This window comes from Coffea arabica, chromosome 2e (genome assembly GCF_036785885.1).
Source record: "Coffea arabica cultivar ET-39 chromosome 2e, Coffea Arabica ET-39 HiFi, whole genome shotgun sequence".
Lineage (NCBI taxonomy): Eukaryota > Viridiplantae > Streptophyta > Magnoliopsida > Gentianales > Rubiaceae > Coffea > Coffea arabica.
In genome coordinates, this window is record NC_092313.1 from 22368128 (window position 1) to 22439995 (window position 71868).

Genomic DNA, 71868 nt, shown 5'->3' on the forward strand with positions numbered 1-71868 from the left:
AAGAGGGCAATCCGTACAGAACTGAGCTTTCTGGGAACGATCTTCCTTTTCCCACTTGCTTCTTGTAGATTCTTTTCTTGATCACTAAGTGAGATGAAGCAGGCAGCTCAGCAGTGCAGTCTGTATCAACTTTTGGCATCATGAAATGTTGGAAAAGCTCAGAAAGTGTAAGCCTTGTTTGGGTTGTGATTTTCTGCCGAAAAATTTTTACATTTTTCGTGAACACATTTCTCGATCACTTTTTTTTATCTTTACATATATCAAGTCACTACAGTATATTTTATTACAAAATCTCTTAAAAATAGCAATCCAAACTTAACAATCCCTTCTCAATTCATTAATCGGTTTTCGAAGCTGCCATTGACATTGAAAATGTAATTAAAAAACCTAGTTACTAGCTCACAATTTGATTAGGTACAAAATTTATTAGACTTGAAAAAACCAATTTTGATTAGATTGGGCGTAACGAAATTTGACTTGTCCAAGCAGACACAGCAAAATTGAGCCTTTATCAGATCATGTTTAAGCATCACGAGATATTGAGATAGAGCACATCCAATCTTATATTGGTTAACGCTAGGCTTCGATTGTTTAAAATTGACCATGTGATTCCCAAGGTTATTATGTACTTTAATTTCTAAATTGTTCCCTTTTTTTTTTTTCTTTGGTAATTCAACAAAAAAATTTTTAGGAATCAAATAAAACACGTACCCCAACTCAACCCTTGTACTGAAACTCAAAGTAGTATTATGTTTTCTCTCAATTGGACCATTTACCTTTTTTTTTTTTTGGGGGGCTGGAGCTAAAATATCTTATTCTGGTTTTTCTTTGGCAGCATTTCATGATTGTGCTCAGAGTATTTCATTTTTTTTTTCCCCTTCTGCTTGTATTTAATTAAATATGATTGTGTCCCTTGCATGAGAAGTTGTACATTTTCCTGGAACTCTCATTTCTTGTCCGATTGGACGCATCGTTTTAATAGGTAATCAAACAAAAGAAAAATAACAAAGAGGATTGTTACAAAGGAAAAGAGGCAGCACGAAAAGCAAGCTTGCTTCATTGGATGAGAGCAACATCTCCCTGGGTTCCCCCCATAACACAATAATCTGTGGGATCTACACCCTTTTTATTGTCTAAACAAAAATAGAAGTACTCTGCCTTTTGGTACCGAATTGCAGTTCCATGCAATAATGACGCTAGCATGTCAGAGTCCAACAGCCAAATTTCAATTATATAAACAAATAATAGAGTGTTAAGAAGTCCGAGCTTGGCAATTAAATGCCAAATTTTATATGTGATTATTTGGATACATATATATATATATATATATATATATATATATATATATATATATATATATATGAATATACACACATAGACGCATATTCACATCCCTCTCCACATCCTTACTTATCTTAATTGTTAGGGATAAAATTTGAATCCTGAGAAAAAGACTTAAATATGAAAAATATTTGTGATTGTATCATAAACACGTTATTCAGTCAATTTTTTAATTTTTCCGACTATCTTTTTATTTCATATATATTATATTAAAAAATATTATAATAATTATTCCAAAAAGTACTTTATCAAAACACATACAAACAAAATTGGCAGAAAATGCTATATTCATTATAAGAATCACAACATTTAAACAAAATTGAAAGAGAATGATATATTCAAATTCCTGCATCTTAAATAAGAGGCAAGGCAAAGTTGAATTGATCTCTTCCTATTTTTGTTCGAATTACGCCAATTTGACAGAACCAGACGAAATTCATCGGGGCCTATCCTATTACCCTAAATAATTAACTTGTAACGTCATAAATGTAGCTAGTGCATTCCATTTCAAAATAAGGATAGCAATTTTTATTTAAAAAAATTTTACAATTTTTATGAATATATTTTTTGATTTTTTTAAATTTTATATATATCAAATTGCTATCAAACAAGTTTTAAAGGTTGAAATTTTTCCAAAAAGAGAGAGAGAGAGAGATAGAGAGAGAAAGGAGGAAAGAAAAAGACAATCAAGATCGAGGGAGGTAACACCTCAAAAGCAATCCTCAACCGTGGATGGGGTCCGCGGCTTTGATGTTGGATGCAACCACTCAACTCACTGCAAAAACTCTTGGGTGAATGATTCATTTCGAAGGTATGCACGTGGAGATCATTGCGTTAATCAAACCAATTCTTCTAATGGGGTTGAGTTTGTGCCTTTCATCTGGGCCCATCCATGGACGTGAGGAGGGCGGTGTCCCAAGCCCTAGGTCCGTCGTGACGACAAATGATAAGATTAATGAGAGGGAACCTAAAAGACCCTAGACTATGCATACAGATACTACTGTGGCTCATCATTGTTCCAAATTAAACACCCCTGCCAATGCAAGTTGGCTCCCTATTTGATAATTTCATTAAATATTTAAATTTAATAGATGTTCGAATGCGTTTGATAACTAAAAATTAAATATCTGAATTAATTAAATGATATTAAATTTTTAGATAAAATTTATTTTCAAAAATAAGTAGTAAACTATTCATTTATCACTTAATGTATCAAATTTAGTATTTAATAATTCAATAATTTAATGATTCAGATTTTAAATTTTAAATTTCAGTTTTATCAAATACACTCAGTTCGTGAGGACGGGCTGTTTCCTCACAAAAGGTCGTGTGTTCGAATCCTGCTACAGTGCTACCGATGTGAGGGTTGTGTTGATAACCAATCTGTAAGAATTTCTGTAATTAACCTATGGTCTCAAAGACATATCTTGATAATTAAAGCCGAACCCACCCAAACTTTTATATATTAGAAAAAAAAAAAAAAGCATCCCCCAAATTTAATATTGGTCTATTTGTCCAAATTTTAACCGATGAATGTATCTTATTCTCAGTTAGAAGCATATCGAATCTTCAAAAATCCAAAGTGACGCCATAGCTAGATCTCCATCCTCTCTCACCAGGCCTCTGGCACTTTTCTTTGGACCTAATCTGACAATGAGTAATAATACTAGAAACAATCAACAAAGACTCGATGGCAACACCAGACCAAACCCTAATGGCTTCGTTTTCAACTTTCAGCTAGAAATATCAGACTGACAAAAGAACCAATGCCTCAATTATATAGACTAGATTGCTCGAAAAAAAATCCATAATTTACTTAATAATATCATTTACAAGAGACTCTGGCCAATTCTTTTTTTTTTTTGGGTAAAAGAAAAAAGGGAACCATTAGTTGAAGGCAAATGAAAGCCAGATGTTTTGTCAATATCTTGATCACAGCTCAATAATCTCGGGAGTAAGTTTCCAAAGCCTACCATGGATAAAATTACAAATGATAGTTTCATTCAACCTTCCTTCCTTCAGCTCATGTAATTGACTACTACTAAGAGTTATGCATTGTTCTTCTTTGTAGCAGCAGCGAAAGTTCATACATGAATAATAATAATAATAAACAGGAAAAGAAAATGAATTACAGACTAATCACAAAATCCAATCTCTGCTACCAAAAAAGTGTTCACAAATTTCTAGCTCTAACAGCCATAGACTACACAAGAAATGCAACAGCTGACCCCTGATCTACCTATCGATTACAAATTACACAAAAGTTTACATGTATGTTACGGAGTAAAAAACAAATTAAGCATGGTTAACCCTCTTACAAATGGTGTACGAGTTTATGGATATACATATATAATGCTAAGTTATAATCTGAGCAGAATTTTCCAGCAAAGAATTATGAATTGTTCAAACAACATGGGCTCCCCCAAAAGAGCCCCACAGTCCAGGGCATTCTTCATCTTCCTTTGATTTCCCCCGCATGGACAAGAAACTAAACGCAGAATCTGGAGCCTGCATCAGGTCCAGTGTCACGTGCTCCCCGGCTTCGTTGATGCGATCCCAACTATGCGAGCCAGTGGCCATAAGCTGCTGATAATTAGCGAAAGCATTTGATCCATTCTGACGTGCACTATTCAAGTCTTCAGTCGGATGATTATGCCAATGCCATTCCTTATCAACAATGAGCTGCCGAGCCAAAATAGCCGCTCGATTTTCAGCAATTAACTCGTGAAGTGCAGCGCTGCACCTTGCAGGGAGATCAGCCGATGAAATCCAGGAATCGTTCTTTGATGACAGAAGAGAGAGAGCACATCCACTACTTATTGGATAATACGGATATCTTCCACTACAAGTCATCAATTTACCATTCACTGAGAAAGAGATCAGATTGTTAATCCTGCTAAACATGCTGCAACTTTAGATAGGATTTGCACACTAAGATCAGGTTGCAATTGCTGAACTATTAATGACTTTTAAGATGAAGCAGACTAAATCATAATAGGGAGCATGCAGCCATCAGCATATGACGATGACATCCAGGGACGGACCATGGTTTTAGCTCGGAGGTCCAAAACGTCGGGTATAATGGAGTTGGAGAAAACTCCGTGCTTGAAGTAGATTTAACGAAACTAGTGGACATCAGTACTTGATCAAATAAACAAAAGTCATTTGTTGTGGGATTCATTTTTAATTAACAGTTTGGCTAGCAAAATGTCCGATAGGCACTCGTTACCAAGATTCTCAGATATTAGTTTTTTTTTTGAAAAAAATAATTAATTGAAGAGGTTGTTTAAATGCAGGAGTACAATAATTATGATTATGTATATCCACGTGATAAGTAAATCAAGAGTAATTTAAGTGCGTTAACAAGTGTTCACTAAAAAAAAAAGTCCACTAGGTACCTAATAAAAAACATCCTTTACTAAATAGAGTTTTCTTAGTTGATAATATTTTAGAATTAAACTAAAACCTAATTATAATTAATAAAGGAAAATAAAGTTGGTTTGCAAGTGAAATTGATACTTCTTTATTGCTATCTAAAAGTTATACAAATTGTATAAGACACAAGGAAGCATATCATTTATTGTAGGATGCTTTAATGAAGAGAAATTAAAGGATACTACCATAACTAATAACGGTACATTTTGAAAAAAAAAAAAAAGGTGATATATTTTTGGGGAGGGCAAAGTTATAAACTATTTGGAAGGTGGGGGGTAAAGTGATTAGTTTCACTTAAAAATACTACCCTAAGTGGTTCCTGGTGTCCGCAATTGATCATACCAAAGTTTCATATCTAATACATGCATCTGTTGCTGAAAGTCATGCCACAGGTAAAATTTCTAAATCAACTCTTGAGCTGACCTTGTGATTTTGCATCATAATTGAAAGTTCCTCGTGAATTTTTTTTTGGGTGCTTGTGGTTTTTGACAATTTTCAGAATTTGTTGGTTCTGCAGATGATTTATAATTTCTTTCAGACTTATAATAAAATCTAAGGCATTACTAGAGGTTTTGAAGCTATTTTCTTATCAAGTAAGGGTTCTTGAGACTTGCAGCCCCTCTAGATTTTTGTTGATTACTAGACTTGCAGCCCCTCTAGACTTGCAGCCCCTCTAGATTTTTGTAGATTTTCAAGACGAATGATTTCTTCATCCCCGTCTCTAGTTTTCAAGACAAATGATTTCTTCACAAATTTCAATCATCTAATATCCATGCAAGGCACCTTGGACGTGTCTTTCCACATATTTTCCAGGCCTCCCAAAATAGAGGATCATAGTAAACAAATTCCTATCAATATCAACCAAAAGAAAATGGGTGATTTTCCGCTGTCTATGTTTTTGTGGTTGTCTAACATTTCAAGCTTACACAATTTTACTCTGGTCAAAGGATTTACCTTGCCAGTTATCACGTCAATAAAGAAACGAGTAGTCATACTTTGAGGATCTTGTCTTTTGGGATGGTTGGTTTGAGTATTATGGAGAATGAAATTCATATGCTTGTTTAATTTATGGTTTCCATCGCATAGCCCCAACATATATTCGTTCCTCTCAGCCTGATGATAATCACCTCTTTTACTGGTGAAATCTGTCATCAATCGTCTCTAAGTTCCCCATGGAGGACGTCGGTGTAGCTCAAGATATCCCCAACTCAAGTTTCCAGTGGAACCCATCCATTTCCTAGTTGTTAACTACCCATTACCTAGCTCGACCTATTAATGAATACTGTCCCTTGTGTTTCCACGTAGTTTTAGTTTGGACACCTTACAACTCAATCAAGAAAGCACAATTAAACCCGTCTCAAGAGCAAAATGGAAGTCAAAAACATGATGCACTTCCAGTTGATTGGAGGGCCTCCCTATATTTGATAAAAGAGTGAACTTTCATCCTTCTCATAATCTTCATGCAACCAAGGCCAAAAACACCTAGCACTAAAGCTGCAATTAGATTCCAAATTAACTCCTCGCGAATAACCTCAATTTTAAATAGTTCTGGCTCGAAAGGAAGTTTGCTATGAGCTTGTGTTTTCCCTCTCCCCTTAGTTTGGTTTCGTGTCCTATTAACCTACCTATATTGAGCTCGAGTTCAAAGGGAACTTTTTTGAGTTTCAGAATTTGTGTCTTGCTACTTGTAAATTCCATTCAAATATTTCGTTCACCTAACTTAAGATCGACAAATTTGTGAACTTGAACTTAAGACTCAAATTGAAGCTTACCTGTTTTCATTACAAAAGGGCTCAAATCATATTCAACCCCGCCCCACTTACCTACTAATCTGTTTCTTAATACACAGACTAAACAAAAACTCAGTGACCACTAGGGAGGGACTAGGCTGTAGCTGTAGGTGGGGGTTCAAATCCCACCTGCAGCAAAAAAAAAATCCAATTATGGCCCCCTTTTGCTCTAGTCAGGTTTGTATACTTACTAGTCCCCACACACAACCCTCCTTAGGCTCCCCCTCCCGTACTATCCTTTATATACATAAGTATACCAGAATAAGCAAATGTGTATAATTTTATTTACATACAATTCTATAATAGAAAGCCATTGCTAAGAGGTTCAAGATTCACCAGAGTTGTAAATGCTTTGCTTCGCTCTCGTGCCAACAAGAAGCACTAACAATTGAATCCAAGGAAAAAGCAACATGACTTTGTACGTGCAGACTAAGTTGGAGGTCTTATATCAATAGAAATAAATTAAAAAACAAAAGACAAGCACTTTTCATCCTTAGATGAATGCATGATCAATTCTATTGTTAGACACAAATAATCTAGTATGTCGCTAGAGGTATTACATAAAAATTTTTTAATCTTTTCAATTTACTAATTCACATAATTCCATCTTTACGTGATCAAGCTAGTCTTGTCCAAGGCATCGTCGGGTAATCAAGCTCACTTATCATAGATTAAAACAAAACTACTACGTAAAAGTAAATTTTCAGCAAAAACCAAGCCTACCAGGAAAAGAAAAGAAAGACAATAAGCACTAATCAAGAATGAATACTTGCATTTGTATAGAAAAATCTACATCTACAGCCACGAAGATATTTCTATGCAGTTTAGAATATGGTCCAAGTACCATAATTGTTTAATGGTCCAAGTAATAGCATGTTTTGATGTGCGAAAAATCTTCATATTTCGAAACAGATAAAAAAAGGGGAAGAGAGGAGGGAAGAGGGGGGGGGGGGTTTGCGTGCTTAGTGAAGCTCAACGAAACATTTTCGTATCTTTTAATTTGTGGACTATAGAGATTGAATCTGGTTCTTACCAAAAAAAGAAAGAAATACATTTAAAAAAATACTATAGTACTTTTTCTTGATATGATGAATGTGTAATAAAAAGGCGATTGAAAAAATAAAAATACTGTTAAAAAATGTGTTTGTGATATAATTACAAATTTTTTACAAACAATACACTATTCAAACACACCGGTTTGGGGAGAGGGTTGGGTTGATGATAATATGAAAGAGATTATAAGTAACAAATCTTGAATTTAAAATCTCTCATTTATCAAAAAAAAGAAGAAAAACACATCCATCTAGGTAAATTTCCAAAATTGGCATTACCTTTACTGCAAGACCAAAAAGGCAAGGAAATTGGTTACTCAGAAAAGAAGTGCTAACCCGAAAGTACAACCAAAGTCCTTGCAAAATCAGACCCTAAATAGTATGCACACATCCTAATATTCTCAACACAGTGAAATGAAGCAAGAGCACTAGGAAGGAACTAGCTACCAAAATTGGCTGTAGACTTCAGACCATTTTGTCACCCAAGAAGATGATTATCCTAATTATCTTTCCCTAAAGTTAATTGAGCAATACCAGTGAAGAGACCCTTCACTTGGCAGTAGTAATTTCCTTTGTCTGTACAAGCCGGCGGGCAAGGTTGAAGACATCACAACACACGAATAACATTTGCCTCAACACTTGTTAATGCTAATAAAATGGAAGATGGATAGGTGAGTATTATGAGTACCTTGAGTCTGGTTTCGAGGTGCAGATTGATCTTGAGAGCTCTTTCTTCTCCTCTCATTATGCCCGGCCAATCTCCTCCTGCAACTTCTCTTGGACTCGTCAAACTCTTCCACAGCATGAAACCTACACAAACCAATCACCCCCCATCAAATTGCTAGCTAGCAACCCACAAATTTACCAGATTCTAAGATATCGCACTTTCCCATGCATATGCATATGCAAATATGACCCGGCCCCATGTTCTACGAAACAGCTGAATAAATGAGACAATAACAATATATTTCAGAGACCCGTTCACCATCAAATACTGCAAGATCGGGTGCAACCCAAGAAAAAAACAAACCCCGACTCGGAAAGAGACAGTAGCTGAATAGAACCTGCTACATTGTTGACAAAACCGCTGTTCAAGCCCTAGGACCACAACTTTCGGAGCCTTGGAGTGCTGCTCGCAAACCTTATGCCTCCTATGGTAGTCCTTCGCATTCAGCAGCGCCACGTGGCACCCATCAACTTGACACCTCGGCACCACAGCCGGTGTCACAGCCACCGTCACCCCAGCCGCAGCCGCAGCCGCCGTCATAGTCGACGGCCCAACAAGCAATCCAGCCGCAGCGTCATAGTAGGGTTTGCCTCTCTTTGTTGTCATCGAAAAGCCACCAGCTGCTGCCCCCTGACGGTCACCAAGCGGCGCTGCAGCATCCCCGAAATAATGCCTCTTCCCCAACTTCAGGCACATTAGGTGTGGGTCCGGATAGCAGCACTGGGGGTGGGACCCTCCTCCTCCGCCTCCCCTACCGTATAGACATGAAGGAAATGGAGACGAAGACACATTATCGAACATTAGCGCGTGAACCGCACCCTTTTCTTCTTGTTGGGATGCAATGACGGTGGCCGCGGTGGGGGCAGGGGTGTTGTCTAGGTTGAAGAAGGAGGAGGATTTGTCAAGATTATTAGTATTCCAATCAATTTTCGGAGTGGCAATAGTTCCAGAATCCCACATCGCACGTGCATTATTTCTATCACTGGTACAATTGGTGTTATTATTGTTGTTACTACTATTACTGCTATTATTATGATGGTGTGTTTTTCCAATAAGGTTGTTGTTGGTAGTGATGTTGAATAAGTCCCAACCGTTTTCCATAACGAGTGGGCTGGTCAGAAACTCAGCAGAAAGAGAGAGAGAAAGAGAGACAGAGGAGGAAGGAAGGGTTGTTCTGATGGACCAGAAGTAAGAGTACGTTGTTGTGGCTGGATGGGTTAGATAGGTATAGAAGTACTAGCTAAAAGAAAGAAAGAAAGAAAGAAGCGGTTTTGCAACCCAAAGGGATAACAGTGCTGCAAATGGGTAAAGATCTGAACGTTGTCTTTTATAAAAGAAGAAAAAAAAGATATGGAAAAAGGAGGTGGAGAGGGGGAGAGAGAAAGTGGGGTTTCAGAAAAGAAGAAGAAGAGATAGAGAGAGAGAGAGACTTGGCAGGAATTTATTGGATGGGTTGGACTGGATTAAAGGGAACTGTTGAGTTCGATTGCGGTGGGTGCTCGCTGCTGCTCAAAGAGAAAAGCTGCCAGCAGCAGAGTGGTAGGGAGAAGCGTCTCTTAATGTGGTGCGATCAGCGATGGGGATGGCTGCATTTGGCGAGTGAGTTGAGGAGGGAATTGGAACTGAGAGTCGGGACGGGAGAGCTCATATCATATGCACGTGACTTGCCGAGGAAAGCACGTGACGTGGAGGTTGGTGGGGCCCGGCTGCGGCACTTATGGATTTTGAGTTTTGACATTTCAGCTTTGGTTTTGAACAAATGCAAATAAGTCGATTTTAATACTACTATAGTACTAACTAATAAGTAATGGAGGATAGGGGTCCTAAAATTTGGATATTTCACGCATTATAGCTTCTTATCTTTTTATAAAACTTGCGATGGAGCGTGCTTAGTTGGATGGATGATAGATGATTACTAAGTAAAATATTTATGATGATGTAAACAAAAAATAAAAAACATAAAAAAAATGAGTTATCTCGACCCGGATTTCATCAAAATGATGAACTAATGCATTTAAGACCATACAATTAACTCTCTACAAAGTTCTAAAAGCACTTTAATTTCTTTCAAATAAAAAGAAAAAGAAGCCACCCCTCCATTGGAATATCATCATTTTTCTCCTCTCTCTTTGTCATTGCTGCTGGTCTTTGCATAAAGTTGATACATAATGGTACAGATACTCAGCCTTTCAGTTCAGCGAATTGGAATTATAATAATTAAATAAAATGAGGAGGGAACTTGTTGTTGGTCAAAAAGGTTGAGATGATAACGACGCAAGAACGAAGGAGAATTGGAATAGTACTTGCACAACTCTCCTAACTAGTTAGCCTGAAATCAAGATGGAAGCCAATAATTCTGACTACTTTTCTGCCAACTATAATAAATTTATCGATAATATCTATTGGGGTTACTAGTAGGAAATGGGTTCCTGAAGGTTCACGCCCCCACGTGGTCTCAGAAATTTGTGCGGTTCAGATTATAGCATGTAACTTGATTTTCACGTCATGTGTGGGACCCACAAAAATTTGTTCTAAAGTTATTCCGTGTGTAAAAAAAGTTACGCGACGTGCAAAAAATATTACGCGCTGTTAAAAAATGCACAATCCGCCACAACCGTTTGTGCCCCTTGTCCGTAACTAGTAGCATTTGGTTGGAAACTTGGGATTGTCTGTTCTTCGTGGCTTCATGGACCTTCCTTGCATTTATGTTCAAGCTTGCAAGTTTCCCTCCCTCTGGAGTCTGGTCTTGTAGGGTCATCACACGGTAGCGCTTCTACCAATAGGTTATATTCTCGTCTGTCTACAGGAGTTGGAGCCATTTAGGCTTTATTTGGATTGTAATTTTTTTTTAATAAAAACTTTTTATGTTTTCTGTAAAAATATTTTTCAATCATTTTTTTATTTTACATATATCAAATCGATACAGTACATCTTTTTTTTCCACAAAAACTCTAAAAAATAGGAATTCGAACAGCCTGGTAACTTGTCTTTCCAATAATGATAGCGCGGGTTTATTGGATAATGGCATTTGTCTCTAGTAAATACGCATCTACTATTTGTTAGTTAGTTCTTCCTTCTTGATTTCCATCTATTTGCTAATACGTGCATTAATTAAGCATAGATTTACTCTAAGGGCCTAGATATTTAGCAGACCATAACTCTAAATATGTGCACAATTGGCAGACTTGTACCAGTCGTCTCTCTCAAACGTACGTGTTTAGCAAAGTGTGAGCGCTCACAACTTTGCTTTTCCACGTTGTGCTGCAAATTGAATCGCTCGACATGCAATTTCTTCGTCAAGAAGTTTATTGTCTTGACGAAAACATTTGGTTTACTTTCCTGATTCACAAACAAAGTCCCTGTGGCCCAATTGATTGATTTTGTTCTTTCGTTATTACCCAAGAAAAAAAAAAAACAACTGCCTAAGTCGATAAATCTTCTTTCGCAATTTCTAAAAATCCACGGATGCATATATGATGGTTTAAATTTCCAAAAAAGGAAAGGAAAACCAATGAAAGAATAAACCTTGACCTAGGCAGCTTCACTAATATGACCTTAATTGCACGACAAGCTTAGAAGAAAAAAAAATGATGCAACGTCCGCAGGAAAAATGAAATTGACACTAAAACCGGAAGAAGGAAAGCGTACTTCTTCCTTTTTTTAAAAAAATGTACTATTATTTAAAAACCGTATCTATATATTTCACTTCATTCATTGGTTGGATTTCCAATCCGAATCATTTAACACATCAACTCGAACTTGAAAATTTGATAGGATCATTTTTGAGCCACTACGGAAAACAGGGAGAGGAACATGTGATCTCCAGTAGAAAGCAGAAGTAATCTACGATAATAATGATCATTTGACACATTGTAGATCCTAATTAGTTTAGCTATGCCTTTGAACCCTCTTAACAGATAGAACTCTACTGTGCATGTCTGTTTCATCCGATGATGCTACACTCAAATAATTGACAACAAAACAAAGAAGAGATTATGGTATACATAATTGCCCATTTGCCTGCGGGGTTTCATTTCGTATATATATATATATATATATATATATATATATGTATGTGTGTACGTGTACGTGCACGCACGTTTATTTTATTTATTTTTGCATGAATCCGTCGTGTCTCAACGGTCAAGGCAAGGCTTCAATGGCACATATGTAGCAGAAGAGAAGAGAAGAGAAGAAGAGAGATGATTGACAAAAAAAAAAAAGAAAACTAGAGCGCAAAAAAAGTAAAGAGAAAAATTAGAGGAAGAAAATACGTACTTTGACACACAACAGAATGGGGTATGCTACAAAAGAAGCACTGAAACAAAAATGTGCAGTCACATTAACATGTACAGGCAGTACATAATTTACCATTCATGGTATATTGATATTAATGGAAGCCTCCAATTTTGGTAGCAGAAGACCACCAGAAGACTTGAATGCGTAGTTCAATGTTATGTATACCATTTATCATTCTAGTAATTTGTTCAAACGTTTGACCCTTTACCATTCTTACCTTTGGATTGTTGTTGTTTAAAGATAAACTTTTTCTTTTCCTTTGAACAAATTTTTAATTAATTATTTTATTTTATATATATCGAATCGTTATGATATTTTTTTTTTTAGCATTAACGCGTATGCTGATTTTTCTTATATCGGAGGAAAAAGATAGAAACAAAAATTACCTAGGAGATGGAGTTCAAGTTATAACGAAGAGTATAGCGCTCTTGTCATATTCTCTTCTCATCTTGAACTCGGGGCTAATATATATGTAAGTGGCGGAACAGCAGAAAAGTAGTTTTCACCAGGCACATTTACACGGACACTAAATTTAGTAGTTTGTACATGGAAATTTGTAAAGACAGGGTGGGTCGGAAGTAGATAGCGTGCAGTTATTGGGTCTTAGCCATACGCTTCAATAATGAGTGTATGTATAGTTACTACTATATAGTATAGGCATAGAGTTGTAAGTTTTGCAAGGGAGGGAGAGGTTTTTCTGGGGAGAAACATCTATATCATCAACCCCACTGCAGCGAAAGATGATGAAGAAGAAGAAGAAGAAATAAAGAAGAAGTACTCGAAATTAAAATTGATTTATGCTTCAATCTTCAATAAATGCAACACAGACTGTAAAGTATAAACAGTGCAAATGCAAAGGGTTAGCCATACACTTGTCTGCTGTCAGAAAAACCCAGGCCCTACGCCAAGATCTTTTCCCACTACAGCCAAGATTGGCCGGATTGCCTGATCGTGACTACTCTTTCCCCACTCTTTTTCCAATTACATTACTATTTTCCCTTTCACCGCCCAACCAAGAAGTCCAACTACATAGCCAAAGTCACAAAATCAAACGCTAACTATGAAGAAAAGCCTGCAAAGTTCTTGTTTATGCTAATCGCATTTGGCACGGATATTATAATTTCATGACAACTGATTTTAGTTTAGAAGTATGAACAAATTAAAAGATGCATGATTCATAATTAATTCGTTGGAGTATATAAAGCTATTCTTTGAAGTTTTTGTATAAAAAAGATTTGAGTATATAAAATAAAAAAAAATAATTAAAAAAGGACGTAAAAACTCTTCTTTAGATAACTACACGATTCAAACAAGTCTCTGTTATTACCAACACAAAGATAAAAAGGAAAAAGAAATTAGAGAAAGTTTTACACAGCTAGGTAAAGCCTAGATGGTTTCAGCTAGCTTGGTGAGCAACGGAGCATTGTAAGGGTGCAAGGGAGACAGCAGGGTAAACAGGGACTGCAATGGCATGGGGGGTTGCGCAGAAAAAGGGGAAAGAAGCGGATCTGCTGCAATTTTATCCTGAACTGTTACATCGTCGGGCTTGCACAAACTTTCTTCTAGATGGGGAAAGGGGAGACAGTTAATAATACATCCCCCAACGGAATTCGACAAGCGGTAATTAGTAGTAAAAAGAAGACTTGTCCAGATCGATCAACCGCAGCTAGGTTAGGATATAAAATAATGTCTGCATCATCGCAGTGACGGTAAAGGAGATGAGAACCAACCGGAAAAAAAAAAAAAGAGTCACAACTAAAGTTTAATTTGGCAGTGCACAATAGTTGTATAATGAGAACTTGTGTATAAAATCTAGGATTCATATTGTCCTTTCTTTTTCTTTTTTTTTTTGAAGTGGGACTGGAGCCTTTTAATGAAGAGGGAGGTCCACCTTGTTTTCAAACAAAAATCAGCAAAAGATCAGGTTTCTTTTTATGCGTAAAGGTTGAGTTGATAATACTAATAGGGGATGTGCAGATGCTTGATTTAGAACGAAAGCCGCATGACCCCAGTAAAATTCCATTACCAGCTGCTAAATTGTACTTTCTTCCCTGCCCAACCCTATCTCCTTCCTCCTTGAGTACTTCCTGATCACTGCTCTCTCATCTAAAAGGGTAACACCATGCACGTACGGATGCCCTCTGCTTACCTTGTAGTTGTCCCAACATCTGTTTCAATTAATTTATCGCCCCGCTTCTTCTTCAGCTCAAATACATGTTAAATCATGCACCTCTTTTAGGTTAACGTCATTAAATTTTGTACTCGGCCTAGAAATGACTAAATGGAGCTTACCAGAAAAAAAATACTGTAACTAAAAAAAAATGTGCCCAGAAGTTATAAATTGAAAGAAACTAACCATGATACTAGTAACACAATAATATCTATATATGTGATGCTGGTGTAACCAGTTTTTAAGTAGTAGTTACTTATTACTACACGAGCATGATTGACTCTCTCATGCAAAAAGGAAGGAAGGAGCCACAAATCCTAGAGAGTAAACCCTAAACGAAATTAATGTATAGCTTATTTATAATCCTTTCCATTTCTGGTAACAAATCTAAAAACGTACGTACACAATTACCAGCGGCTTCAACAATTTAGCACAGGACATAAAACTGGGCTGTACAAGCAAAAGTGTAAAAAAGATAGGCAAAAGAAGTACTCTGTAAAAGTCGACAAACCAGAGTGGCCGAGCCATTGCTTCCCACTTCCCAGTATACGGTACATGTTGATGGCAAATGTGAAGTACGTTGCAGACACCTTTTTCCTCAATTAGTAGTCTGTGTGGAATAGGGTTACCGCATCCTAGGGTACAGGAAACAAAATAAATACTCCACGAGAGATGCTTTATTGCTTGGTGAAATGGGTCGTTGACAGGTGGACTTCATCAAACTCCATCCAACAAATTCTCCCGTACTGTAGTTGGCTAACTGAGTGACATAAGGTCACTACTGCTGCTACTGATTCCTTCATTCTTGCTTGCTTCACGTACCCCTTACTAGTATTATTGTTTCTTTTAATGAAACACCCAAAAGAATACAAAGAAAAGAGATAATATTTGAAGCATGGGAGTAGGGGACCAATTTTTACATTAAATTCTTTTCATCTTCCCCCACTTTCCTCCCTTCCTGGGATTTAGGAGGGGACCAATCATAACCCTTTTTTTTTTTTTTTTCTCTTCCCCATAATTACTTAGTACTCAATTAACTTCTCCCATCGTGGGACTTTTGACCTTGCCAAATGATTGCAAACCTGCTCTGTGTCATATGAACCTTTCAAATTCATGCCTCATTTATTTTCGACATGCATGGTTTCAATTGTTAAACAAGTGAATTTTATGAAATAATAACTTTTGACCTTGAATTTTCACATAATGGACAGTTTCTCCGCAACAAATATGAAGAGATGATGAGAAAACGAGGAAAGGAGAAGGTTGTTTAATATTTTTGGACTTATTTTGGTAAGTGGGGAAAGGTAAAAAACCTGAAAGTTTGGCAGTTTAATCGAGTAAAGTTTCACTCGGGCCCATGTCTCTGCGGGCCTCAGACGTCTTTAAGAAATCTGCAAGTTTCGTAGTCTGCACATAGGAGCCTGATTAATGAATGGGCCCATCCAAACTCTTTTTTAGCTGTCCGCCCCTGACCGCCCAACCTTGAGAAAAGCGCTGACGTGTTCTCCCTGCAAGTTGTTTGAACTTTAGGCTTGAAACCGTAAGGACAATTTCCAAGTCTCCACGCTATTGATTCATTTTGGATTCAACGTTTTCTGCAGTAACAATTATTTAAACCTTTTATGTAAAATTTGCTGTTAATAGTACATTATATTATCATACTAGGTCTATTGAAAACAAAAAGAACTATGTCAATTGAATTTCAGATGAATCAGAGAGGAAGAATGCACATAAATAAATTCTAATTTCTACTATGAATTAAAAAAAAACTGATTAGCATGAAAATTGTATATAAAGATAATTCAAAACTGACTAATAAAAGTCTTGGCAAGAATTTTAGAAAAATTGTACTTCAAATTTACATAAGTCCATTTTGTGACTCATTCTATTTAATAGTTTTTCAAAAATAAATGCATATGAAGTCTTTTACGTTGCAACCGACTTTTTTTTTTTTTTTTTCATTTTCCAAGGGGCTAATAAGGCCTTTTCCAACATGGATTGTGTAAATCCTTATTTAGATTAAAAAATCATAAGAAATAATAGTTCCAAAACCCAACTTAGTTGATGGTGTCATTAGTCAATTGACCGCAAAATCATTGATTTGACTTTCAAATCCTTTCCTTTCCCCTTCCCTCGTGTAAAATTTAGAATTCCCTAAAAAACCTAGGATTCACTAGTTTTTCAAAAACTAGTTTTTTAAATATTATTAAAATTTTTAAAAAGTAGTCTAAATTTTTTTTAATATTTAAAAAATATCCTAAAATATATTCTAAAAACTCTTCTACTCTTAAATATTCCAAAATATTTTCTAAAAATATCTCAAAATATAATATAAAAACTCTGTTATAGTAAAATTTTTCAAAAATAATCCAAAAAATAGTTAATCCAAACGAAGCACTAGATATTCTTGTGGTAAGCAAAACTTTTGGACCAAGGCTTTGGAGTTTGGACCTCTCGTTTCTTATTTGGATGACCTCTGCACCTCTATGTAGGCATGGCCACGGTTCCAGAACCAACGGTTCTGGTTCCAGAACCGCCGGTTCTGGTTCTTCAAAGAGGTAGAACCAGAACCGCACCATATAAGATGGTTCTGGTTCTGGTTCCAGAACCGGCGGTTCTGGTTCTTCAAAAAGGTAGAACCAGAACCGCATAGTTCTGATTTCGATTCCTTATGGTTCTGGTTCTGGTTCTGGTTCCGGTTCCGGTTCCGTATGGTTATATACAATTTTATTTAATTTCTTATCCTTACCAATTTTAATACGAATATAACAATATATTTAAAATTTTAAATAAAATGTAAAAAAATAAATACAAAATAAATATCATATTTTAATTTTATTATTATTCTACAAAGTACGAAATAATAAATAGATAATAGATGAAGAAATTGAGAGTAGTTTAGAGATGGAAGAGAGAAGATTGATTTTGGTGTAGTAGAAAATAAAATTTCAAGTCTTATTTATAGGACAAAATGAAATTAAAAATTTGGAACGTTGTATTGTAACGTTCCAAATTTGTAACGTTGTATTGAAAATTTGGATAAAATTACAACGTTGAATTGTAACGTTGTAAACTTGTAATTCACCCTAACCCCCAATTTGTCAAATTTAGCAGGCAGCCACCTTTCTTGTTTTTTTTCTATCCTTTGCTTTGTTTCTTTCTTCCGTTGAGAGCCTGAGGACCTTTGTGCAAGTCAGGAGGAGCCCCCGAGAGCAAAAATTGAGAGCAAAAATTGTGGTGGCATCATGATGACCTTGGTCATCATGATGCCTCTACTTTTATTATTTTTTATATTAATTATTTTTAAATTTTTTAACGGTTCTGGAACCGGCGGTTCTGGTTCTGGTTCTATTTTTTAGAGAACCAGAACCGGAACCTTTATCCAAGGTTCTACTACGGTTCTGGTTCCACGGTTCTGGTTCCGGTTCTGGTCCGGTTCCAAACGGTTCGGTTCCGGTCCGGTTCCCGGTTCCAAGTGGAACCATGGCCATGCCTACCTCTATGGATAGAGAGTCCAGGCATCGGCCAGACACCTTTGGGCTAAAGCATGCTTTGTCTTTAACTTCCCAATTCTACTTTACGCAGGCAATTTTGTCCCCTAATCTTCAATTATAGAGTACACCAACTTATGCATTCAAATCTTAAAACATCGAGACGGCTTCAATATACATTTTAAAAGAAACATCTTTTTTGGGACTTGCTTTTCGACCATATGTCTTCTATTAAGAATTATGATCAAGCAATATTTCCTGACAACTATTGACCAATGCTAGGATTCCATTTCTGGTGCATAGATTTTTTTTTCCAATTCCTTTTTTTATAAGCGAGAGATCTTAAATCCAAGATTGTCTATTTACTATCTTTCCCATTTTACGATCCAACATAACTCTCTTTCCTTTTTGGTACATAGCTTTTTTTTTTTTTGGAGCTTAGCTATTTGTTAGAAACTTCTTACATATAGGGGGTTAAAAACAAAAAAACCTTCTATGGTATTGGTATGTCTAATATACAGAAAAGTTCCCTGTGATTTCAAAACATACAAAACGACATCTCATGTTTTGAACTAAATTGTAAACTAACAGAATTCGTTAAACTTAAGGGAATTCGGTAAATTTAACGAAAAATTTAACGAAATCTGGTAAATTTAACGGCTGAGACCATCATTTTCGTTAAGTTTAACGAATTCTGTTAGTTTATAATTTAGTTCAAAACACAAGGTGTCGTTTTGTATGTTTTGAAATCACAGAGGGCTGTTCTGTGTATTAGGTATACACCACAGGGGACTTTTTTGCTTTTATCCCTTACATATATTGATCATACTTTATTTCACCATTTTTTGCTCATGTTTAGCTTAAAATGGCTGCAAAATAACTCTACCACAGAGTTTATGCAAGCATTTTTTGTCCACTACTTGGCCTATTTCCTGTATTTCTTTGCCACAATGCATAGCCCGCCACCAGGGGACTGCAACCGTCCGCAATGGTTTTGGTCATTTTCAACAGCGCGTAATTTCGATTACACACGGCGTAACTTTGTTTGCACAACGTGTAACTTTAGTACAAAATTTTACGGGTCCCACACACGATGTGAAAATCGATGCACAACTTGTTATCTGCATCGTATAAAATTTTTTTACCAAATCATGGCCATTAAGATGACCGTCCCTGCCCCTTGTCCGCCACGAGGTACCTGCACGCACAACGTGAGCCCAAAAAACTAGTCTGAGTCTAATGATGTGATACACTCACGCCACTCAATTCTTTTTACACTTTGGTAATAAATTGGAGATCTGATAAGGTAAGATATTTTTGTAGCGAAAGAGTAGGAAGACAATTTTATTGCAAATAGTTGATAATGCAGAAGGTCAACTTCGTTGATCATTGTCGTATGGCTTGAGCAGATACAACTTTCGCACCTTTCGAGTTAAACCATGTTGTACATTGCGGTTAGGGTTTGTCAGAAGAAGCCCTTTATTATTTTGGCTCTGTTTCTAATTCAATTTTGTTACTAGTTTCCCAACAAAAGCCTGCAATTTTTTAGGGAAATTTGCCAAATTGGTCCCTCATATTTTAAGAAAAAACTTTTTTAGTTTCTCAAATTTAAAATCAGTCATAATAGCCCATCACATATTAAAATGCCCGCCTAATTGGTCCCAAGGCTCATTTTCACTCACTTCTTCGGGCAAAAAGTGCACACTCTCTCATGCGCCCACAATTTTGAAGGCAAAAATGAAAAAACACTTTGTTTCCTCTTTTTTTTTCAAAAAAAAAAAAAAAAAAATGTAAGCCACCAAACCCTTTCTTTCTCCTTCCCCCCATTTTTTCAGTTACCAAATTTGTAAGCCACCGAGCCCCCAATCAAAGAAGAAAATTTCAATATGATTACTTCCAAGTAGTAGAAAAAGAGCAAAAAAAGATATCTAAAAAATTCACCCACTGAAGAGTACAATGGAAGCAAACAATGATTGATGTCATTGTAGCAGCGAAGTGTGTTTTTATTGTTACCCTTGAAATTATGAGCACGTAAAAGAGGTATGCATTTTTTTGCCCGAGAAGTGAACGAAAATGAGCTTTGGGACCATTTGGGCGAATCTTTTATATCTGAGGAACTATTGTAATTGATTTTAAATGTGAGGGACTAAAAAAGTTTTTTCTGAAAATATAAGGGACCAATTTGGCCAAATTCCCATTTTTTTATTTAAACAAGGGCAGGTAGACAACTTTCTTATTCTGCCCCTCTTATCGCGGGTGCAAGAGCACATAAATTGGGTGGCTCAACCAAATAGGGATCAAATTAGCCACACAAATGTAGTTGAAGGATTAAATTGGCTAAGGACATAAATTTAGAGACTAGTTTGTCTCCGATAAAATAGTTGAGGGACTATTTTGGTCATTTGCTCACCCCCCCAGGTGGTACCATTTTGCTCTCATTTTTGTGTCTTTTATTATTATTTTTTTTTGTGTCTTTTAGGATGGATGGTTTCGGTATGAGGCAAAAAGATAACCCAAAATGTTGGACTCTCCATTTGAATGGTGTAACTCAAATTTGAAATTACACATCATGAAACAGGGAATTACGCATCTTGTCAATTTGATATACCGTCTGTTCAATTTGATGTCTAATATCATTTTTCTTTCTTTAGGCAATCTCCTCTCTAATTTCATTTCAAGATACACTAATTCACAGATTATACTGAATACACTAATTCATTACCTCTTAAAGACAAGAAGTATATTAGGTGGGATTACTTGTCAACCCCTGATGCTTGAGTTAAACCAAACAAGGTGTAACACTTCGGATCTCATGCACATTAGCTACGTGTTGATGTTTTATAGTTTTACTATCATTTCACCCTCCGAAAATCTTGGGGCAAACCAATTTTCTTTTTGCAAGTTGGCCATCAAGTAAAGCATAAGGTGTAGATCTCGCAGCAAAACATTGGTTCAAACCCTGGCACCCGCAATAAAATTCAAAGTGCAAACAGATCATGGGTTCAAACCCTAGCACTTGTACTAAAATCCAAAGGGCATACAATAGTTTACTCTTTTGATAAAAAAATGGGATTCTTTTTCTCTAACACTCCTATCTAAGATAGGCCCTCTCCTAATATAAGTTAGAATACGAATAGAAATAGGAGCTGACAATAGATAAAAAAAAAAAAAAGAAAGAAAGTAGACTGTTAGCCAATAATAGTAGTTGGATATGGAAGTTGAGAAGCTAGAAAACAGGTACACAAGTTACAACCTCTGTTTTCAAACTCGGACCGGACCGGCCGGTCGAACCGGGAACCGGCCAGGTAGCCGGTCCGAGTCACATTAAAAAACCGGAAATTTCAAAACCCGGTCAAAGCCGGGTTTGACCGGAAAAAACCGGTTTTTCCGGTTCAACAGTAATTTTTTAAAAAAAAAATCAAACTTTTTAATATTATGTTTTGACCCCCTAAATTGTTAAAACTTATTGATATACCTCAAATATTTGATACTTTATAAATATTGTCCTAAAATTTGATGTTATTTTTCAATTAAATTCATAATTTTAATTCTAAACTTGTTAATATTTATTAAATAATATAAATTGCTACTTGATTGTTCTAATTTCTTGGTATTTTCTTGTTAAATATATTTGAAACATCAAATATATATGGATATACCTTTATTAATATTAATATATTATTAGATATTATATATATAATATTTTAATTTTTAAATAATTTTTATTTATGACGTCATCCGGTTCGACCCCTATCGACCCCCGGTCGAACCCATTGACCCCTGACCCCTGACATCGGCCGAGTCGCTATTCGGTCCGGTTCTGAAAACATAGGTTACAACTTACAAAGCCTCGTCCCCCCATCTATCGATCCTCCGCGCAGGAAGAAAGACACCATGGCCCAAGTACAATGTAAGGCTTCGCAGACAAAACCTATTATTTGGGTTTTTTCCGAACAATGCTTGGTGAGCCTGTCAGCTAACGTGAGAACAAGAAGAAATTAGCAATTTGGAAAACAAAAAAAAAATATCTTCTTACATTTCTGCGATCGCAAAAGCATGCACTATATATGGTGTCTCCCATTCGCCGTTGAGCAAAATAGAGGATGGTTCGTAACAGCTATTGAACAATAACAACTTAAGTATGGTTATTGAAACTATAGTTTCGGTTGGAAGTGTGAATGTTGAGTAAAAATAGATGGAAAAAAGTAAGTAAAAATCACATCTCTTGTGGTTTTGGTTTCTTGAGGCATAAGTTGGGTTTCGGTACCCTAAATTGAACCCCCAAAGCGTCAGTAAAAATCACTCCTCCCTCTTTTTCCTTGGAAACTTCATTGTACTTCGGCCCACCAACCTTAAGGGCCTAGTAATTTTTTTTGCCTCAATGAAGCAGCAGCCTAAAATGTAGCTATACGTGAAACTTTCGAATAGACATGTGATATTGCTGATGGTCTTTAAATTGCAATTTTTGTCACACAACAATTTTTTACTAATGGTATACTCTATTTATCCTTTTCAAACCAGTTCAAGTGTCATCATAATTTTTTGGAATAGTAATTTTGTCACTTCAATAAAAACTATTGTAACATCAAAAAATTTAACTGTGATAATAATAGTTGACTCTCGCATATAGTGCAGACAGACACGTACATACACACACATATATTTCGCAATTGTGTGATCAATATAACAAATTACAACTAAATCATGATATTATCCTCAAAGGCGATTCTCAAGCAATCATTAAATTGGTTTCTTGGTATTATCCTCGAGGGCGATTCTCAAGCAATTACTAAGAGCATTATTTCAATGGAGGGTGATCAATCTGAGATCGGTCTAGTTTTAGATGACATTTCCAGTACTTTAGTTCATTTTGTCACTTGGAAAGCCAATTGGATTCCAAGAACACTTAACAACGTGCAAAACATATAGCTCACGTTTCTAGGTGGGATTCTACTCTCCCAACTTTGTTATTTCCGCTCTTAATGCGGACATTAGTTGATAATAATATCCATAGTTCTTTATTACAAAAAAAAAAAAAAAAATCTTCATATATGGTGGGACAACTATATATTATAAGAAAGAGTATACTATATACTACATGATGAACGTAAAAATAGAAGATAAATTCGCATAGTAGTGTTTCGTGAATCACAGTCGTATGATTCACAAAAGATGGATCATCCAACAGTACGAGTCAACAGGCCATCCAGTCTCATATAGGGGACAAGTCCCCACAAAAACAGTTGAACGCATAATTTCGTGTGGTAACCGTGTTCAAACTATCTTAATATTCCCAAATAGAATTAGAGGACGTTTCTTGTTAAGCTTCTGATTATGGAAATGTTTCATGTTAGTAAAATTTGGCTGCAAAAAGCAGTGGGAAAATTGGTAGGAAAGACTGGAAAGTAATAAGTTAATCAAAGAGTCGAGAGCTTCCATGAGAAAGATCAAATTCCGCCTAATTTTGGCAGCCAAAATTGTGAATTTACGTTCTCTACTCCTAATTGACTTAAAAAGCATCGTGCTAAAGAAACAAAATGAAATCAAAAAGCAAAGTTGCTAGGCGGCAATCAAGAGTCAAGAGCCTCCATGAGAAAAATCAAAATGATCTAGTTTTTAGCAATCAAGTTTTGTTACATACAATGCATGTATTTTGAAGATTGAACTAGTATTGCTAATTAATACGTATTGAAGAAGAGGAAGCCGAGAAGACGAGAAGTTAATAAGACTTTTTCCAGGAGTTTCTCTCTCTTTTTTTTTTTTTTTTTTGGGGTCAAAAGTCATTCTAGGAACCCAAATTGGAGAGGTATAAAACAGATGAGAAATTGACTAGAGACTTTTTTGATGCTGTTGACGCCTTTGAGTCTTTTACACTTCTCGAACTACCACTGCAATATCCCGTATTGGATCCTTTTACAAACGACCCGTCAAAACAAGGGCAGCAATAAATCAATCATAACCTTTAACGACCTGCAGCTATGTTCTGGTACTGAGGTGCGATGCTAGTTGCTTCAAAAGGTTAGCCAACCTTAACTTGAACATGAAACAACTGAAAAAAATCACGTTCTGCCGTACCAAAAACTTGTGCTTGCTTCTGACACCTCCAAGACTTCAAGATTGCTGGCATTTTTTTTTTCTTTTTTTGCTAATAACTATATAGTTGAGAAAATGAATTACATTTTGTGCTGATCTAACACTCAACTTTAATTTCATTTAGAAGAATAAATTTAGTTATATGACAAACTATATTGAAATTATGCGACTTTTTATTCCCGTCTGGGGCTAACAAATAACTATTGGTTGCCTCATGGCGCCATGAGCATAAGATACTACTCCAATCTCCTTGCCTTTCTTGGGCACAAATGGAAAATAAGCTAAAGGAGTTAATAATGGAAATCATCAACCATTTTAGTCCAAAAGTCAGATTCTATGTACCCATGAAAAAGATACTCAACCAACACGCACAAACAAGAAGATTCAACCCAACTTCTCCATGATATCTTTTGTTGAGCAGATGGATGGGATATTATATTGACTTCATTGTCAATTATTCCTACATCATAGCTAACAATATCTCAATGACGATTAAATAGCTTCTTAGTGACGTATCTACTTCCCAAATCAGAATGTTGAAACATTACCTTTTTTTTTAATTGTAATATGAGATTCCTACATATATCCATCTTCCGGTCCTCGCACCAAACAAGCCCACCATGTTTTCGTTATTTTTTGGATTTGTTCTCCTGCCTCTTCTCATTTCCTCACCATGCCTCTCTGCTAGAACAACTCCAATCTACCAAGATAGAACCTTACCCGCTAAAAATTACACCTACAAATGGCAAAATTTTGAAAAATTCCTAGATGCCAGCAGAGGAAGCCAAGTTAGTGACATGTCCGAGCTCAAGAAATATTTCCATCATTTTGGCTATCTGAAGGTTGAAGAAGAAATGAACTTCACCGATTTATTCGATGAAAAATTTGAGCTAGCCGTGAATAAATACCAAGCAAAGTTAGGCCTTCCGGTTACAGGTAAGCTAGACTCCAAAACAATTGATCAAATCATGTCACCTAGGTGTGGCGTAAGAGACGTGCCTAAAATGTTGCACGCAACGAGGCATTATGCATTTTTCGGAGGCCAGCCGAGGTGGGATCGGAGCATACCGATGACTCTAACTTATGCATTTTCTCCTGTGAATTTGATCACTTCTTTGAGCCTGCAAGATATAAGGGATGCTTGCAAACGTGCCTTTGGACATTGGGCATCAGTTATTCCCGTGACATTCGTGGAAACGGATGATTACGGTTTTGCAGACATCAAAATAGGGTTTTACAGGGGTGATCACGGAGATGAGGAGGCTTTTGATGGAGTGCTTGGGATTTTGGGTCATGCATTTTCACCAGAGAGCGGGAGATTTCACCTTGATGCAGCTGAGACATGGGCTGTGGATTTTCAAGTGGAGAAGTCGGACGAGGCGATTGACTTGGAGTCCGTGGCTACGCATGAAATTGGGCATTTGTTAGGGTTGGCACACACTTCAGTTAAGGAAGCTGTTATGTACCCAAGTTTGAAGCCCAGAGAAAAGAAGATTGACTTGAAGCTTGATGATATTAGGGGGATACAAGCTCTTTATGGTTCGAATCCTAATTTCAGTATTCAGAATTTGTCAGAATCCGATCTATCCTCAAACTATGCAGTTGATTTAAGAATTGGTTCCTTGTCAACTTGGTGTGTCTTGCTTCTGGGACTGGTGTCATTCTTGTGTCTTTAACTGGGCACCACTGTTCTCACTACCGTGATTAGTTAGTTTACACAACCAAAAAACATTAGGGAAAAAGGAAAAGCCAAAGGGATATTGAAAGTTAATGTAGAACGCCCATTGAAAATATTTGTTTGGATTGCTTAATTTGAGGTAGTGATCAGCTAATCGATTAATAGCTGATATGTCAGCTTCAACTTTTTGACATTTATGTATTTTTTTTGGGGAGTTGATAACCATATTTCAAAGAGAAATGTAATTATGATATATTCCTCTTGAGGTTGTTATAATTTTTTGGACTAAATCCACTTTGTAGCTCTAAACTTGTATCACATTTTCAATTTACACCTTTAATTTTAATTTTGGATACTTTGAATCCTAAACTCTTGATTTGTTTGACTTAAGTCCAATCAACAGTAACATTAATAAATTAATGGAATAGAGGACCGTACAAATTAATGATAATATACTAAAAACGATAAATAAAAAAAAAGATCAAAGGATCGCAGATTATACGAAATGATACAGTGTCATTGATTCGCACTATTCTGCATTTCGTAAATTTACTATCAATGTTGTTGGTTGGATTTAAGTGGTACAAATATGAGAGGTTAGAGTGCAAAATATCAAAATTTGAAATTTCGGGTATAAAGTAAGAATAGTTTAGAAGTTTGGGAGTATACAGTGAGATTAATCTTAATTTTTCATAATTCTGACGTTCCTGAAATTATCCCTTATCGCGTTTGTACTTTAAACCACTTTTTCCCCTCTTTATTCTTTCCAGAACAAGGATTAGCACAACGACAGGAGGCTTATTAATTATGATGATATCTAGTCATTTGATTTGTTGTTGTGATGAGGTGGTGTTGAACTGTTGCAAGAAACCCGCCCGCAACATCTCAAAATATCTATTACTTTCAAGTTTCTATAGTGCAATTGTACCTTTTGCTACGTAGATTTCCAAATCTCATGACATGCCCTTTATCTGCCTCTTCCATGTTCATGAAAAGCAATTATTAATTATTATCATGATAACTAGATTAATTGACAGTCAACATTTTTGTAAAATCCGGCCACACTGAATTTACTGTTCGATTAAAAAGCAAAAAGATGAAAGGTAGTATCTGCATAATTTCCTATCGGAAAATATTTTAAAGAAAAACATAAAATAGTACACAGTCTTGTGGTTGGTGCACTCATCGACTGTGAGTTTAGGTGTCAAATTCCCCAAGTAAAGGTCATCACCCTTTATTGCGTACGTGTTGGTGACCCGTTATTGGGTGATGTCCAACATGGGCGGCCTCACACATCTCCGTTTTGACCAGCCAGCGATGAAACAGTCCTCCGTGGGAAACAGCGAAGAAACATTTTAATATTCTGTTTGTAACCATCAGTTTTTTGAAAATTAATTTTTTAAATACTATGAAAATTTTTAAAAAGTACTCTAAAATACACTTAAAAAATAGTCTAAATTTTTTTAATATTTTAAAAATATCCCAAAATATATTCTAAAAACTCTACTACTCTTAAATATCCCAAAATATATTCTAAAAATATCCCAAAATATACTCTAAAAACTCTATTATAGTAAAATTTTTCAAAAACACTCCCAAAAATAACTAATCCAAACAAGTAAAAAATGTTTATTCTTTTTATTAACATATTTTTTAATTATTTTTTTATTTTATGCACATAAAATCGCTACATTATATCTTTTTACAAAAATTCCAAAAAACCACTACGGTATTAAATACAAATCAACATTTCAGAATTGAGTTAATTGCATTATTGCTGATTTTGTAGGTGTTGCAAACTTGCAATACATTTCATCTTTCTTTTTCCTCATCACATTCTGGTTCTGATCCCTCTCCTCTACTCAATTTACTGTCTTGCAAGAACGGATCATTTTTTCATAAAAAATCATGGGTTCGAATTCTACTGTCGATATAAGAGCTGTGTTAATGAACAATCTGCAAAAATCTCTATAAATTATCTACAATTTTCGAGACATGTTTTGACTCGTAACAGTGACCGAAGAAGGAGGAAAAAGCTTGAAATTGGGACGTAAAAATATGGTATATACTTTTCGACTTTCTGAGCAAAACATACGAGTTCCATTCGAATCCTTTCTGATTTGTTACTCCTTCTCTAGTCATTTCTACCGGCTATGCAAAACATCGAATTTCGATTTTCCGATAATCTTGAAATGTTGACATGGGCAGAAACTGCGAAACCGCGATATAATGACTATGGATTGCGTTAAATATAATCCGTCGAATATAATCTGTTAAATATAATGACTATGGAATGGGAATAGTCGGGCCCGAAAATATAATCCGCCGAATCCCGAATACCCACTACATCAGAAAAAAAAAAAAAAAAAAGACTATGGATTGCGTTAAATGCATGAGTTTTCTTCAGAGTTCTGCGTTGGATCTTTAATCAAACAACAAAAATATTTGTCAATACACTTCCTTAATTTATACAAAAAGATTTACCGTCACATTTCTCCTGAATGAGAACGATGTGACGTATGAGCTTATATGTCTTGATTCTGTGGTTTTACCTATTATATGTCACCACTCTAGTGAAGTCTGAGTAAGCTTTTCGTGTAACACGCGTAGTGCTGGTAAAGAGTGCTCTCTTTTTTTTTTTTTTTTCCTGACGTAGTGGGTATCCGAAGTTCGATCAATTATATTTTCGAGCCCGACTATTCCTACTTTATTTTGTGCCCCACCTCCGAGAAGACACAAGAAAATAACAAGAATCGAACGCGATCACACGATGCCAGAAACTAAGAGGGCACCCTCAACACCAGCCGCGCCAACCCCAAGGGTTTGTCAAGAGTGCTCTCGATGACATGATTTTTGTGAATCGGATAGGCAAAGGATCCTCTTTTAACTTCCTTTAACTTTCATCTTATCTTTTTGTTTGTCTGTCTTTTACTCGAAACTTTGGGCATGCAGTGACTGACTGACTGACTGCGGGGACTGAGTGCGCCAATACCAACCACTAGTAATCTATAAGTCCTTGCCACTGTGGAGAAAGAAAGAAGTTAGTGCATAAATAACGCATCAATCCCAGCATTAAGTCGATGCCTGCCTTTTCAACTCCCTATTAAACATAACTAGATCCCTTAAGTTGGAAATTATTGCGAACCCTTTTGTTTCTCCACAATTAACGGTGTTTCAACATAGGAAACTTAATTTCGAATATTGACAATATTGATAATTCTATATACATGTCACATGTGTATAAAGAAGATTTCAAAAATGTGCGTCAAATCGGCCAATGTAATCAACCTTTAAAAGGTCAATGAATTAAATCATTTACATCTGTGAAGAGAAGTTTCAAGTGTTAATTTTTTGAAAAAAAAATTTTGATAGTTAATTTTAAAAAGTATCTAAATGCAGGGTGTAATAATTATAATTGTGCATGATGACACAGTAAGTTAGAGTGTATTAACGAATATCAACTGAGCACCTATTAAAAAAAAATTTGCCATCCATTAATCCTTTAACTGGTGGGTTGAAATTACTCGGCCAAATTTCAAAAATCCTCTTGAGATTGTGCGATGTGGTGATCTTCAAGCAAAGTGTACGGGTTGTCTCTCGTGGATCGTGATTAACGAGTTTGACCGCAGGGGCTGGGCGAATTTAGTGATTGAAGATGCTGGCAGTCCAAAACTTGTCAGGGGCTGGGCCAGCTTAAAAGCCGAAAGAAAACTTGAGTTAATCTTGCAGTCGCACTTGCATCAAGGCTGCAGCCTACTGAGTCAAGACTCAAGAGGGTCGGAGTATTTCTTAACTTAGTGGTGTATTTTACCCTCAACAAAAAATTTTCTTATCCTACTAAGGGAGTTCTACAAATCTTTTTTCGCTCCTGAAAAAAATGAGTAACAACAAACCAAGAAAATGAAGTGGAGCTAGTTCCTCGAATTACAATTTTTGCTTTCATATATATATATTCCATTTACCATGTTTAACCTGCTTAAGATTTAGAAAAAAAAAATTTAAGCGAAAGAACTTTCAAATAAAGAGAACGCTATGGAGTGAGTAATATGAGGTCCAAAATTCCTGGTTTATTTTTACAAAGTTTGAAGAGCATTAATAGGGTCGAAGGACTTCTTGAGGACTATTAGACAAAGTATTAAATTTTTGTAGAAGAAATTGTCTAATGAATGCTCTTAAACCACAACTCACGTAGAGAGGGCTCATAAGGTCTCTCTCGCTTTCAGATTCAATGTTTGAATCCTTTGTACTAGCAGTTAGAAAGTGGGGGATAGGCGACAAGAGATTTAAAAAAAAAAAAAAAAAAGTGGGTTCTTGGTGTTGCTTTCATTTTTTATAAAAGTAAAGTTAAATGGTAAAATTGCCTGAATACAAAGAAACCAATAAATATGACATTGTGCAACGTAGATGGGACAAAAATTAAATAAATATGATATTGTGCACCGGACAAAAATTTTTATACGTTGACAATGTAAAAAATTCTTTACACAATTATGCAGACGCAATGATGTTTATTGATTTGTCATGGTATATTACTTGGTGTATCCATAGATTTACCACTAATTTTTAGTTTGATTCGCAGTTAAAACTATTGAAAGATATGGCAAGGCCAGAATGTCATGATTAAATTTGACTAAATCGGATTTGGTTAGAATCTTTGGAATGATTTTCTAACAAAGTAGACGACATTAGTCAGCGAAATGGACCCCGAATCAAGCTTGTCAACTGAGGCCTAAGCAGTACTTGGAAACTGTAATCATCACAAAATAAGATAAGGACTACATCTCAAGAATCTCAGCGACGGCCATCTAACATGATGGAGTATTTTTTTAGCTCTATAGTGATCAGGTTTGCACACATTCTTCTTCTTATGGAGCCCTAAGCATGTACCAATCCCCAACCACCTCCACTGGCCTACTCTCCATAATGTACTACTTTCACAGAGTAGGGAATTGATTAAATGCTAACTTCATCTTCTGTCTTGCAATGTACAGCAAGTTGGATGGGATGGAACATTGGCACGGAAGTCGCACAACTTTAGGAGAACGAACGAGTCGTCCTCTTCCGTTAACCTACATAACAGATCTAGTTCTTCTTTTCTTTTTCTCATTAGGAAAGAAGTGTAATCTAAAAAGCAGGAAATAGGAAGGAAAATTTGAATTCAGAACTTATATAATTTCTAAAATTTCTCGGCGCAAAGTTGGACATTATGAGAAGATAGGAGAGATATGTTGCATACCTCCAAAGAAAAAACCAACACTTATTTATCATTTTCTTGTTAGAAAACTTTTCTTACTATGTTAAGAGATTTATTGGATTTTGGAGGGTATGCAAACAAAAAGTTAAGCAAGATAACCCACAGTTACTATCTTGACTATTATAGTTTTTACTTTAATCAAGTAGGATCTTGACTAGCAAATTAGTTTAATGTCTCGAGAACATAGTTATCATCGATGTAATCGCCAAGTCGTCATCCAAAACTTAAAAGACAGTGAGAAATTAAATATATTAAACTAATACCAGTACATGTTTGTTAATTGTATCCATGGAAGGTATTTAGTACTCCAAGTAATTATAATTAGGGTCTGAAAGTGAGGTGATCCATCATTGTGCACCCCAACATCACTATCATCGTGCGTTAAACACTAATCTAGAATAGAAATATGTGCATCGCAAAGTTGACAACTTTCGTCCTAGTGGCATCCAGATGTCAACCAGAGAGATCTCCACGTGTGATGAGCTGTGAGTCAACATTCGCCATTTTCAACCACATAATTCTTTGAATGCGTTAAAGATTGCAACTAACCCCCCCAATTACAAGCCATGCAATTGTACTAAGGTATTGCCCCACAGCCTATAAAGTCTATGGGGAGTAGCATAACCACGAAGCCGAGTAGGACGCTGTACATTTCTGATTGTATCCGTTAAACCCTTGCTTTCAATAATGAATAATTGATTTGAGGTCCAAATGCTGAAGCTTATGTGTCTCCATCACGTTACTTTTAAGTTTTTTTTTTAAAAAAATTTTTCGAGGAGGAGGGGAGGCGTTATTGAGGTTAGAGATTTAACCTCGAGCATCAATGTAGTTATCCTTTGAAGACGTTAGCATCTTGTTAGATGATTTTGGGTGATTTCTGCGATCTCGATTTCTTTTCGCAATGTTAATATAAGTTGATTCAGTTATTAAGCAATAATTATCTTTTTATAGAAAATTGAGTATTCAAGTCTAGCTATTGATGTGGAGATTGTGTTGACAGGATCGGTAAAGACTCCTGTTTTTATGATTTCGAAAACATGTCGTGGTAGTAACTGAAGCTGAATCTAGGCGAACATTCCTTACAAAAGAAAAGAAAAATCTTTTCTCGAAAAGGATGTACTTTTACGGAGTTAAACATCCAAAGGAGATTAAGAGAGAGATAACTCAAAGCATGCCAATCAGTAATATGAGGGATAAGACCAATTAAGGAACCCCAAAGAGATTCTGGCGTAGAAGTATGATAGTTTCATGAACCATTACTGCAAATGATAAGTTGATCCGGATTATCCGTTGAAATCATTGAACTTAACGTGATATTCTGCGTGAGATTACTTCATTTTTATGAATAAAATGGTAGCTCTTAGTATCCATACTGTTTTTTTCAAATATGACGACATTAAGAATCTGATGCAAACGAACGTCTATAAAGAATTCAATGTAAACAAAAATCAGTATTATAATCTCCTGTGATAGCGCTTTTTTTTTTTTTTTTTTTAACCTTCCTGTGATGGCTGTTGTACCAATGTCATAATTTGCGGGTACCAGTAGCACGCATTCCAAGATTTCTATTAGTTATTGAAAATTATTATTTTTGCTCCGTGACAGTTGTCCTTTTTATTGTCGGTTCATGCAAGTATTTCTTAGTAAATGGATTTGTCGAATTGGTCATCGGATGTTCTGAAACAGCTGAAGCGTTATCAAATGACATGGCTGAATGAAAAGTGAAGTAAATAAATATGAGTATGTCCATGGAAGCGATAGGTAGGGCTGCAAACGAATCGAGCCGCTCGCGAGCGGCTCGAGTCAACCTCGAGTCGAGCTCGAGCTCAGAATATTAAGCTCGTTAGCTCGCGAGCCGGCTCGCGAGATTGGGTATATATATATATATTTATTTATTTTTATTTTTATTTAATAATAAAATTACGTATATTATATATATATATTTTTTATTTTTTATTTTCATAGTAAAATTACGTATATATCCTTAATATTTTATTATTTATTAAGAAAAAAATATTATTTTATTTATTTTTAAAAATAAAATAATTTTTTTTTATTTTTTTTCGAACTCGAGCTCGAGCTCGAGCTCGGCTCGACTTGATTCGAGTCGAGCTCGAGCTCGAAATTTGCCGGCTCGTCGAGCTCGAGCTTGGTAAAATTTAGTCGAGGCTCGGCTCGATTAGCTCAAAACTCGACTCGACTCGACTCGTTTGCAGCCCTAGCGATAGGTTAACTGTATTAATAAATATCCGTTAGATGTCTATAAGAAAAATGAATTCTTTAACAAAAAAAAAAGTACTGTGACTTTTAGGCACGGTTTGGATTAAGGGAATGGAAAGGAAAGAAGACGACAGAAATTGGAGTGATTTGATTTTTGTTGTTTGAATTGATTTTTGAGGAGGGAAAAGAAAGGATAGGGAGGGGAAGAGTCGAATTATTTCGTTGAGTTATGATTTCTGCTTGAAGGAAAATAAAATTAAATGAATTAAATGAATTAAAATAATTTATATTTTTATAAAAGATCAAAAGATCATTTTTCCTCTATCTTCTTTGATGTATCAATATGTTTCGTCTTTTCCTTTTTCAATCCAAATAAAAACTCAGCATTTCCTTTCTTTTCCTACCATACTTGATCCAAATAAGATGAATGTAAGCCACTTTTCTCTATTCTGCTTCCCTTTTTCTCCATTGGTATCCTTTCTTTTCCTCTCTCTTCCTCTCCTTCAACAGTTCAACCCAAATGGTGCCTTAAAGCACCCCTCAAAAAATTTGTTCATTTTGCACAACCGAATAATGCCATGCTAATTAAAGATTGTCAGGTTTGCCTCAAGAAGTAACGCTGGAGACCATAAAAATTTAGCTCGTGAGATATAACAAGAGGCTTCACACCACCACCATGGATGACATAACATTCAAGTTGTGTTGCGGAGCATCCTTCCGGTCTTGAACTTGCAAGGTCCAGCATAACAGCGAACTTAAATACGTCCACATTGCAAGGGTTGGTCCACCAGAACTGAAATGTCCTCCTCCTCCAAGGAAAAAGTTGAATGTCGCCTAAGGTGATGACATGACGAATTTGGGGCCTGAATAGCATAGGCTTAATAGGTGCGAGCGTGGTGCATGGTGAAATATTGCCACGTCCTTGTATAAATCACTAGTTCTTAAAGAATTAAGTTGCAGTGGAGTCGATGAAAAGAAGATAAGTGTACACCCCAACAGATTAATAGGACATCACAACTGACAAACTATAAAGAATATCAAAATTTACTCGTACAAATGTGGTGTGTGTGTATATATATATATATATATATATATGTATATCCCATCTGATAGAATTGCAACCTTAAAACTGTTTGGCATTGTGCAGTTTGGCGTGAAGCATGGGTTATATTAAATATTCTTGGTGTTCTCCAAATTAAAACATGTTTCTTCGTTTCAAGAGACAGGCTTGTTACTACATACAAACAAGAGAAACACGTAAGCAGCAACCGACTTTTGTATGATGAGGCTAAACAAAACGTGGTAGTGGTAGATGGAAGGTGACATAACGTTTTGTCCGAATAACCAGACCTACATCTCCCACCACCACCACCATCAGTTTCACGAAGATGCACAACAAAAAGAATAACGCATGGATTAAGAAAGCAATTAGTTGTGGATCGACAAAGTTATACTCTGCCAACGAATCAAGGAAAAGATTTAGACCAAATTTGCAACCATGCACAGAGCCTAGCAGACAAGTCGATGAAGGCCAGAATAAACATATATTATCTCGAATACGTGAAGGGTTAGCTAGACTGATAACTGCATGTGGATCCATGATCATGAATTGTGTGCTAGCAGCCAGTAGAACTTGCTGCACAGTTCCACATGTTGGCTGCTGCTTTGCTTGCGAGTCGGAAAGAAGAGGTGGGAAGAAGTGAACTTGCAAAGCCAAGCAACCACATATGCCTGTCTATCCATGTGACTTCAACTGGATGATATATGATGGTTACTTTGCGAGGGAACAAAAAGAAGCATTGTTAAGGTAGATAGATGAGATGACGTAAAAAAATCCTGCTTCCATGAGAGTTTCCTTGCTCTTCAAATAACCTATTCACCTTCACATGGATATGCCATACCAATCCATTTCCGCGTAATGATGAGAAAATGAAGGCAAGTGTGGGGCGACGCCTAAGTAAATGGTAACAATTGTAGGGAAGGGGAAAACTGGCAGAATATGTTAAAACGTAAAAAGGCTACGGTCGTTAGGAAAGGAAACGTGGTTAAAAAGTCAATTGAAGACTCCATAGTCTTAGTCTCTCCGTTGTTGGAGTTGGTTTCATAAACGGACAAAACAGGTAGTAGTAGTGGTGGCGGTGGTGGTGGAGGAGGAGACTGTTTCGTCTGATGTACTTTCAAGATCATAGAGTCAAGGGTCAAACAGGACATCGGATGAGGCAGCAGCTAGCTAGGATGATGGACCAAGCAGAGACTGATATTAATTGGTTAATTAGCTAGCTAGCTCCTATTCAATTTATTTTCTTCGTTATAGGGTGAGGAGGGAAAAAAATATGTAGATTGAACCTAATTTTTGTGCTTGATTAATAAACAGGAAGAGAGCAGCGGGGGATTGGAATTTGGATTTGTTGGTGGGAATTAGTTTCGATTTTTTTTTTTTGTCCATTTATCGTAACCGAGGAAACAATAATTGTGGGGTCTCATAAATACCTTCAATGAATCTGGAAAAAAGTTACCAGCTTTAGGTACTATGAATTCTTTGGCATAAAGGAATCCAAGCGCATTCAATTCTCCTTAAGAGACTCAACAAATTAAGGCAAAGCAAATGAGAGGGTGCAACTTCCACCTATAGCCCCAATTTGGGACAAAGACAAACCCCCCACGCCCCACACACACAAACCCTACCATTTAAAGAAATCTAGGTCAGCACCCAAATGCCATCATAACTTTGTACGAGTTAAAATCTCTCCACTGGAGCCACTGTCCAATTTACCATACTTTCGCTGTACCTGTTGGTATCGCTTACGATAGACAACTATCAACGTCTTATTAATAAAGCTTGCATGAAATATTTGACAAAAATGTATGGTTTTGGAGTTATCAAGAAGAATAAAAAAAAAAAAAATCGAATTCCTGACTTTGTGTACTGTGAACTGCAGCTTTAATCAGTTTATAGGAAGAACGAACCATATGATTAACGCGAGTGTTTTCAACAGCTTATTAATAAGGGGAAAAGAAAGCCAGAAAAAACTCAGTTGATTAAGCTCTTTCTTATTAGAATAAGAACTTGAAAAACTATATTACTAGTGATATTAACACAAGGCCCGTTTGGCACCATCTTTCTTGGTTTCTTTCTCGACATGACTTAGCACATTACATCCTTGAGAAGCTTGTACCTGCGAGTTCCGGGGCGGGGGGAAGGCGTGCCGCTGGGATTTTTTCCTCCTCTTTCAGAGCCCTCTTGGCGATCGTGCTGCTTGACTCTCTCGCCTGAGTAATCTGATCTGCTGTTCATCCCCCCATCATTTCCGGCCGAAGATTTCCTCGACGATGAGCCACCGTGCTGACCACTATTCCTTTCCTCACTTTTACACCAATCACATACTTCTATTGGCTCTGATGATTCACGATAGTAGTTGCTGCAATACCTGTAAAAAAAAATTTTTTTTTTTTGGGCCAAAACAATCCAATTAGCAAAGACTCACTAAAAAGTTTTTTTTTTTTTTGGAAAAAAAAAAAGTAAAAATAAACACACACGGGGATTCTTACGGTAACCATAGAACCAATTTAACCAACTAGATTGTTGTTAAAAAAAAAAAAAACAAATTAGAATGATCCCGCTCAAGTCAACTATCATGGTAATCATAATCGTTTTGATGGGGTGATTTGTTAGACTAATCAGAGAGCCTTGGATGTTCCCTTGAGCGGGCGGTGGTTAAGGTCGTGAGCTGTGCAGTCGGAGTAGTACTATTTTTGTTTAACTAAGGTAGGGCTGAAACGTGGGTATGCCTCGATAATCAGCAAGGATTATGGAAATTCTAATCTATAAACATGCATGCATACTAAAATGACCATACTAATCAATAATCACTAATCACACCCCTTGAAGAGCCCATCAGGACACACACACGTGTATTACACACATAAGTGTAGAAATTTCTGGATGGGCTCTTAAGGGGTGTGATTGGAGTAATACGTGTGTGTGTGGGAGGCCAAAACTATTTGCTAAAGAATTGGGGATGGCAGCGAGTGGGGTTGGTGGCGGAGCATACGAGTGTTGGAAGCGGTTGCGGCACTTGTTGCAGCGGAAGAGCTTTTCCGGGAAGCCAACATCGCCGCACATGGAACAGACTATCTCATAATCCACCATTTGTATTATTGATGCTTGAATTGTTATGATGATGACAAAGAAGACCACCCAAGAAGTAAGAATGGAAAGAAGGAAGAAAGAAATCTGGCAAAGAGAGAGGAGTTATGGTTGGCTTCTGAGTCGGTGTATCATTTATATATATATATATACTCCTTTGGTTCCACTGGAAGTATCATTTTAGAATATTTTAAAATGTTTGTCAAGAAAAAATCAAATTATTTTTTAATCTTTCATTTCAATATAATCTCCCTCTTTAATATTATCATTAAAATTTAAATTTTAAATTTATGAAGATAAAATTAAAAAATTATAAATTTCATAATTAAATTACTATTTTTAAAAAGTTAAAATTTTCGAAATATAATAAAATAATTGAAACGAAATAAAAAAAAATATATATATATTCATATATTTATCCGCAGACAGAGAGAGAGAGAGAGAGAGAGAGAGAGTTAAGTATTATTATTACTTCTAATAAATAGTTAAAATGGGGTGCTGTGCATAAGAGATATCTACGGGTAGACCACAGGTTACTTGCAGTCGTTTTCAGTTGTGCGTGTATGTGTGTGGTGTGAGGCACAGAGAAAGAAATGTGAACCTTAAAATGTGTGGGACGAAAATGACTGTTATGTCCCCTTGCTGAGCTTGCAGCTTGCTTGATTTTATCCCTTACCATTCTCTTTCTCTCCCTTGTCATTTTCTATCTCTTTCTTTTTTTCTTATTTGTTAAACAATTTGCCATTTTCTATCCTTTTTTTTTAAAGCTTTTTTGAGAAATAATGCTACAGAAGACACACAAATATACCATTCTTTTTTATCTCAAGCTGAATTTAAAGCATAGGGGAGAAACACTCGTTTAAAGAGAACTCGAGATCAGCAATGCTTTTGTTTGGATTGCGGTTTATTTGCCAAAATATATTTGCTTACATCATCATTACAATTTTCAACACACCTTTTTATCTTTTCAATTATCTTTTTATCTCACATACATCACATCACAAAAAGTGCTACAATAAAAATATCTCTAATAATTCACAATCCAAACAAACCAATATTATGTATGAAGCATAATTTGTGTGAAATTGGTTACCAATTAACTTAGTAAAGCCTTAATGACAAGTTGATCATCAAAAAAGATTTAAAAAATTGTACGACGATGGTTCAAACTTCACGATTCACATTTTAGTATGTCAAGTGCACGCCTTTAATCTAGATGCGCTTTGGCACGTCTAAATGTTATATATAGTTTGTTGGGGAATAAAAAAATATTCTAGTTTGGGGTGACATTAGAAAATGAAACATAGTTGTGTTGGCTTTGTGTCTTTTGTTTTCTACTATTACTTAGCAACTTTTCTTTTTCGCCCCTACAGTAATTAAGCTTTGCCAATGTAAGTGTAACCAGTTAATTTGAAAAGCAAAGAGGCAATCAATCTGTCGTTGGAAAAGCAATTTAACTAATTATCCCTTTTGCACTAGAATTGTACGTTATGCTTGTCTTGTTATTAATGTGACGATTGACTTTTAATGGGGACACGAGAAACATATATACCGATAAGAGGTTAAATGTGCAATCAAGAAACATAAAAAGCAATCTATAGTTGTCCTTTACTCTTTGTTTCTGTCCCCCTGACAAATGGTATGGTGGTTCTATCCCAGTGCAATAAGCACCATCATGTTCTTGTTCCAACTTCTTTTTAACTGCATTTCTCAATTTTGAAGAATCAAATGTACGTAACTTTCTAGGTATAAAAGCACCAAGTAGTCCCCAGTGACCGACATTCTAAGGGTTTCTTCTTCTTCTTCTTCTTCTTTTTTTTTTTTTTGGAGAAATTCTAAGTGTCTATTCTCGAGTTTTAGTATGTCTTGCCAATTTCACTTGTAGCCATATTGCTTCATGGTTCACGAACGATGAAGATTTGATTGATTTGAACACGGCATGAGTGGTTTATCTAAAATGCCAGTCGTCCTATAAAAAGTGATTGAACAAAATAATAAAGCCGGGTGCCATGTATCAATCCACACATGGCTTGCTCTTGTGTCTATCTTGATCTAGCAGTACAATGCCCATCCAGTTTGCCTTTTTCTTTTTTGGTTTTTGGTGTGGACAAAGAGGAATTATATTACACCAAATAATTTTACACATAATACATAACATGAAATGCAGAATTTTTTTTATGGTATCCTTATTGAGTTTTTTTTTTTTGCTTGTATAAAAAGATAAAATGTTATCTTATTTATGATTTGATAACGAGGAAGTAGTCGTGAACATAATAAAGAATAAAGATAGAATTTCATCATCGCTTTGGACAATGTACTTTTCCCAAGGCAGCCTGACTCAGATTTGTTTGGATAGTGAATTATTTCTAAAAAATTGTTACATTTTTAATAACTTTTTTATCTTACATACATCACGTTAAAAAAATATTACAATATTTTGTTTTCAAAGAATTGTTCCAAACAATCTTCTACACACTCAACTTGGATGATAATTGGCACTTGTTTGATTTTTTTGGTATACAAAAATGCCTATAATGGCAATTTTCAAATAATTGATTATGTTGATTGACTAGCCAAAGACGGAATTGCATGACCAGTTGAGAAGATTGATGGGGGGATTTGGACCACCAATGCAAACCTAGACAAAATATCTGATGGTAGTGTAATAAATTTTACGCGTTACATATGAGCGAACAAATATTGGTTGAATGGGGAAGCGATGAGTTGAGTGGCACGGACGGAAGAAGCATACGTGAAAATTTTCATATTCGAGACCTCCCTCTTTCGCTATAAAAAAAAAAAAATGTTGGTTGAATGTAAACAAGTTTTTTTCCGAGTTTATAAAAGCTGTTCCGGACTTGTTTCAGCTTTGCGAAACCTTACGATGGCTAGCCTAATCCTTAAACCCTTGACACATTTCATCAGATTGAGAAAGAAGTAAACCTGTACTGCCGTACCAAAGCCCATTTATAACAGTAATGCGATGTTACACGATATATATCTACAAATTCGGTTCAAATAATGCCTTAATAATTGCTTTGGTGGTGCGTAGATTAGAGGTTACCTAGCTACTAACCTCCGTTCTTTCTTGTAAATGATCCATCCCTCTTTGTCCTCATTCCTACCAAAACAAAGGCTGTGACTTAAAATGTCAAAACCTAGTCTGGAGGACAAGCTTGAGTAGGAACGAAACTAAAGCTGGATTTGCCCAGACCAAAAATTTTCCCTTTAATTTGAAATTTTACAAACTTTGGACGCAAATTAGGTTAAACCTAACACTTGATACGAAACTAATCAAAATCCTCATCTTTTGACAATTTAAGCAGTATTACCAAGGCCTCAACACTCATTTGAGGAGAAAAAGTTAAAATGCTTATCAGATATGCCCTATCTTACCTAATACCTACTTACGGTGGAAGTTTATAAAGTAATCAAGAAGATTAGGTTCCGTGCTTTATTTTCTTTTCTTCCTTCTTTTTTTTTTTTTTTTTTTGTTAGGGATGCTTTAAGTATATGATATACCCTGTAAATACACAATTCTTTCAACCCTCTATCCGGACATGTACATAAATTGGATCGGAGAGGAAATGAAGACCTAAAAGTCTCACTAGGAAAACTCCCGGTCCCAAATGAAAACTACAAGCTTGTGGTGGTGTTCATTTCTGAAAAGTATACTAGACACCAATGGTGGTGGTTGGACAAGGCGGAAGGGAGTTGTGATCCTCAGCGTGACGAACAGAGTTCAAATTCGACTCACATTTCTACGTTGAAAAAGATCCCTCCTTATTTAAAAGCCATTTGATAGAATCTTAGGAGATTAGGCGTATCCCTACTCAACCTTTATGGTACCCAAAAAGAAGTGTACTAGACGTTCTGTGAAAGTGTGTGTGAGGAAAAGGGTTTAGTTATTCCGACTATTTATAACAGTGGATTGGATTGTTGAAACAGTAATAAAAGTAAATTACCACAACGCCAAATTAATCATCCAAAAACTAGAAAATTAGTCAACTTGTATCTGTGGTTGTCATTAGATAGGTGAGACGTGCTTGTCATTTTTATTATTTCTGGTATGAATTGAAAATATTTAATGTATAACCCAAGTACAGTTCTTTCTTAGTTAGCCGTTTCAAAAACATCTTTAAAAGCCGATGGTTTCGCTAAAATACTAGAAAATGGGCCAGAAGAGAGGAACGTATTCGCGTCCATGAAATGAGAAAATAAAAAAAAATAAAGTAACTATGATAATACACTAACTACATTCATAATAATAATAATAAACCTTTCTGATTGTTCTAAGAATGACTTCAAGGTTTATTTGGGCAGACGCGAAACGTTTTCACAGAGCAGTAGAAACAAGAGTTTCATGTGGAAAGCGTTTTAGTACATGGAAAGTTATCATCATCACTTCGGTTAACCATATCAGTAAATTTGTTTAAAAAACTGTAATTTTGCTTGTCAAAAGTCTTTTCCCAGGACAGAGACGTGTTTAAAAGTTCGTACGTTCATTGAAGAAAAACAATTCCGTGGTTGTTAAGCTTAGGCCCGTGTAGGTAGCAATGTTTTAAAAACCGGACCGTTAATCGAACCGGTGAAGTGAAAGGGTCGAGGTTCAACCGGTCGGACCGGTTCAACCTCGGTTCAATGAATTTTTTAAAAAATAATTTATATAAATATATATGTGCACAAAATAAGACATGTAATGGATAATTTAATACTTTATATGATGAAAAGTTTACTATTTTTTAATAACTTGGATTTTTAAAAATAAATTTTTTAAATTATAAGTTAAAACAAATAAATTTCATCTCAATTTCAATTATATCTACCAAAAAATTCTTAAATATAATCCAAAAATATCACAATATTTGAAATTATACAAAATTCACGTCTATGAGAATTTAGACATTGTGAACTTAAATTTTAATTTACAATTTAAAAAAGGAAGTTTGGAGTTCGAAGAAAATCAAGAGAATTGAAAATAGAAATGCAAATTTGATAAGAAACAAAAAATGAGATAAAAGTGAGTGGTTGTGGTATTAAATAAATTGGGTTAAAGAAAAATAATTCTTTTTTAAATTTTTTAAATTTAATGGACAAAAACAAAATTAATATATGGAAGAAAACATCAATAAATTAAAAATAAAGAGATTTGATTAAAAAATGAGTGGCAAAAGAAAAGATGATAGAGAGAGAGAGAGTGTGTGTGTGTGTGTGTTGAAGATTAAAAAGAAAGAGTCATGAAAAGATGATATTTTGTAAAAAAAAATGGAACAAAAAAAATGTGAGTGTTTGTTTTATATAAATAAGTTATAAAAAAAACTAATAAGATGTGATAGTGCAACGGTTACTACATTGGTTTTCTATTACAAAGGTCTTGAGTTCGAATCTTGATAACTACATTTTGCAAAAAAAAAAAAAAAAAAAAAAAAAAAGGAAAACTCAAAAACCGGAAATGACCGGTTCAAATCCGGTTCAACGGTTTCGCGGTCCGACCGATTTTTGACCGGTTTCTTGACAAAGTCAAACCTGCCATTGAACCGGACCGGAGCCATGGCCTGTTCGCGGTTCAACCGGTCGAACCGGCCGGTCCGGTCCGGTTTTCAAAACACTGGTAGGTAGTCTTTTCCCCTCACAACATTAGTGAAAAAAAAAGAAGGTTCAACCATTAGTATGCTTTCTCATTATGCTTTAGAGTTTTAAAGGCCCGTTTGGATTAGCTATATTTGGGAGTATTTTAAAAAAAATTTTGCTGTAGCAAAGTTTTTATAGTATATTTTGAAATTTTTTTAGAAAATATTTTGGAATATTTAAGAGTAGAAGAGTTTTTAGAATACATTTTGGGATATTTTTTAAATATTAAAAAAATTTAGACTACTTTTTAGAGTATGTTTTAGAGTACTTTCTAAAAATTTTATATAGTATTTGAAAAACTAGTTTTTGAAAAACTCAACAATCCAAACTTGTTCCACTCAAAATGCCAGAACATGAAAAAGTCTTGCAACCAGCCCTCAAAAATTATTGTTTAAGTGGAAGAGTATAAGCAGAATTTTCCATGATTCAAGTTCAAGCTAATTAAAATTATTGGAGTATGTACCCAGGAGGGTAAACTAAAGGGCGTGCGTAAAGAATCCGTTGCTCCAAAATTCTCAAGTCCATTCATATCTTTCTTTTTAAAAGCAATGAATCCTTCAAAATAGACACTCATGAAATCCAAACAAATGTAAACTAGCAAGCTCCACCGTACCATGTACAATATCTTTCGGGCTAATTAAACTTTGCCCCTCCTGCACCCCCCCCCCCCAAAAAAGCCATATATATATATATATATATATATATATATCTTGTGGTTAACTTGTTGATGGTGTTAAGATGAAATTATAATATTTTGCATGATCAAAATACCCTTAGCTAATTCTTGAACACATATAGCAACTATAATCTAGTGAATGACTATTTTTTTTTAACAGTTGCCAAATCTATTTAAACACAACTACACCATTTATTCGACCTTTTAGGAAAAAAATTAATAATTTTGTAAAAAAAAAAAAATCTAAGTGATTTAATGCGTTTATCTCAATACTAAAAGTAATGCTTACTTTAGGTGAAATAAAATATTAATTTTGTGCACTTAGTATGTAAATTACTTGAGAATTTTTTTTTAATGTGACACTTTTTATAATGTGATTTATACATGATAAAAACGTGACGGAAAAATAAAAATGTTGTGAGAAACATGTATAAAGAGTCTCAAAATTTTTTTCCCAACTATTGTGGAATCAAATAAAATATAATACGATTGTGGCATAAAAATAGCAGTTTGCATCTTTTAGACTCGTGAAAATCTTGCGAAAGTTACAAGGCAAATGAAAATTATCAAGACTAATCAGTTTATAATTTAAAGGAAGGAAGAGAAGAGATGGGAAATTTTTGTAGAAACTTTGAGGGATTTTAAATTTGTTTTTTACCCCGCAGCACAAATTTTCAACTTTTTGGTATTTCATCATCTTTAAATGTTTTAATTTTTTATATCATCTAATTCCATATTTTTCCAATAAGATGCTCCATATTATGACTTAAAGTATAACATGATTATTCTACAACCATTATGTATGAGCATTAATATCATTTTGTCATAATTTGAAATGAAAAATTGCTCATTAATGTTTGATTGATCAATGAAGAAGGCAAATTATATATAGTTGAAGTGAAGGGAAAAAAAATGTTATAAGGGTCACCTTCAAGGGCACAAACTTTAATTAACCCATATCTTTCACTTGGGAAATTGTATTCCCGTCAGTGTACGCTAACTTTTCCTTTTGATTCTCTTTTAGTGGTAGAAAGCAAGTTATCTGTTCCCGAAACCCTACTCCCCTGAGTTGATGGTTCGATTTTCAAATTTTTCACTTTTTGCTTTAGAATTATTATGTTTAGAGTCTCCAGCGAAAAAAAAAAAAGAAAACAAGTTTATATTTAAACAAAAAATAAAAATCCAAGACATTCATAATCTACATGATGTCGTGGAAAGGCGGGGTTGGGTTGATTAGCTGGGCCAATGTTTTCAAAATCAAATTGGACCGGTCGATTTGACGGGTGAAGCAATCATTGAATTGGTTTGATTATCTATTAGACTCAAAAAATCAATTGAATTGATTAAATTAGATCACACAAATAAATTGAACTTGACAAAATTGATAAAAATAGACTATTGAACTGGTTCCAACTAATTTTGTCCTTTTTTGAATATATATGTCAATAATATCCAAATTATTTAATATTAAAATAGAAAATAAATTAGTCTTTGACCTGAGATTGAACCGATTCAATTGTGAACCAGAAACTTTATTTGATTCACTTATGAGTCCTGATTCAGAAACTTTGGTTGGGGCTTGATAGCAACATGCTTGGTACATGATCGGCTACAAAAATGACGTCGGTCCACCCTATTTGGCCCTAAACATTATTTATGTTCAGAAAATTAATTGCCCCATATTTGGATTTCAAGATAAGATTTGAGATCTCAGCTTCGTGCAACAAATAAGAAGAAAAGGGATTTCAGATCTCAGAAGAAACATTCCTACCAACATTAATACCGTCCAAACAAAATATTTAATATTATTAAAATGTCAAGGATGGATTTGATAGATTGCCACCCTTCATGCGATCTGCGTAGACAGCAAGGAGAAATTTAATATATTAATGAGCTTCATAAATATGAAAATTCCATCAAATGAAACTAAAGCTTGCCGTTGTGCATGTCTAAGTACTTTATTAACAAATACTTAAGCAGTGCTGATGATGCCTTGATTTAGTGGCCAAATTTTTAACTTCAAGATTTGAAGATTCTGTATTTAAATCCATTTTTCTCCTCTCCACTTATTAAATCTCACCGCTCATCCACTAAAAAAATTTAAAAAATATATAAATAACAGCTACTCAATCCACAATAAGATTGGCCATTAATCTAATTTCAAACCATTTTGACACAAATTTCGTGACATGTTTTTAGACAACTAGAAGGTAACTCAAATATTGGCTTCTATGTACGAATATAAAAAGATTTTCTACTATCGTGTTGTATCCTGTTTTGGGTAATTGAGCTTCTCAATCATGAGTTCCACTCAGTGGCGGAGCCAGAAAAAAATCTTAGTGGGGGCAAAAATAATATTAAAATTTTTTATCTACTTTTTTTCTAGTTTTTTAAGCACAAAAAAAAAATTCACCAACAAGTACAAATGATACGTATATTCCATGAAAAACATAAAAAGACAAACTCAAAATTATTAATGTAATAATAATAATTTTATTTCAAAAACAAACTAAACTATTTACAATTGCTTACGACGAGTTTTCATATTTTGATAACGGTTTATAACTTTCTCATTTTGAATTTCACGAAGTATATTTTTCTCAATATAAGTAACTAAACTAAATTTTGTGACCCATTCTTTCATATCTTTTCTAAAAAAAAACTCTAGGTACACACTTAAAATTATGTTAAAATTGTATAAGTATTATAGGAATTTAAGGGGCACTGGAGGCACACCTTAAATCCGCCCCTGGTTCCACTTCACTTGACTTGGGTTCTTTTTCATCAAATGTTTGAATTGCCATTTTTTCCCCCTAAAAGTTTTTCCCAAAATACACTTTATGAACACCAAAATAACACAATTGATTTTGAGAAAGATAACTTCGGCAGCAAGTAGCCAAGGAATTAGCCGTGGACAGTTGCATCCAAGTCACCGATGATCACAAAATGCAGTTGAGAGGGAAAAGTTCTTTTTACTGATCATGTGGGGAGCAATCACCATAAAAAGTACTTAACGTTGGGAAGACAATGGACAGCAAAGAACATGTTCTGCATCCCACCCAGAACCACAGGGAAGATGTAATCTTGCTGCTTTCCCATTTCTTTTTATTTGATGTGACGATTTCCCTATAGGCTTAGCTTGGATGGCATGCACTTCAAAAGGGTCTCCCCTAGCTTGCTACAGAATATCCCCCAATGCCGGCTGATGTGAGTACGAAACCGGGGAACAAATATTTCTGTACAGAATTCTTTTTTGAAAAAAAAAATTAAGTTCTTCTTTTCTCCAAGAAAAAGGAAATTTGTTTCCATTAAATAAAAAGAGAAACACGAATGCTTCAATCGAAGCATTCGTGTTCTTGTGAGAATTTACTTTTGTATCTCCAAAGTTATTATAGAAAAAAAAAACTTCCCAATTAATAAAGTATGAATTAATCTTTCTATATAAACAGTGTGTGTACTTACAAGTCTAAATATATATTACATTACCTTACTTTGACTTTTAACGTTAAATTTTATATATGTAACATGCATATAAAATAATTTATCCATTAAGTATCGACGTCTAAATCACATGCATAGAAAGGAGAAGCATATCCCCGGAACACCAAATGATTAGTGGAGACTTTAATTAATGGAATTTGAAGTTAATGATAACGCTAAAAAAAATTAGTTATGGTACTGAATGAATCATCCCAAGAGGCAAACGGTATAACTGCATGCACCAAGACTATTTAAGCTGTGGTAAATTGGCTGTTGAGCATGATCTGACAACATGCACCTACTTAAAAAGGTTGAACATTACTTTGACAATTTGTATTTTTTTTAATTCAAGAAAAAATTCAAAGCCTTATAAAGAGGAATGCCAGAAGAAAGGATTTAAGAATCAAATCAGCAGAGACTTCACAATTTCAAGAAAGACTCTAAACCTTATAAAGAGGAGGGATGAGAAATAAAAAAGATTTAAGAGTCAAATCAGTTGAGACTTCACAATTACCTAATGATGAATATATACCAACAAATTAGATTTCGAAGGCATTTGGCTTTTCACACTTCTTATAGTGGTTTCGCCATTCACCTTCCCATTATGCAATTGTCGACTAATAAGGTGTTCGACTATGCTCCAAGGCCCCAGTTCATCCTACATCCATGGAAGAGCTGGTTATTGTGGGTAGAAGTCGAAGTAGTGATCTTTTTGTCAATGTCATGGTACGTCAGTCGACAATCAATCCTGTTCTGTATTTCTTTTGCGATGCTGGGATGGAATCACCAAATGCACCGCTGGAACTTCCAATAACTATCAAGGGACAAGGATGCGCTTTGCTTTCCGCAAAAAAGGACTAATTACAGAGCTGGATTTGACATTTATGGTAAGATGATATCAGTTCCAGATTTAATGTGCAGCTTACAAATTTGAAAGGCAGAATATTGAAACAAGACGAGAATTATTGTAGTGTGCCCTACTACCTAAAAGTTTAAGGAAAATAGTAACCTCACCTGCACCGGAAGTTGTGGACACTTCCTAATCATTGATGTTGTGTTCTAAAGCAATTATATTATCTATTCAACCTCTTAAATTTATTCTCTTTGATTTATCTCTAAATTTTGGTTAAATCTGCCCTATATCATAGAAATTTATGTATGCGGTTAAATTGCGAGGCGATAGAAAGTAGGGATAATTTCAGAAACCTCTCTGAGGTTTCTGATTATTTCAAAAAGTTCCTCTCTAGTTTAAAAAATTACATTTACCTCCCCTATGATTAGCATTTTAGTAACAATATAGACCTAATATGCTAAATTTGTTCTCAAAAATCCTAAAATACCCCTTTGTTACTTAGAAGGGGGAAAAACTCACTAATAAATTTCTTCCACGTTGCAATTATTGTAAACGACATAATCATTACTCTAACAAATTCAATAAACTACTTCAGTTTAATCCCCATATTCTCACAATTTTGACACCCTACTATTGCGCCCCAAAGCTTCCCATGCAAATCAACTGTAACAATTAAAGTTTCCATTCAACCTAATCTTTGGGCTCTTTTTTTTTTTTTTTTGCCTAAATTTAGTACTTAAATTGACCAATGTCACTATCCAAACTCAATCTAAATGGTTGCAACCTTGTTGATGCTAAAATAATCTAACCCACCAAGAATACCAACACGGAGTAATCAAAAGCAATACTAGAGACCACATCCCATGTTTTTCGGCAAATCTTATTGTAGTTTTTATATCCCAAAATTCTTTTTTACGTAATTGGCATAATAACGTAACCTTCCTCAATCCACATTCCCTTTTAACTATCATTTTTATTTTCTTGTTTGTACTTTTTATCACTGCCATCCTTTTCACCTTCATTTAGTTTGACAACAAATCTAATCTGACAACTTGTCATTTGACAATTTCAATTTAATAATACTTACAAAAAAAAGGAAAACAAATAAAGGGAGAAAGGATCTATTTCTCATAATAATATGGAAAATAGTGGATTATGACATGTAAGAGAAAGAAGATAGGAGAGAGAATTCGAGAGAGAATAAGAGTTTATTTTGTGTGATAGCCGTTGTTTTAGAATGAAATACTAGTTGTACTTGTAGGGTTTTTTGTAGAAATTATTTATAAGTGAAGAATATTGTAGTCATTTTACTACATGAAGGGAGGTTAGCGTAATTATTCAAATCTGAAGGTTGGTGAGTTAAATTGTCAGAAACCATAGGGGAGGTTTCTGAAATTATTCCTAGAAAGTAACAATAGCTATAAAGCATAACAATATAGATTTGGGGTTAATTGCAGTTTGCACCCCTCAACAATTCGGCTATCAGACTTTGAACTTTCAATTTCGACAATCTTTTACCTTCAACTTCTGATTTTTAGAACAATTAACAAATCAAGCTAAACCTAATCAAGAAAAGAATGATTGTACTGGTTTTGCCTCAATTTCCTATTAAACCTCCAAAAATAACCATTTCATTTTCATATTAACAAGGACAAATAAATCTCTAGAATTGCCTTCAAATACATAAACAAAAGGGAAAAAAATGAAACATAACATATATCAAATTTCACTACCATCAATACGGTGAACAACTATCGTAACTTCTTCCCACACCACTACACCCTCTTCACTAGTTTGCCACCACCACCACCTTATCATATCAAACAAATTAATATCAAAAAATATACCAGATAAGGAAAAATGAGGCCTTATTATCGGACCAAACAAATTAATGCCCAAAAAATTATCAGACAAAAAAAAAGATCAAAAATTCTATATCCAAATCCTATCACCATAAATAGCCATACCACCACCACTGTAATCTCTCAACTTTAGCACCATCAAAGCCTTTTAAAACTCATCTGATGAATTAATTCCAAAAGATCATCAAACAAAAAAAGAAAATCAATTACAAAATATTCCTTACACAAATCTAGTCATAATAGGCAGGCCATTACCATAACCTCTTAACCTTTGGAATCCATTAGTATGGCCATCTTTCCCTCCAAAAAAAAAAAAAGTAAAACCTTATTTCTAATTTTTTTTATCAGTACCATTTTTTCAATTCCAATCCTTCAACAATAGATCTTGATTCTAACCTCTCCAAGATCCACTTTTTGCTCAAAAATTAAAAAAAAATTCACACCACCTTCGCTCTGCTCCTCATCACTAATATAGGAGGCATAAAGCCCTTCCTCGAGATAGGAAGCCGGAAGCGTGAAGAGAGTGGAGGTGAGAGAGGTGGTAGACTGTTGCTACTTCTTCTCTGGGATTGGGGCCAACTGAGCAGAGGACAAAAAGTGAGGAGTTAGGTTTCCATTGGGTCCGTTTGGATTGACCATTTTTTAAAAAACAAGTTTTTCAAATATAATGTTACAATAGTACACAAATAAAAATAACTCAAAAAAATCTCATTCATGCGATATATCAAATATTTCAAAATATACTTATAGTAAAAATCTTTTATATACACTGCTACGGTAAAATTTTTCAAAAATACCCTAAAAAACAACTAATCCAAATAGAACTATTTTTTGAGATAATTCTATGATGGGGTTTTGTGGGACTCTGATGGTTGAATCTGCAAGGTAGGGAATCTTTTTTTATTTGAAACCTTTACTTTTTAGCTAATTATTGGTGCCAAATTTATGCATCTATTATATGGATGAAAAAGGGTACTTTTGGAACAAAATATGATAATGGTCCTTTTAATTGCCAAAGTTTAGTGGATTGTAGTAGATTGCCAAAAATCAAAAGTTGAGAGTTGTAAACTGCTAAAATTAAAAGTTTAAGATGTAACGTGCAATTGCTGAACAGTTTAGGGATGCAAACTGCAATTAAATCTATAGATTTGTGTGTCCATGTAAAACTTTTGAACCATAGCGACGGGCAGGATGCTACCAATTAAAAAGCAAAATGTAAATAACTTATTAGTGTACCTATCTTAATTACCAGTTTTTATATTCATCCCTAAATCCTTTTTGTTTGGAATATGTAGGGTATCTCAATGTCTTTTTGCACGAATAATTCGGATATGAGATTTTATGCCGGGAACAAATATCACCATATCTACTTACTTACTCACTCCTGAGGAGAAGTGACATTATAATTATGCACATTCTCCTCAAGAAAGACACCCCTACGTCAATTGAGGAGCACCCTAGTTGGAAAACGAACGGCCTGCAAGCATCCCCAAGGATTGGAATCTTTCCACCTTATGCATTCATAATTTGCATGGATTCTTTTTCCCAATTCGCTGATACAACCTAACCCGGACCTCGATGGATTTCAACTTTTATCCTCTCTTTACGCTTCAGCAGCAAACACACATTTAGGTAGTAGGCTCTTAGAAAGGTAGAACATTATCATCCCGACACGCAAAACATTATCTAAAGCGAACCAACCTAGAAAAAAAGCCTATTTTATATTAACTAAAACTACCAAACAGTCTCTCTGCAGTCCTTCAAAATTCCATCTGTTTTCGACAGATGGCCACTGGAGCACTCCATTGGATTTGAAACATGAATTATCCTTTGCATGCAAGCGTTGCATTGTGGTCATGTCTTTACAAGTGAAGCGGGTTTTCCATCCCATCCCTAACGTTTCCGTAGCCAAAGAAGCTTATTAAAAGACGAGGAAATTAATTTCAAACCCAGAAATGAACATCTTCCTCCCATAAACAATCACATTTTCACCTCCTCCCATTCCCATCCAAGACGCTTGGGTAACCATAAATGTACAAAGCCCAGAGTTTCCTAAAAGATTATTACTCCTCGTACTGGCCTCCTTCGGCCTCCGTTTCCCCTTTCTTTTGCAGTTTCCTCGTCCACGTTATACTGATCCAAGAAATTAGGGACCACAAAAGATTTCTACCAATAATGCTCCCACTGCTGCAAGATCTCTGTCGACTTTCATGTCTCCTCACCACCGATACCATACCCATCAGAAGACGTTCTCATCGCACACGTGCCTTCGTTACGATCCCTGCAACCAAAAGGGGTGCCAAAATTAGTAACCAAACCAATAATACTGGTTAAGTACTATTTTCTAAGGTAGTTGAATAAACCTGTACTAAATGGGATGGCAAAATGATGTTCTGATATAAATTTTCAGGCCGCGTGACATTAGTTTGCCATATGGACAAGTGATATCGTTTGGCAAATATTGAAATAGAATTTGGCACCAATTTATGATTCATTTACCTCTAATAATACACAAGCAACTAGAGAAAAAAAAAATAAACAAGAAAATACATCAAAATCATAATTTTCAACAAGGCCATTCATTCCTTTTTGATAAAAATCAACGTCATGCCCACTGGATACATCAGATCAGTCCACTCCACAGCTAAATTGATTAAACATAGATTGAAATCTTATGTGAGCCCATAATTGGACATCCAAGAGAAAGATGGATGTGACATGCAGCCACAAATCGACACTCTTCATATGCTCCGCCTTCCCCCCACAAAAAATTTACCCCGTATAAGTGGTCAGTTTTACATCATTGTCTTGTCAGAAAATAGTAAATTACAAGAAACAACAAAGCCAACATCAACATCTTCCTCTTCACCTCAGCACCATGGTATCCGCAGTCATTTTCAACCCCTCCATGATTCCCACATTAGAGGCCACCAAGTGAATTAAAAAGGCAGCTTTTTCTTTCATCGCCGTATATTTCTGTTAACCTGCTTCCCAAACATTGACTAGCACTGGTGGGGGAAAAAGAGCTTGTGGTCCATAATCAACCTAAAAGGCCTCCTCGTCAAGCCGAAGGCTGGTGGGCTCCCACCCAAAACTGACCTCATCTACGCAGATGTGATCTTGCGGTGGAAAAACGTACGTAACTTATTAAAGTTCCGTTTGATGGGGCGGTGTTTTTATATATTTTTTTTTAAAAAAAAGAACGGTTTTATGCACTAATAATATTTTTAGGATAGTTGATAACTAATTTCTCGTAATTTAAGAAGTCCAGTATTTGGTAACGTAAAAGCACTCTTGACAAAAATATGTATCAGATTGTAAGGCACCGCAATCCAAACAACCTCTGAGTTTTGTAAAAAACCAATCAAATTTTGTTTTGTTTGTATTACAAACACAATTTTAAACTCTATTTTATCTCATATATATTATATCACAAAAAATGTTATCAATATTATTTCAAATAAATTTATTTTCAAATAATCTCCTATCCAAATGGACCCAGTGATCTAGCTAACAAAGCTGGAAACTGTCCCAAGAAAAAATATTAATGTCTTGCGGTGGAAAAGGTTCATGAAATGACCACAACTTAATTCAACTGTGTCTTTTTCCCTGTTTGTATCTACTGTGTAACGCACAATACACCACCATTTGAGACTTGGGCCAGACATTTGCCCGAAAGTTGCATGAAGTGTAATATCCTTTTAATCAAACGGGCTAATTGGCCTTTTAGAATCTGACGGAGCCCACTTGATAGTGGCCACCCCAAGCCTGATGCCAGGCAAACTAATTTTACATGAAAATTAATTCCCTGTTTGAACCCACCAAGGAAATCCTGATTTCCTCGTTATTGAAAATCTTGTCCCAACAGCTAATGCTAAATAGATTATAAAATAGTATATTGTTGTTGGTGCTTCGATCATTTCATTGTTCTTTATAGGAAAGACGGTCCCTAATTCTAGCCACATGATGTGGAACTCTTCTTTATACGCTTCAATTTCCTTCAAAATTCAGTAATCAGACTTGGCTGAAATTTGCTATCCAATTAGGTCTTTGACCTATAAAATCGCACTGATTGGACAAATAAAAGTCCTGAACAATTTTATTTAGATTATATTTAATATGAAATTAGCGAAGTTTATAATTTTCTTTAAGTGAAAAGAATTGTAGGTATGAGATATTGAATTCAAGATCTCCTATTTATTTATCGGGAAGGGAGAGAGAGAGAGAGTGAGTGAGAGAGAGGAAGAAATGGTGAAAAGCTATTATCAACAGTACATTTTACATGTATCATGGGCAAACTACTCTGAGAATCCAATAATGTACAATGGCGATCCAATTATTTACGCAGGATCAAGTGATCTGCTGAAAATATTGGTTATCCGAATACAAGTGAGATTGGAGGAGACTTCTCAATGGATATGAGAAACCGATGCGATTCTTATTTCTTACCCGCATAGCAGTATCGTCTGAAAAGAACTGTGATTAGTACTAAACTGCAAAGCAGCATACTTGAAAAGGACTCTTAACGAGTTGTAGTACAAAAGGACGACCATTGGCCTCAGTCAATGATGATCCAAATAATCGAGATGAACTAAAGATTTAGGACACTGCAGTCTCGCAAAAAAAAAAAAAATTACACGAAAGATCTTCCAAATTAGTAACATGATGAGTTTAAGTGATGCGGTACATCGTTTGTGGAGAGTGTGTGTGTAGTATTTAAGTTTCATGGGGTATCCAAAAGTTAGCGCCTTTTGGGTATTCCTTGTGGGGTTAATTTAGGTATTGCATGTGTATAAATTCTTGACAAAAAAAAAAAAAAAAAAAGTGATGCGGTACATAAGCTTGTAGTTTGGAATTGCAAGGTAGGATCCCAATTATGACATTATCAACCCTATTTTTCAATTAAAAACTCATAAAATAATTTGTTTGTTAAGTTATAACTTGAGATTCTGGATTCAAAACCTCACACGTACAAAATTTTTTTTTGGAGATAACACTACTTGCCAAATTCATGCGCCACTTAATTATTCCGCCTTGATTCGAAAACAATCCCCTTGAATACCATATTTAAAGCAAAAGAGGATTTAACTAGATAAATAAGTAAAAACATTACTGACACAAGTTCATTCCTGAGATTGCCAAAACTAGAAAACGGTACAAGTAGCATTACAACTAACACAAACAATTTTGGGACCAATACAAATAACTTACTATTCAGCAATATTACAAACTAATCTAAAGAAGATTATATCAACTCAGTGACATTTAAATCCGTGGTAATTCTGTACAACTAGCACATTTGGTCGTTGGAGTACAAAAATATGGTTTTCAAGATACGTTTTGCTTATAGGCACAAATCAAAACAGGTTGATATCAAGTTATCCACCATCACTCCTTCCAAGAATAGGGAGCCCGTTCAACAACCAAATAGTCTCCCCTAATATCTTTCACAACCCGAATCTCATTGTCAAGGTACAGGGTCTCAAACCTATAAAAAGAGAACTAATCCCAATAAAACAAACAATGGAGTACAACATGTAAACTGCAAAGTTATAATACCAAAGACTCTTTTAGATTGAACCGGGACAAAAAGTTATAGTACTACCAAATAAAAAGAGAACTAATCCCAATAAAACAAACAATGGAGTACAACATGTAAACTGTGTCAAGGTACAGGGTCTCAAACCTATAAAAAGAGAACTAATCCCAATAAAACAAACAATGGAGTACAACATGTAAACTGCAAAGTTATAATACCAAAGACTCTTTTAGATTGAACCGGGACAAAAAGTTATAGTACTACCAAATAAGCACAAGTGAGCGATGGTCAAATCTATAATCTAGCAAGTATACGATCAACGATACTAAGAAATGAAAAATGTAGCCTTTCAAAAATTTATTCAACTTCGATTGATTAATTTATTTATAGTTTCATTTCCTTTCAATTCAACCAAAGAAAAAAAAATCTTCTCCCGCTTCAATAAGAAGAAAATGCAGCCATTTCAACAAAAGCCTGTTGGAAAAAAAAAAGAAGAGGATATCTTACCACCCTTGGCCAAAAGGAGGCAAAGGCAACTCCCAATTCTTCCCACGAAGGACTGCACTTGTAAACCTATAATGTCACATCAAAGTTTGATATTTCCCTACTGATGAAATACGCCCAAAGTTTTTAAACTTAGACTAAGCATTCGCTGCATTGGAAGCTCTTAGTCTTTAAAAGTCAATGCTTAGGAACAAGTCACGAGTACTAAATCACTTGCATATGTAGAATTCTCGAGTTGCTACAGAAATAAAAGACACTTTCAACCAAAACATCAATTTAAAAACAAAAGAAAGGCATTAAATTATTCAAGAATGTTCCCAGTAACACTAAAAGTTCACGAAACCAATCCCAAATGCCAATTCAGTGCAATATATACATGTCCAATTCATATCCTAAAATAGCCACCCCCATCTAAATAATTTACTACTACTAATGAGCTATTAAAGACTCTTTTTTTTTTTTTTTGCCTTTTTTTGATGGAAATTTTGGGTAAAGGGACGGATTGGAAATGAATTGCAATAGTCAGATTACTCCGATCTAAGACGAGTAACTTAAACACATATGTATGTATGTGAAGTACCTGAAATTCACCCGCTGTGAGGATGCGATTTCGATAGTAGACCGGACGAAGAAGACCCCATCAGGTGGGAAAGTGATGACATTATTGAGGGTTTTGTTCTGGACATCAATCACTTGCAAAACATCACCGGCTTTGGTACCAAAAACTGATGCGTTTTTTATGATGTAGAGCTGCTCTTTCTCCGTGGTCCACAGCATCCGCCACGTGGCAGAGAGGGAGTCGTCGGTGGTGGTTGTGCCCCGGCCGAGCTCGGCTACGGCATCAATGGCTTGGATGATCTGGGAGAGCTTTTGTGGGTTGGATTGGGTGTTGAGGCCGCGTTCTTGGTCACTGATGAGGGTGAGGAGGTGGCTCTTAGCTGAGAGCGTCTGGGGCTGGTCTGTGAGGGAAGAGCGGGTGAGAGTAGTGGCGGAGAAACGGTGGTGGTGGCCGAAGGGTGGTGGGAATAGCGGGGATTTTGAAGTGAAGGGTGGGAGGTGGTTGGGGGTGGGTATGGCGGGAATGTAAAGGCCTCTGGCCGTCATGTTCGTGCTGTGTGTATGGGTTGAGTGGTTGTGAAGTCAGTAGAAAAGAATCCAATTTGTGGCCGTGACTTTGAATATTTTCATTTAATCAAAAAATGGGTTTTTGTTGGTTTTCCATTTTTTCCTTTTTTTTCCCGATAATTTTCTGTTGTTTTCTTCCCATTTTATTGATTGTGATATTTTCTTATAATCGCGGTTCATAATCAAATTTTGTAAAATCTAAAGCAAGGGAGAACTCTAACTTATTGCTTTTAATTATAAAATAAAATTAAAGCGGTAGAATTTTTTTCTTTTTTCTTGTCAAATAAAGTGGTAGAATCAGAAGTCATAGTTAAGATCATTTTTTCTCTTTTAGTTGGAGCTTGAAGTACTTCATCTCACTTTGGGCATCCACGAGTGTGGTGATTATTCCTTTTATTTTTTTTTTTCTCAAAACGGGAATGGTGATTATTACTTGAGTGTGATAGGTTAATAAAAAGGGTTCAACTTGACTCGAATAAACTCAATGAAATCTGTTAAGTTCAAAATTTAACCTTTATAACTATGCCCTTGCGTACACATACGCCAATGAAGAAGGTACTAGCGTGACCGTAGATCAAAAGTTCAAACTTCTATACTTACAATAAAAATCTAAAAAATATGTAATTGTGCACCCCTATGATTTAGAAATGGAATCATCTCCATTTAATCTCCGTTGGGCCAATTAAGCCCTCCTCTAATATAATAGGTTAGTGTAGAAGTTGGAATTAAACATTAAAAAAATATTAAATTACATGTATACAATAGACATTTCCTAAAATTTATTTATAAAAAGAGCTTGCTCAATGATGTGATCACTTGCGTATACTTAACTAATATTTTTTTCCCTAATTAAGGTTGTATGCAAGTGTATAACTTAAGAATTTGAATTTCATTGTTTAGCAGCAAATTTGGACGAGTTATTTGATATTGTACCATTTAGGATTGAAAACAAGGAGTACATGTTAAACAAAAAGTGAAAAAAAAGGGAAAAAAAAGTACCAAATGGAGACATTCTATAGACACACCCAGGCATGACTAAAGAAAGCATCTTTGCATTTTCTTTTGCATTCATTTTCCCTACCATGGTCTTTTCATAACGCCTGTTCATTAAATTCCCAACTTCCTTAGTTTCCCTGTAACCGTACCATCGTTTTTGGATAGAAGTTTATTTGGATGATTTATTTGAGATAATTACTGTAACATTTTTTATGATGTGATGTATGTGAGATAAAAAAGTGATTGAGAAGAAAAAATGGTGATTGAAATTGTGAAGCAAACTATTTTATCTAAAATTATCTCAATCCAAACAATTGATTGTAGCAACAATTTTTTTTAAGGAGCAGGCAACAAATTTATGATCCTAACAAGAATTATTCCTCAGAGTCTCATTAAATAGAAGGTAATACCAGTGCCAGAACGAGCAGGTCCAAGCCGGACTCGGGGCACGGACGGTTGCAGGTGCAACCGTTCCGGACAATTTTGATCATTATCAACTGCGCGTAACTTTCTTTGTACATCGTGTAACTTTTTTTTCACATGATGTATTTTCAGAACAGATAGTAGTGGGCCCCACACTTGGCGCGAAAATCGAGTTACATGGTGTAATTTCAGCCGCACAAAATTTTGAGGGCAAATCTTGGCCCTTAACCGTGCAGGGACGGTCATACTGATGACCGTCCCTACCCCAAATCCGTCCAAGCCCATTAATTTATACCCAAAATGTTATGTACGAAAGAAACAACAGCAAAGTACTAAACGACGCCGTAGCATTTCAAAGTACTTTCTACTCTCACCAGCTGAGCCCGGGGAACTTGAAAAACCCTCCCGAGTCCGAAGTCCAAACAAACAAAAATAGAGCAGCAGAGTAGCGACTAGCAATAGGGCACCCACAACTAATAAAAGCCTTCCAGAGAATTCTCTTCGCTTGCTGAGTTGCTGTGCTGCTGTGAAGTGAACTCGGTTGGAACTCAGCTCCACTGAGCACCGATCTAGGGTTTTCTGTTGTAGCTTCTTCGCATTGTTTTCTTCGATTTTATTTTCTTTGGTTGCAAATTTAAATGGCGATTGCGGCGCAAACTCCCGATATCCTCGGCGAGCGCCAGTCCGGACAAGATGTCCGTACTCAAAATGGTAAAATTTGTTCCTTTATATCAATTATCGGCTGTCTCTCTCCTTTTGTTGGTTACAAATATGTGGACATTTTGTTATCTATTGACGAGCTTGGCTTAATGTGGTGATTTTATGGGGGAATGGGCAGTGATGGCATGTCAAGCAGTGGCTAATATTGTCAAATCTTCGCTCGGTCCTGTTGGACTCGACAAGGTAATTTTTAGCTCTTTATTTGTTTATCTATTAGCTTAGTTTTGTAATTTCTTCTCTAATTATTTTTGTATGCGAATTGGAAGTGGTACTTGAGGCATTGAATTGCAAATACACAGAAAAAACCTGGGTGAGCCGGAACACATATTTAGGAAGGAATTGAAAATTGGGGAATATAATGGAAGGGAAAAAGCATAAAGTCTGCTTGCTCAAAAGATCAACGAAGGAAGGAAAATAAAGAAGTGAAAAAGGTCGAATTTTGCAATAGTGGAGATATTTGTTTTTAGTTCTACACTTTTTGTGCCCTACTGTCCTTACCACTAGTTGCTCGACAAGTTCCGGCTTTTTATTTGTATGAGGTGCCACTGGTGATCTGAAAACCATACAGAGTTATTTGTAGCTCAGAGCTGCATTGGACACCAAAAAAAAAAGCTATACTAGAATATATCCTTTGTTGATTTATTGGATGAAAGGAAGGAAATGATTAGTGTCAAACTTGCCGAAAGGACTTGATAGGTTATACAAAAATCATGGTGAGATATATATAGCCCAGTGCTAAGCTAAGTAAGATATGAACAGAAAATTGTCAATGTATCCTTTACTGACATCTTGATGAATTGGATATGGCACTGATAACTGTGATATTATGGTCATTATGCCCAAAGTTAAGTCTTGAAGTTATTTATATTTAACCTCATTTTTTGAGTGTGAACCTTGGTGTCAGATGTTGGTTGATGACATTGGTGATGTGACAATTACTAATGATGGTGCTACGATACTGAAGATGTTAGAAGTCGAGCATCCAGCTGCCAAGGTCTGAAGATCAATATCTTTTCCTTACTGTGTAAAGGTTCATTAGTTTGCCTTACCTGTGACTCTGCTGAAATTTCATACCTTTTATCTTTGCAGGTCCTTGTTGAGTTGGCTGAACTTCAAGACCGGGAAGTTGGAGATGGAACAACTTCTGTGGTAATTATAGCTGCAGAGCTACTTAAGGTAAAATGAAATTCACTTTTAATCCTGGCCAGATGATCAGTATTCTTAAAAGTTATTTGGTAAGAATTTAGTGATCAACTGTCAATGTCTGCAGAGAGCAAATGATTTGGTGAGAAATAAGATTCACCCAACATCAATAATCAGTGGATACAGGGTATGTGTTAAGTTTCGGTAACTTCTTCATCACCCCACCATTTTTGTTTTCAGAAATCTGTTTGTAATTCTACTTTGTTTTCTATTTATGCACCTTTTTTCTATTTGGATTGGTGGCAGCTAGCTATGAGGGAAGCATGCAAATATGTTGATGAGAAGTTGGCTGTGAAGGTATTGATTTGTTCGATGGTTTTGAAACATAGAACTGCAACTTCATTCCCGATTTTGATGCACATAAATAGATGCTAGTGTGCCTGGACGGTATTGACTGGATGAACTTATAAAGGAAGGGAGCTTATTCTTCGTCTTACCTTTCAGTTATTGATCTACTAGAATCTGTAGGAAGTACCATCCCACACAATTTTTTTGAGCTATAAAAACTTGTGTTTCTTGTATGAAATGATTTCTCTTGTCAAAAGAATTACTAGGCAATTACTTCTATATTATTAAGAATTAGACTTGGCTCAGCAATGCATACTGATATTTTAAGACTGGACTAATGTAATCTGTATCTTTCATCTCTCTAGGTTGAGAAACTCGGCAAAGATTCACTCATCAACTGTGCCAAGACAAGCATGTCATCCAAGCTCATTGGCAGTGATAGCGACTTCTTTGCGAATCTGGTATGTCAATTAGTATTCAATCCTGGGCTTGCAAATTATATTAAACTAATGTTGTGTGCTTAATCTAATCTCCTTGGAGTTAGTTGAAGGATCATTCCTATATTGATCTTTTCATTAGAATGTTGGAGGTGAACCTTACAAAGGTTCTTCTTTTTTTCTCCCCACCTTTCTTTTGATGGTTATTATGCATGTGTTGCTCAGATTTTTGTCATTTTTCATTGATCTAATGTGGATGCGAAGGGTTCAACTAGTTGAATTGTACCTTTGGAATCGTGTGAAACTTATTTTGTGAACTCCATTTGGATTTGCATGCTTGTGGATAATCCTAAGGGTTAAAGGGTAGTTCTGTAAATAAACTCTAGGTTTTAGAAGATCAAGAATCTGGTCATTATGCAAAACTTTACAGGTTTATATATTGGTTTATACTGAATATTTGCAAATTCCATATATTTTCTTTGTTGCTCTCCTCTTATGTGATTTGAGTTTGTACTAATTTGGATTTTTTTGGTTCATCAAGTTTTGTGCCTGTTAGAAAATCTCTTTCTCATTGGAAAAGTACAAGTGGAGTTGTTGTCTTTTTGGGGTATAAAAATGGTTGATTTGATAGCTGTGTTATGATTAGGTTGTTGAAGCAGTACAGGCAGTAAAGATGACGAATGCTCGGGGTGAAGTAAAATATCCGATCAAGGTCGGTTGCATGTATTGTTAAATTTCTCTTGGCACAGTTTGTTGTATATAATCAGATCTTAAATCAATTAAGCTTGTGAATCTGCTCTCTGTTGGGGAAAATGGTTTTCCGTAAAATATATAAAGTGGACTCTGTCGAGGATAAGAATTTTGCTAAATCCATTCCATTCTTTTGACTTGACTAACTTTTACACTTCCTCTTTTCAGGGAATTAACATACTTAAAGCCCATGGAAAAAGTGCAAGGGATAGCTATCTGTTGAAAGGGTATGCTTTGAATACAGGACGTGCTGCCCAAGGGATGCCCATGAGAGTTGCCCCTGCCCGGATTGCTTGCCTTGATTTTAATCTTCAGAAAACAAAAATGCAAATGGGTGTTCAAGTTTTAGTCACTGATCCCCGGGAGCTTGAAAAAATTCGTCAAAGGTGATTCTTTATGATGAAGTATGTTACACTGTCATACATTATTTTCAATTTGAATTATGGCTGCAAGAGCTTCAGTATCATATATATGCATCATTTGGTAGGTGGTGAACAGAAAACCCATATTCTCCAAAAAAATATCTTCCTCATAATATCAAGCATATCAAGCAAATATCCTTTTAGTAATCATACTTCGTAGTGTATTTTAGCATTGACAGATTTTTCTCACAGAGAGGCTGACATGACAAAAGAACGCATTGAAAAGCTTCTCAAGGCTGGGGCCAACGTTGTTTTAACTGCAAAAGGGATTGATGACATGGCACTGAAGGTAAGTTCCTGCATTGTTGTGTTTCTTTCATGGCTGTAATGAGCACTTGACAATTTCTGTAGCCGAATGAAACTGTCGGCACATTTGGGAAGACCCTCAACCTGTTTGAGTAGAAAATTGTGTCTTGCTTTTATTTGTCCTGTGTAATGTTGCATTGCACTTGCTAAAATGAATATATAACTAGATGTGCTTGAAGTGTGCAATTTTGTTTTGGTGCGACATCAAATAAATATCTTATCCTCAGTCCACTCATGCATGTACTCTTTTAGATGTCTAACACATTTATTCTCATAAAATATGCATGGGAAAACTACCAACCTTTACTCCTTTTAGGACTGTTCTGTTGATCAATCAAACTTCTAGTGGAACTGTGGAAGTACTATTGAATGACCTGGGGACTAGGGTTACTTTGTTTGGTTGCTTCATCTCCTAATGTCACACATAGTTCAAACAAATAGTAATTGTCTTGTCGTAACCCTTGTGACGACCATGCTCAGGATTATGCATGTATGGATGTCTCATTGCTCAATTATGGTATGATAATGAGCATGCTATGTTGTTTCAGTACTTTGTAGAAGCTGGTGCAATTGCTGTTAGACGTGTCCGTAAGGAGGATTTACGCCATGTTGCCAAGGCTACAGGAGCAACTGTGGTATGTTTCTTGGCCTCTTATTTAAACTTGAATTGTATACTTCTATTGGGTTTTCCTTGTTCTGTACTTCTCTGATCTGATGGAAGATTGGATTACACTTGTAAAGCTTATAAAGTTGACATTTTTGGCATGTTAGTTAGAGAGTTATGCATGGTATCCTTGTCAGTTGCAGTCTCAAATGACTAGTTGATTACGTATAAGCAAGGAGACCTAAGCTTTACTGGTAAAATCTTTCTTGCAGTGTACACAGGACCAGTAGATGTGTTTGTTTCTTGGGCTATGTTGGTACACAACTAAAGTCAAATTTATGGGAGGGGATGTATAGTTGTTAATTTGGGTGGAAATATTTTGCACCTTTTTCTTCAATGTATTAGTTTTTTTGAGGTACTTCCAGCCTATGTTACTCGGACTCTGCTACCAAGTCCTGACAACATGGCTATTCTAGTGCAAAAAGAAGAGTTGGCCATGGGTACTGCAGGGCAAAGTGAAGAGTCCAAGTAACATAGCTTCCATCTGAAACCTTTGAAGATATCTGAGTGGACTTTTCTTTTGCTCTAGCAAGTTGTAATCTGTGGTCCTAGCTGCTGCAATTGGAGAAACCAAGATCATTGGATTGTTGTACTGAAAGCAATAAATTTCACCTCGTATGCTTTGTGTCTATAGAGAAGGTTCATTCAGGAAACTATTTTCCCTAGAAAGGAAGGATAAATGGATTATAAAATTTTACTTAATGTCTTTGTTATATGAGGGAATTATGGAAGAAATTAGGTTGCTAAGTATAGAGAAGAGAGTTGAATTCGTCCTATTAAGAGTGATTAGTTCCTTTTCTATTGCATTTTTTTAAAACTGTCCTGTCATTGCGAATGATTTTAGAGGTTGTAAAATTATTTGCATCATTTCCTAAATATGCTCTGTGCATTTCCTTATGATGAAACAGTGATTGGAGCAAAGGAAAAGTGTAGAGTATCAACTTGATGACCTTTATTTACAGTTGTGAAAAGTTTGACCATTTGGGGGGTCTAATATCAGAATCAGAGAGATAACAAGTGTTGAAAATCGATTTTATTGATTATTTTTGTGTTGAGTTGATGGATTTGCCACACTGCAGGTCTCAACATTCGCTGATATGGAAGGTGAAGAAACATTTGATCCATCACTTCTTGGACATGCAGATGAAGTGGTGGAAGAGCATGTTGCTGATGATGACGTGATTATGATCAAAGGGACCAAAACAACTAGTGGGGTAAGTAGAATACTTCCCACATCTCCCCAAGGGGCACCTTAAAAGAAAAAAAGAGGTAGAAGAAAAGATAACGTTGAATGCCAAACTTAACTCAAATGCTACAGATACCAATATCAATTGTCTTATGACATTATGCTTAATGTTTTTCAGGTTTCATTGATACTAAGAGGTGCAAATGACTTTATGCTGGATGAGATGGACAGGGCTTTGCACGATGCATTATGCATTGTGAAAAGGACACTGGAATCCACTACAGTAAACACCTAATTTGTTGACTAGCTTGTTTTATAACTTAGTATCTGCACTTCTGTGTTCTGAATCTGAAAGACCTGCACGAAATATGGATCGCAGCCTAGTCAATTCTCATCAATTAATGGGAAATTAAATTTTTACTATTAGCCTAGACCACAGTTTTCATGATTTAAATATAAGAATTTGTTGCCAAATCAATTTCTGTGATCAGATTTGATGCTTAACAACTTCTGATTGCTTTTGGAATTGGTGTTGGCTAGCTATTGCTATTTTTCAAATCAAGTATGCTACTATTCATCTGTTCCACACTATTATTATTTACTTTGATGGATTTTTTTTTTGTACGTTCACAACAATATTGTCAAAACTCAATTCTGGCTGATTGAACTACTTATAAATGTTAATATTTCTGAGTTTTGAACTTGTCATGATTCTGTTGTCTGAAGAATATTTGAATGTTACACAAACAAGATGTCAAGTCAGGCTAATGAATTTCATTTGCAGAGGGCCACCTTGTGTAGCTCTATATTCACCGCTATTCATATTTTATGTATAGCCAAATGTCATTCAATCAGCATGCATTTCCATTTGGATTCCTCACTTTTTGAAAAACAAGTTTTTCATATACAATGTTACAGTATTACATAAACAAAAACAACTTCAAGAACACCACATCTATACAATATATCGAAAAGAATTCCAAATATACAAAAAAAAAAAAAAATACACCACCACTCGCCCCTTCTCCTTCTCTCCTCCCACCTCCCTCCTCCTCGTCACTCTTCCCCTCCTCTTTCTCCTCTCTTTCTTCCTCCTCCCTTCTCCTCCCTCTTCCTCCCGTCCTCCTTCCTCCCCGCATCTATAGTAAAAGTTTTTTACCTACATTGCTACAGTAAAATATTTCAAAAACACCCATAAACAGCTAATCCAAACGGAAATGCCAAGCTGTGTTATCTTATTCATGTGTTGTGACAGCTCTTGTTGATTTGTAGTGAATTTTATGAAAACAGGTTGTTGCTGGAGGTGGTGCTGTTGAAGCTGCCTTATCTGTCTATTTGGAAAACCTGGCTACCACATTAGGATCTCGGGAGCAGCTAGCTATTGCAGAATTTGCTGAATCTTTATTGATCATTCCCAAGGTTCAAACTATAATAACAAGCGAAGTATCTAACTTTTTTTGTTATCATTCCTTTGGATTCCTAATCGCAACTGAGTAATATTTCTAATGCAGGTGCTTGCTGTCAATGCTGCAAAAGATGCAACTGAATTAGTTGCAAGGCTACGTGCATACCATCATACTGCACAAACCAAGGCAGATAAGAAGAATCTATCAAGGTATTCTTTTCTTAACCCTGAAAACTGCTGTCTGTTTCAAATTTACATGTCATTCTGTAGCTATCAGATTGTCATCTCTTTTCCTTTATCAACTGCACTTCTGGAAATGTTGTAGTTCTTGACAAATTAAGGTCTGACTTTGGATAACCTTTTATTGAGTTGATACCGGAAAATTTTTGAGTGGTAATGATAATCCGGAGTTTGTTATTTGTACTGGACAGTTGTGTATAACCGATACAGTAGTGTGATTTTGTTGGAATTTTTGCTAAATTCTGAGACTGGAGATGCTTCTTTAACTGGCCAAATCTCTTTCTCATTTGACCAGGCTATCGCAGGCTATAAAGTTCACAGTTTTACTTCTTTCTTTGCTTGGCAATGATGTGGTTTTGTGAAATGAGTGGTCTTCATCATGCAAAATTCATTTCCTTCCTTTTTCACGAGAAAACGAGAATTTAGACAGGAATGTAAACGGCTCAAACACTGGTCTTGTGTAGAAATCTGATGGCATTTGCCATGCATTTTGAAACCACTTTGGTATTTTCTTCCAATTACTATGAAATATGGAGTCAACTGGTATCTGCATTCATGCAAAATTCATTTTCATGTAAATGCTAAAGCACGGGTCTTCTGTACAAAACTGAAGGCATTTACTATGTATTTGAAATCACTAGGTCATGTTTTCCTGTCATTACTAGATATGGAGTCATGACTTTCTCGTGGTTATGTAGCTTTCCTTTTGTCTGCCTTCTTGTTTGGTATAACTAACTCTATCTAGCTTTTCCAAAATGTTGTGTAGATACCTGGTACAAGATTAACAGAAATTTAAACTTTTAAAGACTCCATACTCCTAGGATTTTGTACTTGAATTCTCAAAGATCCTAAGACTTCCCAACCCATTTGATGTAAAATTTCTTGGAGTAATGACAATTTTGATGCATTATACTCAAGTAATTAATTGAATGGATAACCTAGAGATTCTTGTTTGGCTGACACGCTTGTGTCTTCCTCTGCTTTCTGTGTACGAGGAAAACTGAAGATACTGAGAGCTCACTGCAAAATTTTTTTTTGGGAGCAAAATAGTAATTTTTATTAATTTTGAAAGTTTTATTAATCAGGTTGTAAAGCTTATACGTGGAGCAGTCAGCCCACATCAATAGCTCACTAAACATATCTATATATTCCGTACTATGAACAACGAAAACATAATCAGCAACATGATACACCTATCAAAACAATTATGAGTGAAACCCTAGTCCACGATGATATCCCAATTAGCTTTAGTGAGTGGAATTTCCTTCCAAGAATACCAATAAGCCTGACAGCACCCACAATAGCAGCAAGGATTACTTTAGCAGTAGCAGAGAGATGCTTGTAAATGACTTCATATCTGGCCTTCCAAGCCTGATATACAGTCATAGCCAGAACCAATCTTCTGAATCAATCAACAAAGAAATTGGTTTGCCAGTGCTGGCAAATCCAGCTAAGCTCAATGCCCTAAAAACAGAGCACATAGCTTGGACTCTGCTCCATACCAACCCAGAAACAGCATATTCAAAAAGTAGGTGTTCCATAGATTCCTAGTAGCATTACAAAGCACAAACTCGGTTGACTAACTAAAGCACCTCCACTGCCTTGATGTATCTGGGGTTGCTAAATGTTTGTGGCAAAACAACCAAAGAATGAAGGAGAACTGAGGAATGCCATCTTTATCCCACACAAATTTGCACCATTCAACCTTAGCTCCAGCAGGTCTCAAAGCTGTTGTGAAATGTTCTGCAGGAACCAGCTATCCATTTAGTTTGATCAGCCTTATCTAGAGTGGGAACAAACAGATTTGGACAATTTCCCTCACTTCAGCAGTATACTTTCTTTCAGTGGACCATTTGCATTTTCCATTCAAGATGCACTTTGCGACATCATTGTCCTTTCTTTTTGTCTTTTTTTTTTGGGGGGGGGGGGGGGGTTCCTAACATCTGTTTCCATTAAACAACTGTAATTTGAGTATTTTGGAGATGTAAGGTGAATTGGAATATTTGTAAAATTTCTGACTTGTGTGTGTGTGTTTTTTTTGTAATATCATAGCATGGGTCTTGACCTGGTGAAGGGAACCGTCCGCAATAACTTGGAGGCTGGAGTAATTGAGCCTGCAATGAGCAAAGTAAAGATAATACAGGTCAAAATTCTTTGGAATGTATTTAATTGATTGATATATATATATTTTTTTTTGCAACTCAGTTGCTGACAAATGTAGTGTTTGTCTCTCTCTTTGGACAGTTTGCCACTGAAGCTGCTATAACTATTCTTCGAATCGATGACATGATAAAGCTTGTCAAAGATGAAAGCCAAAATGAAGAGGATTGAGGACTCGCTGTATAACTGGTCTTGCGCTGGCCAGAGTGAACTAACCGGAGTCTTAGATAGATTTGTTTGATTTGTATGCATTTGAGGAAGTTGATTCTCAGGGATGGACAGATGAGCCAGAATTCCAAAGGTTTAATTATAGTATTTTTGTGTGTTCAATTCGGATATATCTGTATATCATTTCGGACAGAAAAAATAAAGGGTAAAAAACTCAAAAAATCTAAAAGATTTATAAAACCCTGAAGTTCAACCAAGATATGTTAGGACGAAGAAAGTTTGTTCCCTAAAAGCACCTCAAATCAAATCTCGAATTTATATAGACAACCGAACAATTTACCTTAGTTAAATATTCTGAAAAAAAAAAACCAATTGAGCTGGGAAAACCCCATTTTTTACATTAACAATATAGAATTCTGGAAATTGATTTCTTGGCAGATGTTTTTCTTCATTACTTCCCATTTCACCTTCGTACTTGTGATTTTTTTTTCTTTTCCCCATCTCTTTTTGAACCATTGACAAATTGGATACAACTTCATTCTTGATTATTAAACTTCCCAGCCTAAGATTACCTTCCAATTTTTATTTTTTGGTACCTTTTCGGAGGACTTCTATTCAGGCTTTTAAAGTTTTCCTACTCTCCAATTGAGTAGGTTAGACATACAGTGAAAAATTTTCGCCATAGTTCCTGTCTTGATCTCTGAGTGAGTAGTGTTCGTTGCAAGGAAAACATTTTTATTTTTCTGTTTGGAAAATTAGAAGACCTGTGGTACTTGGGATAGAATACGGTGATCGCGACTAAATCTCATGGGTCCGATCCTATCCCAAAAAAAAAAAAAAAAAACCTTCGTGTTTCAATTGTCAGAGCACGGTACAAGAAGAATGCAACAGGTCTTTTATATCAATACAATCAACACAAGCATAGTTTCAAGGGGGGTAAAAAGTAATTAACCCCATTTTCCAGTGGTAGCCTACTAGAGAGATTGCATGGAGCAGCCGCCAAAAATGCATAGTAGGGCGGAAGGCACGACATAGGATGAACTTCCCGACGATCTTCTGGCTAAGATATTACTATCAGCAATATTACTATAGGAGTGAAGACACTGTGCAAGTTAATGTGTGCATGCAAACAGTGGCGTAATCTTTTGTCCAAGAACAAAAGAACAAGAACGTCCAAGAAGACTCTACTCAGCGGCAGGAGGAACAAAGACTCTACTCAGCAGCAGAAGGACGTCCAAGAACAAAGACTCTACTCTAGGGTAGAGTATAGCTCCATATATCCACGATCTCTTTTCCGTCGAGCCGAGAAATATTTTCTACCCAATCTTTGAGTCCTGGCCCCTGTATTCGAAGCTCTTTCCCTGAATATTTCAGGGTACCAGTAAATCCTTGTAAATGGTCCAACCACAGCAGTCGAGCCTCTATACCATTTTTACATTGCTCTTTTATATTTTGCTGCTTCATCCAGTCGCGAGCTTCTCCGGTGAATGCAAATTTGTTTTTATCCTTATTCCATCTGGTTCGGCATATGAAGAATGACCCTCCAGTTGCATTTTCGGGGAGTTGGACGGGCATTGGTGGGTGAGGGTTGGGTTGCTGTACGCGTGGGAGTCTATCCGCCATGGGGTTTGAAGTCTGGGGATTTTAGGAGTTCTTAGCAGGAGTTCTTAGCTTAGCTGCTAGTTACTAAGGTTCTGTTTCCCGTCTTGGACTGCGTGGATATTTATAATGTCGTCGAGCTGAATCGGACTGCTAGGATAGGATAGAGCGCAGGAAAAAATCAAAGGCAGAGACAAAGGAAGACCATGCATTACTATTCTTTGAATACCCACTGATTTATGTAATCGGTCATATGGCATGACTATTCTTTGAATACAAACTGTGTTTTATCCGAATTTGAGCGTGATGTCTAATTTCCAATTAAAGCTAGTAGAAAGCTAAGGCTGGCAGGTCTGAAACGTGGGCATTGGGCTGGAAGTGGGTTCCAGTACTTTCCTGGCACCACGCCTAGGATGTGCCAGAGCATCATGGACGTACCACTTAGCGGAATAACAACTAACTCCACGTTAGTCTTACACACTAAAGGTCCCCAGTTCGATCCTGGGCAGCATCACGTTGCAGCCATGTTATTGCGTACTAACAAAATTGACGATTGAAATTGTTTTGGTTTTGGTGATTCGAAAACATTTTCATCTTTTTAAGATGTGATGGTGCAACGGTTAATACATTGGTTTTCTATTACAAAGGTCTTGAGTTCGAATCTTGATAGCTGCATTTTGTCATTGACCATTTGGTTCAGTGGTCATCAGTCATCACCCTCTTTGGTGATGCTGGAGGTCAGGGGTTCTACCCCTGCTTCCCTCAAATTTGCCACAATATGTGGCTGGTCTTAGTTGACCATCTCCCCTTACCCCTTCCCCCTAGATTAGGCTAGATTAGGTTATAGGACATCTACCGTTACCGACAAAAAAAAAAAAAAAAAACTAACTCCACCGCCTTATGGAATTAAATGTTTTTCTTTTTCTTGGATAAATATATGATTTAAATGTTAAATGCTGATTTGTAGAACTCTGACCAAGTAGGACTGAAAACAAGTCTCAACGATGCGGACAGAGGTATGTTTAAAATTAGTTTAAAGATTAAAAGTAACGTTTGAACTTAACTTGTGTTTGATAATATTTTGAAAGACATTTATCAAGTTTGGTTTGAAATTTTAGATGCATGTTCATGAAAAGTTTGTCTTGGCTATGGCTGAAAACAAGTTTCAACGAATCAAACAGAGGTATGTTCAAAATTAGTTTGAAAATTTAAAAAAAAAAATTGAACTTGATTTGTATTTGATAATTTTTTGAAAGAAACTGATCGAATTTGGTTTGAAATTTCAAATATATGTTCATGAAAAGTTTGACCGGGCTTGTCAAAATGTCAAATTCAAACACATACAATCAAAACTTGGCTTAGCTTGAAATTTGTGTTGCATTATATTAGATTTTCACACAAATTTGTTGCTTTTTGCCCTTAATTTTTGCTCTATGATATTTAAAAATCTATTATGATGAATTAAGGATGTGATTAAAGTCAATTTTGCATATTCAAGAAATCTGTTACGATGAGTTAGGGATGTGATTAAAAT

At 35.7% G+C, this 71868-nt stretch overlaps 5 protein-coding genes across 7 annotated transcripts; 2 read left to right on the forward strand and 3 right to left on the reverse strand.

The window, feature by feature from the left end:
* Positions 1-3448: 3448 nt before the first annotated feature.
* Positions 3449-9891, reverse strand: LOC113731754 (uncharacterized). The gene is made up of 3 exons (XM_027257168.2): positions 8683-9891; positions 8307-8428; positions 3449-4208 (listed from the first exon to the last, which is right to left on the reverse strand). Exons 1-3 carry the CDS (start codon positions 9444-9446, stop codon positions 3745-3747), a joined length of 1350 nt encoding a protein of 449 aa, XP_027112969.1. The 5' UTR covers positions 9447-9891; the 3' UTR covers positions 3449-3744.
* A 15099-nt stretch (positions 9892-24990) lies between these two features.
* Positions 24991-26407, forward strand: LOC113728737 (metalloendoproteinase 4-MMP-like). Its single transcript, XM_027253102.2, has one exon. The coding sequence runs from the start codon at positions 25019-25021 to the stop codon at positions 26072-26074; it is 1056 nt and encodes a 351-aa protein (XP_027108903.1). The 5' UTR covers positions 24991-25018; the 3' UTR covers positions 26075-26407.
* A 10178-nt stretch (positions 26408-36585) lies between these two features.
* On the reverse strand, positions 36586-37833 carry LOC140036894 (uncharacterized). Its single transcript, XM_072079983.1, has 2 exons — positions 37603-37833; positions 36586-36978 (listed from the first exon to the last, which is right to left on the reverse strand). The coding sequence occupies exons 1-2, from the start codon at positions 37698-37700 to the stop codon at positions 36696-36698; spliced, it is 381 nt and encodes a 126-aa protein (XP_071936084.1). The 5' UTR covers positions 37701-37833; the 3' UTR covers positions 36586-36695.
* Positions 37834-54461: 16628 nt separating this feature from the next.
* Positions 54462-57361, reverse strand: LOC140036896 (probable plastid-lipid-associated protein 11, chloroplastic). 3 transcript variants are annotated; one of them, XM_072079987.1, is made up of 3 exons: positions 56823-57361; positions 56246-56311; positions 54462-54665 (listed from the first exon to the last, which is right to left on the reverse strand). In XM_072079987.1, coding segments are annotated over exons 1-3 (591 nt in total). In that variant the 5' UTR covers positions 57347-57361; the 3' UTR covers positions 54462-54664. The 3 variants fall into 3 exon arrangements, with proteins under 3 accessions (XP_071936088.1, XP_071936086.1, XP_071936087.1); XM_072079985.1 differs by lacking the exon at positions 54462-54665 and adding an exon at positions 55498-55687; XM_072079986.1 differs by lacking the exon at positions 54462-54665 and adding an exon at positions 55645-55885.
* Positions 57362-59216: 1855 nt separating this feature from the next.
* Positions 59217-68897, forward strand: LOC140036895 (T-complex protein 1 subunit alpha). Its single transcript, XM_072079984.1, has 17 exons — positions 59217-59497; positions 59625-59689; positions 60411-60500; positions 60596-60682; positions 60777-60836; positions 60956-61006; positions 61363-61458; positions 62081-62146; positions 62353-62570; positions 62799-62895; positions 63461-63547; positions 64656-64790; positions 64941-65045; positions 66053-66181; positions 66274-66377; positions 68460-68550; positions 68652-68897. The coding sequence occupies exons 1-17, from the start codon at positions 59425-59427 to the stop codon at positions 68736-68738; spliced, it is 1641 nt and encodes a 546-aa protein (XP_071936085.1). The 5' UTR covers positions 59217-59424; the 3' UTR covers positions 68739-68897.
* The last annotated feature ends 2971 nt before the right edge of the window (positions 68898-71868 follow it).

What these genes read in the sequence shown, in the direction of transcription:
- LOC113731754 (XM_027257168.2), bottom strand. Translation starts at nt 9,446, where the DNA reads ATGGAAAACGGTTGGGACTTATTCAACATCACTACCAACAACAACCTT. An exon ending in TTTTGTCAACAATGTAGCAG is followed by an intron (nt 8,429 to 8,682) that starts GTTCTATTCAGC and finishes TGGTTTGTGTAG; the next exon opens with GTTTCATGCTGTGGAAGAGT. An exon ending in ACCTCGAAACCAGACTCAAG is followed by an intron (nt 4,209 to 8,306) that starts GTACTCATAATA and finishes TCTCTTTCTCAG; the next exon opens with TGAATGGTAAATTGATGACT.
- LOC113728737 (XM_027253102.2), top strand. Translation starts at nt 25,019, where the DNA reads ATGTTTTCGTTATTTTTTGGATTTGTTCTCCTGCCTCTTCTCATTTCC.
- LOC140036894 (XM_072079983.1), bottom strand. Translation starts at nt 37,700, where the DNA reads ATGGTGGATTATGAGATAGTCTGTTCCATGTGCGGCGATGTTGGCTTC. An exon ending in CGCAACCGCTTCCAACACTC is followed by an intron (nt 36,979 to 37,602) that starts GTATGCTCCGCC and finishes TTTTTTTTACAG; the next exon opens with GTATTGCAGCAACTACTATC.
- LOC140036896 (XM_072079985.1), bottom strand. Translation starts at nt 57,346, where the DNA reads ATGACGGCCAGAGGCCTTTACATTCCCGCCATACCCACCCCCAACCAC. An exon ending in TCACAGCGGGTGAATTTCAG is followed by an intron (nt 56,312 to 56,822) that starts GTACTTCACATA and finishes GTGACATTATAG; the next exon opens with GTTTACAAGTGCAGTCCTTC. An exon ending in CCTCCTTTTGGCCAAGGGTG is followed by an intron (nt 55,688 to 56,245) that starts GTAAGATATCCT and finishes CTCTTTTTATAG; the next exon opens with GTTTGAGACCCTGTACCTTG.
- LOC140036895 (XM_072079984.1), top strand. Translation starts at nt 59,425, where the DNA reads ATGGCGATTGCGGCGCAAACTCCCGATATCCTCGGCGAGCGCCAGTCC. An exon ending in AGATGTCCGTACTCAAAATG is followed by an intron (nt 59,498 to 59,624) that starts GTAAAATTTGTT and finishes GGGAATGGGCAG; the next exon opens with TGATGGCATGTCAAGCAGTG. An exon ending in GGACCAAAACAACTAGTGGG is followed by an intron (nt 64,791 to 64,940) that starts GTAAGTAGAATA and finishes AATGTTTTTCAG; the next exon opens with GTTTCATTGATACTAAGAGG.